Here is a 72,089-nt window from a genome sequence, read left to right as displayed (position 1 = left end):
TTTCTCTTTCACACTTTCCTTCCACACGATCTTTCCAACCCATCTCGCAAAGTTATCATCACTTCTATTAATCAATCTCAACTGAGCCAAATCTTTCACCTCACACTCAGGAAATGTGTTGAGCGATCTTAAAGCCTTCTTAAAGTACTGAACCCCATCATATCTCTTTATCACAAACAATTTTAGCTGTTCATCATACAACCAACAGATAATACCTTTCTTTGATTCATCATAGCCCCTGATATTGTAACTTTTCTTGAACATTGTTGGTACCGCAGGCTTCTTTGTCTTGAAGAACCATTGAGCACAGCCTTCTTTCCATCTAGGCTGTTCTTCCCACTCAGAATCACCCGACACACATTCATCTTGACCCAGCTTTACCTCATCAACACTTGGAATATCATGCTCTACACCATCATCAGCTATCTCTCCTTCTTCCAACTTACTATCAATATCTATCTCTTCCCCAATATTTTCAATCTCACTAGCCGTCAATAAATCATCAACTAAATCATCATCATCATTTCCCATCACTTCCTCATCGTCTACAACCGCCACATTCTCACCACCTGTGCTGCACGGACCAGCAGACTCCCCCTGAGATGTGGAAGTCCCAAGATTTTGTTCAGTTCTTGGCAACTCACCACATGCATCTTTCGATGCATTGGGATCATCGTATCTGTCTTGCCTCTTCTTTGTCCTCAATTCATCACCCTTGCAACTCGTCTCCCCATGAGAAGCTAAGTACTGTTTAAGAGCATCAAAGAGTTTACCGTGCTCAATGAGAAGTGATGATTGAATCTGATTCTCTGCCACAAGACGTTGAATGGCTTGTATCTGAATGAGATTAATCCGCGACTGTTCAGCAACAACCCTTTCCAGAGCTGCAATTCTCTCAGAGTCAGACAGAGTAGAATCAAAGTCAAACCGCATATGAAAAATATCTTGAGCATACGGCGGTGGAATTCCCAAACTAGCTGGAATATCATAGGTAGGCTGAATAGTAACCGTGAGTGGTATTGAGACAGGTAACCCAGCAGTCGCTACCAGCGTCGACTCAACAAATCTAGTGACCACCTCTGATGGAGTAAGAGTAGGGGGCGGTAAAGAAACAATATCTATTGCTGTAAACTGGAACGTGGTTGGAGGAATACCAAAGGATGATGATACAGTCACCAAGGGTACACCGGAGGTGACTGGAAAAGTAACTGCCGAAGAGACCGGTAACATAGACATACCCGATAATGATGGTGGAGTAAAATGAACAACCCTTGAACTTTCACCAACTTTAGACCTTTCACCAACCTTTGCCTTTTTTGATCTTCGTACCAAACGATACAAATCCTCCTCAAAATCTGATTCACTATCATCTGAGTTTTTCTTTCGTTTGCCATGAATTATTTCTTGTCTGGCAAGAATTTGTTGTGCTTCGACTATATCGTCAGTGGAGGAATTAGAGACAGTTCCCTCAGAATCCGCCACAAATGTACCGACCATGGAAATATTTACACCAGACACCTCAACCACTGACGCTAGAACTTCAGCAGCTGGATCAAGCCTTTCCATATCAAAGAACCCTTGCCCTCCAAAGGCATCTTCAAGATCTACTTGTTCTTCTGGAGCTGCCACAGGGTCAACAAGAGGTGCTTGTTGTACCACCGGAGGTTGACCGACAGGAAGTGGTGGTTGAACCACAGGAGGTGGTTGAGGGATATCGGCCTGTTGTGGTGCCGAATCAAGAAACTCATCTTCCGGAGGAGCAACATACGCAGGATTCACTAAGTAACCAAACAAGGTAGTGTGCCTCGGACGTAGCTCTTCCCTGCTACGTGCACTCGAAGATAGACATTGAGCAAAAATTCTCTTAGAAACACTCTCTACATAAGAAATAGGACGTCGTTGTGGCAGATTGGGAGCTACATGATTGAGGATCATCTGTAAGAATCTTGGGTACATCAAAAATCTTTCCCGAGCCACCGCGTGTCTCTGACGATCGATCTCATAGAAAATCATCTGACTAAAGCTATAAGGCTTGTTGTAAGTCAACGCAATCATCGCCGATTGCATTGTTGCACCCATACCATCTGTACCCGCTTTACGACCGGACATGCACACAATCATTACGTGCATCAGAAATCTCCACTGATCTAACAGAAACCCCTTCCTTCTTTGAGAATCCGCCAATGGGCTTGAATACCCCATACGAACAAAAGCACCATTTCGGAAAGTGGCCAAAAAGTCAGTAGGTTCGTCAGTAGTCTCAACCCCAAACTGTAAAGCTTCCCTGATATGATTAGCGTAGAACTGTACGACCTGATTGTTGACAGTAGCACGCATCACAGGTGGATCAACACGACAGTCATACTCAACCATGTTCCAGAAATCTTCAATGTTCGGTAGTGAAATCGGAAAAGTAGTGGTAATGGCATGAACAATACGTGAGCGAACGAGAAACGTAATGATCTCACGGAAGTCAATAGTTCCACGACCATCCGGATCCAAGGTGATATACATGTTGTGACCCGGAAAAAACTGTCTCTTATCACCTCCGCCTTCGTCACCACCAGTTCCACCGGCACCTACCACAGCAGCCATATCTACAAAACAAAAGAGCTAACTCAGATCAGTATGGTACCATGTTACAACTTCGCTCTGCATGGAACAGGAAAAGTTGTAGCTTTAGCGAAGTTAAGGTACTGGCGAAGTTATGTTAACTTCGCTGAAACCCTAACTTCGCCACATAAACGGCGCAAAATCCACAACCAGTTATGGCTAAGAATGGACGATCAGAGAGTGTCACAAAGAAAAGACTAATGCGATTACAGTGTTGAATAAATTATAATCACCAAAAAGGGCCTTCAAATCGGACCGACATAGTGGGAATAGGGTTTGATACACAAACGAGATCAAACAGATCATTTAAAAACCAATTAACAATATTTAATATGGATTATGAGTTACAACGATTCCACCAACCTGGATTACGGATTAAAATTGATAAACAAGAGGTGTGATTCAACTGGTAAGTTCGCCGATGGTTTAAGGGTTTAGAAGTTTGACTAATTTTGACCACTGACCCCTGTTATATAGTTTTTGAAAATCCCAGGGGCGAAGTTAACCTAATTTCGCCCTTTATCCAACTTCGCCCCTAAGTCAACCCATAGTCAACTTCGCTCTTCATCTAACTTCGTCGACAGCGAAGTTAATTAAAAATTAATTTCAGAAATAAAACGATCAAAAACAAGTAACCAAAAGTTAAGAAGGTAAACCATAAGACAAAATGCATAACAAGAGTTAAATAACTAAATAAACGGGATCAAATTTCAGTCTTGCAGAAACCCAGCGTGTTTTTAGAAAAGATCCAAACAGGAATCATACTGATTAAGTGGCCGTCACACAGATCCATGTTCAGCAGTATTATGACATAGAGAAACAGGTTGTAGGCAAGTATAAAACTTAGTATGGTTTTCATTGCTTCTGTGATACGGATTAGGTTCAATTAAGCTCAAAATTTAGATGGACATCACATGAGAGATTGTGGTGCTTCCTGTCTATTCTCAAGGCGTATTTGGCTTTCCCCAAGTCACCCTGAGTTGACTTCGACCGGTAGTGTCTGATTAATCAATATTCACATGTCGACCTTCCGATTCGTCTTCCCGATCTTTCTTATACTTTGAAATATTCTTTCTTGCCCCTTTCTTGATATAATGTAATCAGATAATCTTCATAAGTCTCAATGATGATAACGAAAGTAAATATATATATATATATATATATATATATATATATATATATATATATATATTAACAAAAATACAACTGTAAGTCCCGAATCTGGATCACTGCATATACATAACACTATCTTCGCGGGAATCAGAACACTTACGGGCTCGTGTATGACTGGTTAATCACTTTTCTGCCTATCATTCGGAGAGATGTATGTGGAGACATGCACAGCTCAAAATGACTCTCCACAGTAAATCGAGAAGATTTAGTTTGTATCACTTCTACTTTTACGCACCATAGAAAGCTACCATAATATACAATGACTGTTCTAGAGTCTTTAGGTAAACGGCTATCCTGAAGATCCAATGGATCAGCCGGACCGACCACATACGAGTATGTGTCCCTCTGACTAAGTATGAATGGCTAATTTTAAGCGACAGAATAAAAACCCATCATAAACCGCCCCGGTCGCTTTCAGTCATCTGGTTAATGGCTATCCTTATAATCTACACGTAGATGTAAGGACCAAACATATCCTTGAAATATGTCCTTCAAACTTGAGCAACCGACATAATTTTAAGTGATAGTGATGTTTTTTTTATGATAAAAGAGAAAACACGGTTACTCGAAGTTGATCATCCCATTAAGTTCAACAAGATTTTGAAAACGGGATCGGTCAAACGCTTTAGTAAAAATATAGGCAAAATTATCCAGTGAATCAACCTTTTCAAGCATAATTAATTTCTTCTCAGCACAATCCCGTATAAAATGATGACGAATGTCAATATGTTTAGTTTTACTGTTTAACGGGATTGTTAGTTACTGAGCTAGCAGCAGTGTTATCAATGCAAATAGGAGTTTGAGTGAAATTCAGACCATAATCGCGCATTTGCTGTTGTATCCATAAAACCTGGGAGCAGCAATTGGATGCCGCCATGTATTCTGCTTCGCATGTAGAAATGGCTACAGAGGTCTGTTTCTTGCACTACCACGACACCAATCTTCCTCCGAGAAACTGACATCCACCGGTTGTTAACTTCATGTTCTGATTGCAACCTCCATAGTCAGAATCGGTGTATGCTACCAAATCCAGTTCTCCCCCTTTCGAGTACAAAGTCCCAACTTAGGCTTTCCTTTAAGATACCGCAAGGTTCTATTCACTCCCTTCATTTGTGATTCCTTCGGATTTGCCTGAAAACGAGCATAAAGATAAACTGCAAACATAATGTCAGGTCTAGATGCAGTTAGATACATTAAAGAACCTATGATTTCCCGATATTGAGTGGGATCCACATCTTCATCACTGTCGGAATCAGCACCCAGTTTGTGGTTGACGCAGATTGGAGTGTCAAATGGGGTACTATCATCCATCTTAAAGCGTTTAAGCACATCATGGACATACTTCATTTGATGAATAAACATGCCATCTTTCTTCTGATCTACCTGAAATCCCAAAAAGAAAGTTAATTCGCCCATGGCGCTCATCTCAAACCTTTTCTTCATGACTGCTTCAAACTCCTGACACATAGTAACTCTTGAGGTAGAAAAGATGATATCGTCCACATAAACCTGAACGAGTAGAAAATCACCCCCTTTCCGTTTGACAAACAAGGTACTGTCGATCTTTCCTCTCTCAAACCCATTCTCTAGCAAGTAATCTGACAAAGTTGCATACCAGGACCGAGGTGCCTGATGTAGCCCATATAATGCTTTGCTCAGCTTGTACACATGATCAGGAAAATCTGGGTCAGGGAAACCCGGAGGTTGTTCGACGTATACCACCTCATCGACTTTTCCATTCAGAAACGCACTCTTCACATCCAACTGGAACACTTTCATCTCTTTGTGTGCAGCAAAGGCCAGAAACAGTCGAATTGCTTTCAATCTTGCCACAGGAGCAAACACTTCATTGTAATCAATTCCTTCCTGTTGATTAAACCCTTTGACTACCAATCTTGCCTTGTTGCGAATGATTACCCCCTTCCATCTCTCTTACACTTGAATACCCACTTTGTACCGATAGCGTTCACATCTTGTGGTTTTTCAACTAACTGCCATACTTCCATCTTTTCAAACTGTGCCAGTTCTTCCTGCATGGCTTCAACCCACGAGCTATCCTTCAGTGCCATATGATAATTCTTTGGTTCTATCTGACTGATGAAGCAGGCGTACAAGCATTCATTTATAATACCAGTGTCTTTAATGCTTGCATACACACATGTGTTTTCATCCAAACTTCTTCTAGTACGTACACCATCAGAAGGATTACCGATAACATTTTCTAAGGGATGATTCTTGTTAATTTTGGTGGTTTGTACAGGACCGACTTCCAGATCATTTTCTAGATTTGGAGAGAGTTCATCAGAGTGACGTTGAGTGTGAAATGGATTGTAGAATTCATCTTTATTCGAGACAGCCAGAGTTTCAACCGCACTTGACGAGGTTGGTTGATTTTCATTATATTGCGGGCGTTGTACAATGGTCTCCTCTTCGTCAAACAGCATCTGTGTGGCCATTTTCTCATCTATGTCTGCAAAATCCAAGTAAGGCTCATTAAAATATTTGAATAGCTTATCATAGTCGAAAGCCTCTGCTGGTCCCATGCTTGGCCTTGGTGATTTGTAACTAGTAATGTCAGTGTTACAGACCACCTCAACCTTGTTGTTTGATAGATTAAAGACTCTTCTGTTAGGTGTCCCAACAACATAGCCAACTAAGATACCTTCGTCAGCTTTCTCACCAAATTTAGAGTTACTCTTTAATATTGAACATGGGGACCCGAAAGGTTCAAGACCTTTCAAATTTGGCTTTCTACCATGCATAAGTGCATAACAGATTTTATTTAATCTTTTAACAGTTAAAACACGATTAAGGATATAACAGGCTGTAGCAACAGCCTCAGCCCAGAACACCACAGGAAGTTTAGCATCTTCCAGCATGGTCCTGGCGCCTTCGATTAGAGTTCTATTCTTCCTTTAAGCTACTCCATTTTGTTGCGGAGTATATGGGGGCGCTGTATTGATGTTCTATCCCATTCTGCAAACAAAACATCTCCATCTGATAGTTCTTGAACTCTGTACCATTATCACTTCTGATGTACTTAACCTTTCTCCTAACAATATTTTCCACCTTGGTAATCAAGTTAGTTACCAACTGAACTGTTTCATCTTTTTCCTTCAGAAAATAGACCCAAGAGTATCGTGAGTAGTCATCGGTTACCACCAAACAGTATGAAGTTCCTCCTAGACTTTTTACATTCACAGGACCAAAGAGATCCATGTGAAGCAAGTCCAGGGTGCTGACAATTGAGTTAACCTTCTTGGAGTGATGAGGCTTCTTGTGTTGTTTTCATTTCTTGCATGACACACATTGGTCTTCAAAATTGAAGTTCTTCAAGGGGACCCCAAGTACCAGCCCATTCTTGACAATGTAATTCATCTTGCGAAGATGAATATGACCCGTTCTTCGGTGCTACAACTCTGACTCAGATTCTGTTGCTTTTGACAGAAGACATGACTCTTCTGTTGCCATCTCGGTTGATCGCATATCCATCACATACGTTTTCCTTTCTCTTGGAGCCTTCATCACGACCCAGGTCTCTAGTATCTTGAAACCAGGATAAAGTACGAGTGCCTCATGTTTAGTAAAATGAACATTGTATTCTTTGTCACAGATCTGAGAGACACTCAACAGGTTGTGCTTCAACTCTTCCACAAAATTCAATTTTTTCAACTTTATTCTTCCATTCGTCACAGTCCCAATACCAGTAATTCTTCCTCCACTTTCTCCTGCAAAACGAACCCTTCCTCCTTGAATAGGCTTCCAATCACGTAACAATTTCTTGTTACCAGTCATGTGCCGGGAATAGCCACTGTCAACAACCCACATATTGTTTACAGCCCTGTTCGAATGTTCCTGCACAATTAAAGATATAGATTAAAATCTGGGGACCCAAAACCTTCTAGTCTTGGGTTGATTAAACCTGTTATCTGGCATCCAGCACCTTGGTTGCCCAAAGTTAGTTTGAGGAGAGTTTCTATAAGTTCTGAAAGGAAAATTTCTAGATGACTGGCTATGAGGCCATCCAAACCTTCGAGAATTTCTAACATTAATGGAATTATAATTGTTGGTTTGGTGATTTACTGGGAAAAAACGAGACTGGTTTCTTTGAAATCTTGGATTGGTCCAATGATTGAAGGTTGATGTGTTAGCATTCTTACCAGCATCATATTTAGTATTCATTTTATTCTCAGTTTATGTTGGCCTCATATTTCTAGATTTCCTTTGTTTCAGAGGACAATCACTGACAAAGTGTCCTATCATGTTGCATCTAAAACAACTTCTGTTCGATTTATTCTTGTTGTTTTGAGCATTCGTCTCAGAAGTTGTTGTAGATGATGAGGTTGTGTTACTATCAGTTTGCCTCACATACGGTGGAACAAACGGATTTAGGGAAGATTTCTTTTCATCAAACTTATAGTCCCCCCTTGTTTTAGTAACACAACCTCTTCTTTTATCTCACCCAATTCAGACGATTTATCCGAATTTAACGAGACAGGACTCGAGACAGAACTTGTGACATTAGAACTTGTCTTACTCGCTTCACTCTCATTAACTTCTGTTTCTTTAGCAGACACTTTTATTGGAACTGTCTGACTAATTTCAACATTTGCAGATTGCTGATTACTAGGATTATATGTATAGTTATTATTGTATGGTGGTGGGACTTATGAGAATCCAATTCCCCCTTTGTTAACTGGGGAACGTTGAACACTTATAATATGATCTAGCATCGCAGAAGAATTTCTAAATTGTTCAATTTTCCTGTTCAGTTCCACCACTTTTACCTGGTAATCAGCTATCTGTTTATCCTTTTCAGCGATTAGTTTGGTCTTTTCTTCTAACACTTCATAACTAAGATCAATCACTTGTATTTTTTAAGCTAGGGTGGCTTTAAGACTTCTGATATCTTTTTCACTAGCTTTTATTTTTAACGAATAGCTATTTTCTTTAGTTTTAGAATAGTGATGTTATTCTTTTAAATTTTTAAATTGAGTGTCCAAACTAACAAACTGATCAGTTAATGCTTTCAATTGATCAGACAGTTTTTCACATTGTTCACAATGAGATTCAGAACATATCTTTGAGAGTTTATCGTTCACTTCTGCCATGTATGCTTGATCTTCCCCCGTCTCTTTGTCAGTTATTCCAGTTTTGATATTTACCATATTTGCCTGTTCGAACACCTCCTCAACTTGTATATTCCAGTTGTATCTACCGTTTTGCTGAGATACCATAGCCTTGTTTTCACTTCCACTTCGAATATGTTGAGCAGGCTTGTTCTGACTTCGTTCGACTCTCTCATTTGTACACTCTTTCGCAAAGTGACCATTTTGTTGACAGTTATAACAACGAACCTTTGACTTGTCAAACCCCGGTCTTTCTCCAACAAACTTTCTACCAGTTTTCTTCATAAATCTCTTTACCCTTCTTACTATCATAGCCATCTGCCACTGCATATCCATTTCTTCCAAATCATCAGCGTCGATCTGATCATAGTCCTCATCCAAGGTTGTAGGGTCGACTATTTTTCCTTTGATGTAATTCTCATAGGAGGCAATGAAAGAGGCATAGAGAGCAAACTGTTGTTCAGCTGATTTCACACTCATAGGCATCTGTGAGTAGTTCTTGCTAGAAGCATTGGTTGAGAAATTACCAGCTGTGGTTTGAGCTTTTGAGGAACTACTACCTCCTGCTACAAAACATACGTCACCATCCATATTGAGTACCACATGACCATCTGGAGTGGCATTTGATTCCCCCTTTGAGTAGTAGGCAGTGGATTCTGTTTTTGAACTTAAGTTTGGAGTAATTTTGGCACCATACATTCCCGGATCCTGAACCTGATCAGTAGGTGTCTCCTTTCGAGCCATATTAACTTCAAAATTACGTAACTTATTTACCACTGTCTCCAAGTAAATCTTCTCAAAATCTTTATCTTCTCTCATCAGAACTGTGTACATCTCCCATTTTTGGTGGAAGAGCATCAAGGAGCTTTTCTACTATCTCTTCTTCCTTGTATTCAATGGAGTAGTTATTCAGCTCGGTCATCAGATGATAATATCGCGTGATGATGTCATCAAGTGATTCATTTTTCAGATACTTGAATACGGAGAATTGAGTTTTCAGTAGCTTTGTCTTGGAGGTACGTATCCCAACATATCCTTCATACCGATTCTCTAGTGCTTCCCATAGTTCTCTAGCAGTTTTGTATTTTTTGAAAGTATGAAGAATCTCTTGTGGGAGTGCCATTGTTATGGCTGCATGTGCTTTACTTTCTGCCTCATACATCTTCTTTTCATCATCCTCCATCTTACTGTACTTCTTAATTTGTTCACGACCTTCAAACATGGATGATGGTGGAATGTACCCATCTTGAATGCAGACCCACATCTTTGCGTCTTGATACTTCACATATTGTTCAAATCTATCTTTCCATGCAACGAAATCAGTACTTTTAAGCAGTTTTGGAGCTTTAGTTGTTAAACCAGCTTCAACCTCCATCTTTACCAGTTCAGTGATGTTTATCGAAGTCATACTTGAACGAAACGAGACTTAGAACTTAAAAACAAGATTCTGTGTGAGTAAGCAGCGAAGTTAATATAACTTGCTAAGGACAACTTCGCAGATCATAAACTTCGCTACTTAACAACTTCTCTTGCTACACAACTTCGCTGGCTACACAACTTTGCTAGTCACACAACTTCGCTAGTAACACAACTTCGCTGAAACCCTATATCTTCGCTAAAACCCTAGTTTGGGTGACGGCAACTTCGCCTGAAAAACAAAGAAGTTTTGCTGGTTAGACAGGTCGATTTCGAAGGTTGCGAGGGTGATTGGAAGGTGTAATTGATGAGTGTTGAGGATCGACTGACAAAAAGGAGGTATTTCAACGTAAAATAGTTCCGCGAATTGTCTAACGGAACAATCTTAACACCCGTGTGATAATCCCGAACCACACAATCACGAGCAAAATGCTCTGATACCAATTGTAGATTCCCAGCCGGATCTACACAGGAGTATCTCGTAACACGAGGGTGCGGAATCCCCACGTATACGATACGAGTGTTGAGACGATTAACAAGTAAATCACACGCAAAGAACACGAGTAGGTAAGATAATACTTGTTATATTGCAAAGATAAACCAAACACGTAACACTAAGGTGTTACAAAACAGCCGTCCAAATTCTATCTACATATGCCGAAGTTATGGTTTATATAACACGATAACTTCGCCCAACAGGCTAGGCGAAGTTATCATAACTTCGCTCAACAAGTTCGCTAAACATCAAGATAAACAAAACACGTTTAACATGAACAAATTAACGATTACAGACACAAATAAACACGAGATATTGAACTACTGGCATCATGCACCAACAAATGGTAAATGCTACAAAAGACAATTTCAAAGGCGACAAGAAGTATCAACAGTTTCTACAACTACTTCTTAATGCTGAGAAGCCCCTATATAAAGGATGTCTTAACTTCACCAAGTTGTCTGCATTAGTACAACTACTCAACTTGAAGCGCAAGCACGGGGTATCTCATAAGTTCGTTGATGAACTTCTGAAATTTTTGAAAAAGATGCTACCTGCAGATAACGAAATGGTAAATAATATATATGAGGGCAAAAGGGTGATGAAGGCAATGGGCTCAGGATACGAAAAGATACATGTGTGTATCAATGACTGCATTATTTACTATAAGGATTACAAGGATTTGGAAGCATGTCCAGTTTAAAACAAGTCAAGGTGGAAGGTGGATGAGAAGACTAACAAAACTTACATAAACACGCCCGCTAAGGTATTGTGGTACTTTCCCATTATTCCATGATTCAAGCGCCTCTTTCAATCAAAGACCACAGCAGAGAATTTAACATGGCATGCCACGAGTACCAATAAACCCGGTGTTTCATGCCACCCATCAGATTCACCAGCATGGAAAGCCATAGATGACAGGTACTCCGATACCATCGGAAGCGATCCAAGAAATCTTCGTCTAGGGATTTGAACTGGTGGGGTCGGCGTACATAGAGGCAACAGAAACCACAGTGTCTGGCCTGTTTTAGTAGTTATTTACAACCTTCCACCTTGGATGTGTATGAAAAGAAAATTCATCATGCTTTCCTTATTAATATCCGGAGTGCCAGGAAACAATATTGATGTGTTTTTACAGCCTTTAATTGACAATCTAGCATCTTTATTTGAGGTCGGGGAGCCAACATATGATGCATATAAACAAGAAATGTTTACACTACGTGCAGTTGTGTTACGGAAGATTAATGATTACCCTGCTCTTAGTACACTGTGTGGTTACCCTTACAGTGGATTCAAAGGTTGTGTGGTGTGTCGGGGCGACACTCAGTGTGTTAGACTTTATCACACAAAGAAGCAGAGTTATGCTGCCCACAGAAGGTATTTATCACATGACCACCCTTTCAGAAAACAAACAAAGACGTTCAACGGAAAAGAGGAGATGAGAATGGCTAAAGAGCCTATGACAGGGGAAGAGATATACGAAGAGGTCAAAAACATTACCAATGAATGGGGAAAGGGATCTGAATCCCTAAGTGGGAGTAAGAGGAAAGGGGATAACACAACGCCGCAGCCATATTGGAAGAAGTTCAACATATGGTACCAACGGCTCAGCTATTGGAAGTATTTACCTGTCCAACATTGTATTGATTTGATGCATGTTGAAAAGAATGTGGCAGAAAGTATTGTCAGGACGTTGCTGAACATTCCCGGTAGGACAAAAGATGGATTGGCAGCTAGAAAGGATTTGGAGTTTTTAGGAATTAAAAAGGAGTTGCAACCGAAAGCAAAAGGCAACAATACAGAACTTCTTACAGCATGCTTCACATTATTAGCGCAAGAAAAAGACATGTTTCTTGAAACACTGTATAAACTGAAGGCTCCACTAGGGTATTGTTCTAACTTCTCTAGTTTGGTGAATCTTAAAGAAAGGAAGCTACAAGGCCTTAAATCACATGATTATCCCATGCTTATGCAACAGTTTCTGCCCCTTGCAATACGGTCCATCATGCCAGACCCAATGAGAAATGCTATAATCAGGCTTTGTTTTTTTTTTCAATTCAATTTGTAGCAAAGAAATCATTGTAGAAGAGCTTGATAAGATGCAGGAAGAGCAAATAGTTACACTGTGCCTGCTGGAGAAGTACTTTCCGCCATCATTTTTTGATGTCATGGTTCACTTAACCGTGCACCTTGTAAGAGAGATAAAATTATGTGGGCCACCATGCTTTCGTTGGATGTATCCCTTTGAAAGGTGTATGAAGGTTATCAAAGGGCATGTGCGAAACAAAACTTATCTAGAAGGGTGCATTGCTGAGGAGAACATTGCGGAAGAAACAATCGAATTTCTGAGCAACTACCAAAAAAACATCAAGAGTACTGTTGGTATTCCACATGATAAGCATGATGATAATGGGGAGACAATTCCTGTCACATGCGTTAAATCAGTTGAAGTTTCTCCTGATCTTTTCAAGAGAGCACATTTCTATGTGCTGCAGAATACGCCTGAAATAGCGTCGTATATCGAGTAAGTATTACTAACATATATTCTCTAAATTATATATATATATATAAATATATATAGGGTGCAGTTACTGTACGCTAATGCCTTTAAGTACGGTAGTTACGCGAGACGTTCAAAGGCATAAAACAAAGGAAAAAACCTAAAAACGCTCAGCTAAAGCACCCAAAATTAATATATATATATATATATATATATATATATATATATATATATATAAATGTATGTATATATATATATATATTAATTCACAATATATTATACTCCTACTTGCAGACAACACAAGACCTCTTTGAAAAAACAAATGCCTGGTAAACGACAAGCATTGCTGGAGAAGGAGCATACTTTAAAGTTTGGTGACTGGTTACGCGACAAGGTATATCAATTTATTAAGTCTTCTATAATTTTAAAAATTCTTTTATAGTTTCTGCAATGTGGGTGAAGAATCTAATCCTTATAATGAAATTCAGGTTGAAAGAGAGCTAGCGGGCTCCCCTGGTTCTGTATCGGAAACCGTAAAGTGGATTGCACACGGAGCACACCGCAACGTTTACAAATACTACTCGTACGACAGAGCTGGAACAACCTGTTCTTCCTGAATACCCTGATTCAAGGCCAAAGAATTTCCTGCCGCTACCATATAGTATTCATCTCTACCCGGTGATAAATAAAGCATCTGTGCCCCTTTTGACCATAGAATACGACCCGAATCGAAATGCATACATTTGTCTCATACACTAGATCCTTTTTGCATCATATCTAAGGGATTCTTTGGTTCGGGTCGAAGAAGCAATGTCACTCGATCCTTATCAAACTGACTGCATGTCCGTGAGGATCCCACCAGAGCGCCTTCCACTTCTAATAGGCCACGAACTAGACCAGAATCATTCTCAACGAGTCCATAAGGAGTGATCCCATTTTTTTCCACAACGGATCGTGTCCTTCAAGTCGCACGTTGCTTTCTACCACATCGTTTTAAACGAAGTTTTACCATAATATACAGGTTTATCCCGGAACAAAAGGATCAAACCCCTCCACACCCCACGATGGATTTACAGATTGTACTTTTCCTGTTAGCCCATAAGGATCGGACACCCATATGAACGGTTTTGAATTTCGTACAAAATCTCATGATGGTAGAGTTTACCAGAACAGCGGGGTTGGTGTAGAGGCGGATGACATGCACATCAAAAAAGACGTGGTGACGTATGGACAAAACTTTTATTTTGGGGTTTTGCAAGAGATATGGGTCCTAGATTATCATACTAAAAGAATTCCGGTCTTCATGTGCCAATGGGTTGACCGTAAACATGTCAAACATGATATTCTTGGTTACACTTCGGTCGACCTAAACAAATTTGGCCACAAGGATGATCCGTTCATATTGGCCTCGCAAGCACGCCAGGTGTTTTATGTTCAAGATCAGCTGGATAGAAAAAAGCATGTTGTCCTCATGACTCCACCCAAGAATTATAGGCATTCATATGACGAGGTCAATGAGGAATTTAGTACGGTAACTTTCCCTCATGAGGGTAATACATTGCCACTTGTACAACCAAATCAACTGCTTCATAATGAGTCCCCGGATGATTGCTGGAGGCCCGGGAAAAAGCCTACAACTATTCGTAATGGAGATTGACACCGATGTCAGGGTTGTCGACCCAGCAGTTGTGTTCGTTCGGCTAGTTAGATGTAAATAATGTTTAAATATAGTTGTGATACATGATATCACCATTCTGTCCAAAATCTTGGAAATATATTTATGTAATGATAGCCTACATTCAAGTTAATTAAAATAAAAAAACTGGTATATCTTACTAGATACGCTTCAAATACGCAACCAAAATATAATAATAACATTTACAGTTAATAATAACATTTACAATAATAACATTCACATAACATATTAATACCAAATTACATAAATATAGAAAACCAAATTACATAAAACCAAATTACATTAATATAATAACATTTACAATAATAACATTTACATTAATATAGAAAACCAAATTACATAAAACTAACTCCTAGCATCCGATTCCATATCGGAATCTACAACCGATTCTGGAGTCCTGCCATCAGATTCCGTATCCGAATCTACATCCGGATTCTCTTCTGGAGTATGAGAGGGCATGATCCTCTTGTACATGCCATCCGAGGTGTAGGTGGAGTCCTTAAGCCTATGGAGGCGAAGGTTCACCTGAGTATGGAATGCCCCATAAACGGACACCGCCTTGAAGTGCTCCAAGTCGTTCAAATCGATGTACGCCACCTCGATTCCCGGCACTACCATTTCGATGCTGAAATAATCAGCAGTCGTGTACCTAAGCCATCTAACCATTCGGTTAAGTTGTTGGTACGTGAAGATGTGAGGGTGGACATAGTCCACAAACCTCACCCTTTGATTCCTCCGGACGGCGCCAGAAAAAAAGTGGAATCGTATGGTGAAAAATGTGGGGTCATAGTAGATGGGGGCATGAGCACCCGGTGCACGTTCGAGCCATGTTGAAGCCATTATCGGAAATTATAATCAGAAGAAAGGTGTATTGTGATTGTGATTGTGGATTGTGATTATGGATTGTGATTGTGATTGTGGATTGTGATTGTGCTTGTGATTGTGACTGGTATTTAAACACCATCGGAACCTGGCAGTACATCTCCCTAACAATTTGAAATTGGCAGCACAAAAACTGTAAAGGCAATGATGACGTCGCCACTCGTCAAATCAACGTGTAGCCATTAATTACGTTTGGACACGCTTAAAAATATTTTAGTGTGACCATTTATCACTTATAGCCACACATAATAAGTGTATTCGTGACAATAAAAAACCTAGAAAAAATAAAACTAAGATATTCTTTGGTCACACAACCTCATATAAGTGGCCATTAATTACATTTAGACACACTTCAAAATATTTAAGTGTCACAATTTCTCACTTATAGCCACACATAATAAGTGTATCCGTGACAATAAAAAAACTTATAAAAAACAAAATTAAGATACTCTTTGGTCACACAACCTCGTATAAGTGGCCATTAATTACATTTGGACACACTTAAAAATATTTAAGTGTGAGAATTTATCACTTATAGCCACACATAATAAGTGTATCCGTGACAATAAAAAACTTATACAAAGCAAAACTAAGATACTCTTTGGTCACACAACCCCGTATAAGTGGCCATTAATTACATTTGGACACACTTAAAAATATTTAAGTGTGACCATTTATAACTTATAGCCACACATAATAAGTGTATCCGTGACAATGAAATACTTATGAAAAATAAAAGTAAACTACTCTTTGGTCAAACAACCTCGTGTAAGTGGCCATATATTTTAAGCGTTTTAGCCACATTACTAATAAATACAATGGTTGTTCGTCATACTTCGCCACTTTTTTAAAAATGTGGCTAGAAAATGTGACATTAGGTCACACAACGTAATATAAGTGGCTATATCTTTTACCTTTTAAACACATCTCTTATCAATACAGTAGTCGTTTGTCACATTTGGCCACACTATAAAAACATGTGGCTAGTTAAATGTCACAGTTTGTGGCTAATGCATGTGTTTTTGGTCACATGTATCAAAGATCAAACAAACTATGACTGTAGGTCAAATTTCGCCACACTTTTTTATAATGTGGCTAGTTTTTGTCACAGTTCTTTTCAAAGTGTGGAGAAAAGTACCTGGGTAGGTATAGAATGGTCACGTGAAGAATAATTTAACCTTTTAGCCACACATTTAAGCCGAAGTGTGGCAAATCGCCCAGACCACATGTGTGGCCGAAGGTAGATATTCACGTAGTGTTTAAAAAACAGTCAGTTTTGTTTATGGTTAAAACATGTTATAAGCATTATGAGTTCGAATCGTCTTTAAAAAAATTTGGATTTGGTTTTGGTTTGCGTTAAAAACAAATATATGTAAAATAAATTCGGGTCATTAAAAAAATATCAATTTTGTTTCAAGGTGGACATTAAATCTTTGGTTGTTTATGAAGGTTTCAAAAGACTTCCAAAATAACCGCGACTATCATAGTAGTATTGTGTGTGCTGTCATTATGTATTTGATGTGAATGTTGAATCTTCATAAACAATCAAAGATCGGTGATGCAGGTATGCGCATGTTATAGATACTATGTTTTTTTAATATATTCTTTTTATACAAATTAGTAGCTAACATGCAGCTTTTAGCAATCTGTCATTGTCTGTGATGCACACACTGTACAATCTTTTTGCAAACATGAATATTGGGATAGTTGATGTCGGGGGCGGATATGGATCGATTGGGTAAGTAGGGGGTTCAGAAGGACCACCAGAATAGTGAACCCCTGGATAAAATTTTGGATCCGGTCACTGGTTGATGTTTCGTTTGCACACGCAATGAAGACTATGAAACTTTTTTTCCCAGTTTTATTGTCTGCTACGTTCTTACAGAGTATGGTTTTGGAGTGCAATGTCATCCAATTCGACAAACCAATTTTGTAATGGTATCAACAAAAAATTTACGGTTAAGAAAGATAGATTTGTCAATATGACATTAAACTACCGGGTTGCGGGTATAAAACTAGGTTTTTGGGATTTGTATATTAATTGTAACGTACAAAAAACTATATTCATTTTTTTTTGAAAAGACCGTATTGTACAATATGTTTAAATGGTCATAACTACGTACTAAAAATCTGTTTAAATATATTATTTTCGTCGCTACATCGTGCGGGTTTACTACTAGTTTTCTTAACGAACGAACACGAAAATGGCCTTGATCGTGTTCGTTCAGTTCGTTTACAGCCCTAAAAGGGTCATCATTCGCCCAAAGTGTATCTTAAGTAAATATTAACTTTAAAGTCATTTTGTTCAAAAATTTGCTCCACCGTGATAATATTTGTTTCAGTAAACAATTTATATTTTCAAACAAAAAGATCTTCGTTTTCAAACAGTATATACTTTCTTTAAAAATAGTTATGCATATTCCAATAATAAAAAAGCAACATAAATTATAAAGGTAAAGTGTAAGCTCGGTTTACATGGCTGGTTCCAAAAAACAACCGCATCAAACCAAGGTTTTCAAACCGTGAACTGAAATGTCACACCCCGACCAAAGGCGGCGGAACATGTCGGGGTGCAATGGATTCCCCATGAACACAAGACACTATTAAAGTGACAATATTTAAACAACTCATAAATTTCATTCAATTACCAAAAGTAAACATCTTGTTCATACAAATAACACCTAATATAAGAATTTAATTGTTCATTCTTCTAATAACCAAAATGGTCTCAAATAAGATAGCATCTTCAAACTCCAATCAACCAATAATTAAACCTATAACAATGCATAAAATAATATGTGTCAACATGAATGTTGGTGGGCAATTTCATAGTTCTGAGTATATATAATATGAGGCAAAATCCACAAACGTATATGGCACTATAGATAAAAGCAACAATTGCGGTATATAAATCATAAGTAAATGAGGATACTTTCTAATCGGAAACAACTGACATACTCGAATAATGAGGCCTCATTCTACTAGCACAAGGCTAAAGTAGTTAGGAGCGCATATGATCATACTTATTGAGGCTCCACAACAACATAAAAATAAACACTCGTGCACGTAAAGCATATGAAACATATAACACACAATAGAGCAAGTATTCTAAGTATCATACACTCTAGAGTTTGTGGTTTGAGGATAGAGTGTTATAAATCATTCTTGTTTTGAATAAGTATGCATGTTACCCCCAAAGTATAAAAAGAAAACGAGGGATAAAATGTACTCACATGAAATAAGTAACTTGAAGGATAGTTTGCGATAAAACGGGTAAGTTCAACGGGCAAGACCTAGATTAAAAAGGGTCTTTGAGTTAGTAGATGATTTTAAAATCTTTAAAGTAAAATAACTTGACAAGTAAAATAAATAATTAAAGTTTGAGAGTTAAAGTGTAAATACATATGAATTAAAGTAATGGTAAAAGTAAGTTTACTCGAAATCGGGTCTCGGTATTTTATTCATTAGTTTTATTTAACCTTTGTTAAGTAAATACTTGGGTAAGGTTGCAATATTGCAAGATCCTTTGTTAGATAGATACCAAAACGAGATTTTACGAGTGTTCGGATTTGTCGGTTCGAGTCTTGATAATTGGTCAAGCTCGAAGCCAAGATTCCAAAATAATAAATGTTATGAGATAACTCAATGAAATCAAAAGAAACTTAACCAAGTGTGTAGTTCTATTAAGGAGAACCTCGACGTCCGTTAAGCGAGTGTTTGGTTTTGTCGGTCCAAACTTGTTATGAGATCAAGTTGGATCCGACATGCCAAGTATTTTGAGAATATAATTAAAATTAGTTTATAATATATTTTTAGAGAAAAATACGAGATTCGGTGACCCAAAACACAACTGGTGTCTTAAGCGAGTGAACTCGGTTTAGTTCGGTCTTGGTTCGGTCCTTGACTCGGAATAGACCGAGGATGGTTACCACATACCTAATACCATAGAACTTATTATAATGAACTTAGAGTTTATAATATACAAATCTTACATGTATCATATTATTAAATCATTTTAAAAATAAAGCATCTAAACGAGAGTTCGGTCTTGGTTCGGTCCTTGACTCGGAATAAGGCCGAGGATGGTTACCACATACCCAATACCATAGAACTCATTTGAACAAACTTAGAAATGATAATACTCAAGTCTTACATACAATATGTTAACAATAAATTATTTAAACAAAAGTTCGATTTTGGTTCGGCTCTTGACTCGGGATGAAACCAAGAATGGTGGCAACATACCCAATACCATAGAACTCATTAAAATGATTTGTAAACTAAAGTAATTAGAAACTAAACAACATTAGTAAGCTTGCATAAATTAAAGCATAAATTAAAGTGTTTAACAAGGACTATAATAGTCCTTCATGAAGCCTTGCCTAGCAATACACCTAAACCGACACGGCCGGAGAAGGGAAAGCCAAGGAAACAAGGGGAGTATGTTTTAGACAAGTTATAATAACAAGTTTTAATTAACAAGAATTAGTTAGAAACAAAGATTAGTATTAGTTTGACCTTGAAGAGTCAAACTATCAAGAATTTGAATAATGGAATACTTGGATTTTAGATTGAGAGAATTTGGAGAAGAAAGAGCAAACCAAAATGGGTGCATGGGACTTGTTTTTATAGTGAAAAAAGTATAGTTTACTCATAAGGGGTATACTTGAATTTCATTGGGTAAAAATGGTCAAACAATGCACAAAACAACAAGATGTGTTTGACACAATTAGTCCTTTAAGTTTGTTTTAAGTCATTTTTAGTCATAAAGAGGTGTTTTAATGTACCGAAAATGATGTTTTCTTGATCCAACATTTGTGTAACATAAACGAACATAAAACCCAACATTTTATTAATAACGAAGGATCCGAAAGACCAAAACGGGTCGGGTTTCCAATACAAAAACAAATACAAGTTAATCCGAAAATGACGAATGTCACATGAAATATCTTAACAGTTGACATTTACATTTTTACAACAATTTATAAAGTATCATATAACACGGGTCGAGATACTGTACAATAATGCCTTAACGTACACTAGGTATGCGAGACGCGCAAAGGCAAAAAAAAACAAGGCAAAAATACTAAAACGCTCAACCAAAACACTAAAACACTCAGCAAAAAACCTAAAATGCTCAAAAACGGTTTTCGTGAAAAAAAGTAAAAAAATTGATCGATTAACCATCCAAAAATGTTTTTTTTGTTGAACCAATGATTAATTGGATATGTATTGACGGCTCCGAGATCTTGGAATGTGATTTCATGGATCGATTTCATGAAAAAAAAGGATTCGCGTACCTATTGAACGTTAAGGTATGTTGTATTGGATCTTTTCCCTATATTACAGAATTACATTTTAATTATAAGTCTTTTGTCTATTTACTTTTTAGTTTTAAATGTTAGCATAAGATACCGAGCCACTTTAATTTATTACATAAAGCACATTTTAATAAAATAAATGCTAAATGGGGTTAAACTTTCGAACCAACCAGGTTGACCTAAACACACCCCGTTTATAGCTTAACGGATTCATGGGTTTTATCTGAAACTGACCCAAACACGTTTATACCGAACCCAAACCTGCAAATTTTGTAACCGGTTCGTGTTGTTGTCCTATCCAAAACACGTTTTAAGTGATCAATAAATTGATGATAGTTCGTACGCGTCCATCTCTTAATCAGAACACCTTTAGTAATCTCCCAAAGCTTCATAGAACCATCGTTATCCTATCTGATGACGGGGGTAGCCAAAAGTCTGGTAAAATGGCTTTCACACATTAACGCTAAAAATGTTAGAAGGTTAAAAGGTTCGTTTTTCTGCCCAATTAAGGAAAATAAGTACGTGAACAGTAAAAGCACGTAACAGTAACACGTCAAATCACTGTTCACATCATCCCTAGCCGTAAAAGAAGGGATATGCTCAGAAAAGTTTATTATTATATATCATTAACCATAGGTCCATAACCTCCCGCGCATAAAAGGGTCAACCCTCTACCAAACTGGAGGTTCACTAGTTTACCCATAAGACAAAAGGCTTACATTCCTTTCTCTATAAAAGGATATAACTCAGTCATAACAAGAACACACCAGATCTGGGGAGTTAACACATTATCTCTAATCTTCTCTTCTTCCTAGAGAAACATACACTTTGCATGTTTCTTTCTTACTCCAAAAACTACATAACTTCACTAAGAACTCACATCCAATCCCAGTTCCATACATCTCGGTCTTGGATCCTTAGTGAACAATAACAATAACAAGTAAGCAAGTGAACCTCTCTCTACGTTTTGCAAACGTAGAGGGACATGACGACCTGCGTTAGGTTAACCTGAACCCTTGAAGCCTGTTAGCCTAACCAGTCTGTTCACTATCGTTGGTCTTATAATTGTTGTAGCAACAAGTTGGCGCCCACCGTGGGGCTACGCCGCTTACTTTATCTTAAAGACCAGTAGTGTAGCTCCATTTTCATCAAAATCATCATATCGGAAAGTGAATCTCCCGAAGAAGTTGACCAAGTGTTAAGAACGGCGACACCAAATGCTAGCCAGCGAACTCCGGCTGCGACGACGCCTCTTTCCACTTCGGGAAGTACTCCGACAGGACCTTCGTTCCTCGAGTTTTCACCTTTCCGAACTCCAACCCCTTCACGATCCGGAGTTCCTTCTCCTCATATAGGAACCTCAAGCATCCCGGAGCGAGTCGAATTGACACCGGAAGGGGTATCACGACATTTCTTACAACTAAGATCTCTTCTTAACCAACACGTGAGCCAAGAAAGAGAAAAAGGGATACGATTAAGGCTGGATTATGACGATCCGGAAGCCTCACTATCACTTGGACGTCCGCCTTCCCCTTTGAATAGCTCACGAACAGCTGCTTCTCATTTGGAAGCTGGCCCAAGCGTAACCTGCCAACCTTTTAACCCATCTCCTTACATCTATGAGAGGCCAAGCCCAACACCTTTCCCGTTGTTCACTTCACAACCCCTTGGGCATGAAACCACTCTTGAACAAATATGGCAGTTACCAGCTTCAAGTGTTCCTCCTCCTACAACCACTACATGGGAGCAGGCCATGCCGGTCTTGCCCTTGGCTCGGAGTGCAGCAATGAGCACCCCCATGGGAACAAACCAAACAACAGCAACTACTGAAAGCCTTCAAGTCTTTAACCTCATGCCTCAAATGATGGCACATTTTCCGTGGACCCAACTCATCAACCAAGCCTTGAGCATTCACCAAGGAACAACATGTCATAATCCCGCTACAAGGCTAGAGGAAGAACTTGCAAAGCCTTATAAGCCCGGTAAACTATCTTGTTTCTCTCAACAAATCGCCAATTATGAATTTCAGACAAAAATCAAGATACCATCCCATATAAAAAGATATGATGGGACCGAGGATCCCGAAGACCACCTCCAGATCTTTACCGGTGCTGCTAGGATTGAAAAGTGGTTCCACGCTGAATGTTGTTTAATGTTCATGCAAACACTTGTCGGATCAGCCAGGATATGGTTCAACGACCTTCCTGCGCAAAGCGATTGAAGCTTTGATGATCTGAGCAAAGGATTATTGGCCAACTTTTTACAACAAAGGAGGTACGTCAAGGATGCCACAGTAATTTTTCAGATAAAACAATAAGATGATGAAAATCTTCGAGAATTCATCGAAAGATATAAGAAGGAAGGGTTGACATATGTGGGGGCCGACGAAAAAATGAGGGTGGCAGGCTTCATGAACGCTATCACCTCCAAATACCTCACAAGGGACTTTAACAAGTGCCTGCCTAAAACCCTTGAAGAAGCTCTCGAACGAGCTGAGGATCATATCAGAGGCGAAGAGGCCGTTGATTTCAAAGAACAAACAAAAAGAGCTCTTAGTTAGCGAGGCAACAGCCCCAACCGAAAAAGAGGGAACTTCAGTCCCTATGATAGACATCCAAGGAGCTCAGATCAACGAAGGCCTGAAGGTCGGAACCCTCCAAGCAGGGAAAAGACTGTGAACTTCACAACCTTAACCAATACCCCTCAGGAGATCCTTGCCACCGAAGAAGTGAAACACAACTTCCGACCTCCTCGACCCTTACCCAAAAGCAAGAAAAATGAAAACTCCACCCAGTTTTGTTAGTTCCACGAAGAAAAAGGTCACCAAACAAACGATTGCTTTCAACTCAAGAGAATAATTGAGGAAGCTGTTAAGTCTGGAGAATTGGCCCATTTGGTGAAAGGGGTCAAAGACAAGATGGCCGAAAGAAAAAGCAAGGACGTGTATATGGTGAACATAGACCAAGGTGTTCCCCACAAACGACAACGCTTGGAGGCTTGGGAGCTTCAATGCGTCTGCTTCCCACCACCTCAAGGTGACTTACTCTCAAACCCTTTGACGGTAGAAGCGAACGTGGGAACACTCAAAACAAGCAAAGCCTACATTGACACAGGGGCAGCCACAGAGATCATGTATGAAAGGTTCTTCAACCGACTAAGTAAGGAAGAATGTTCAAGGCTTCAACCCTCCGGGTCATCTATAAAAGGTATCGCTGATATACCCTTGAATCCCTTGGGGCAACTAACCCTTGATGTCTGTTTTAGTGAAGGCGAGATGAAGAAAACCAAACCACTCACTTTTGTGGTTATCAACATACCTTCCAACTATGATGTAATCATAGGAAGGCCAGAACAATGTGCGTTCAACATGGCTGTCTCGGTTGGTCAAGGCACCGTAAATTTTCCCACCGACAGGGGAATTTCAACCCTTCAACCTACCCAAGAAGTTACACGGTTGAAGGGGAAAGTTCAAAAAACGAAGGCGAGGAACAAGGCCTGATCATAAACCCCAAGTATCCTGAACAAAAGGTACGGGTAAATCCAAGCCTTTCCAAAGAAACTCTCCCACACCTTGAAAAGCTGCTGATACACTATAGTGATGTATTTTCTTGGTGCCCGGAAGACATGACGGGCATCCCTCAAAGCATTGAAGAGCATGAGCTAAAAATACCCCCCGATGTCAAGCCTGTTGTCGAAAAGAAATGGAGCCTAGCTCCTGAACGAAGCTTGGCAGCATGCCAAGAGGTTGAAAAGCTTGTCCTAGCTGGGATCCTACGTGATATCAAATATCAATCTTGGGTGGCTAATCCAGTCATGGTTCGGAAGCCTGATAAGTCTTGGAGGATGTGCATCAACTTCAAAGACTTGAACAAAGCATGCCCGAAAGATTTCTATCCCTTACCCGAGATAGACCTCAAGGTTGACTCTTTAACCGGCCATCCCTTCAAGTGTTTTCTCGACGCTTACAAGGGTTATCATCAAATTCTCATGAAAGTGGAAGACGAAGAAAAAACCGCATTCCACACGGACAATGGAATTTTTCGTTATCAAAGATGCGTTTTGTTCTACGAAATGTCGGGGCAACCTATAAACGTTTGATCGACAAAGCATTTGCCAGCCAAATTAGCAAAAACCTGGAAGCTTATGTCGATGATCTTGTAATCAAAAGCAAGACCGAACATCAAATGCTCGATGACATACAAGAAACCTTCCAAAACCCGAGGAAGATCAACATGAAACTCAATCCCGGAAAATGTTCATTCGGGTTCGAAGAAGGCAAGTTTTTGGGACATATCGTGGGGAAACAAAGCATAAAAGCCAATCCCAACAAAGTCAGGGCTGTTCTTGAAACTAAATCTCCACAAAGCAAAAAAGAAGTGGAAAGTCTGAATGGAAGGCTTGAAGCCTTGAAACGTTTCACCTCCAAGCTTGCTGAGAAATCCTTACCCTTCTTCAAAACACTAAAGGGTTGCACCAATAAAAAAGACTTCAGGTGGACGTAAGAAGCGGAAGAAGCCTTCAATCAAATGAAGCAACAGTTGGCTTCACTTCCAGCTATTGCCGGCCCCGAAACAGGAGAACTGATCTCTGTCTATCTCTCAGTAGCTGAAGAACCATTAAGAGCGGTCCTAACCATCGAACGAAACAAAGTTCAGGTACCCATTTATTTCTTTACTAAAACGTTAAAACTGGCAGAGATCAAATATCCTCCTTTGGAAAAACTTGCTCTGGCTTTAATTCAAACTGCCAGAAGGCTTCGAATGTAATTTCAAGCACACTCTATACAAGTGGTCACTGACCAACCTATCAAGAGTGTGCTTTAAAAAACAGAAAATTCAGGCCGATTGGCCAAATGGGCTGTGGAACTAGGTGAACATAACATCACCTATATCCAAAGAAAAGCTGTCAAAGCCCAAGTCTTGGCAGATTTCATTGTAGAAATCACGAAGCAAGTCATTCCTGAAATACATACAACTGCCACTGAACCTTCTGACCCTGAAGCCTGGAAGCTTTTTACCGATGGAGCTTCCAGCATTGAAGGGTCAGGAGCTGGGCTCATTTTAATCAACCCCGAAGGGTTAGAATTTACATATGCTCTCCGACTTGAATTTCAGACCACCAACAACGAACCTGAATATGAAGCATTGATCGCTGGTCTGAAAATTGCCAAAGAGATGAAGATCCAAAAGCAACAAGTCTTCACAGACTCGTTGCTTGTTTCAAGTCAAGTCAATGATAGCTATGTAGCAAAAGAGCCCAACATGAAGAAGTATCGTGATAAGGCAAAGGAATTGATGAACACGTTTCAAGAATGCACCATCAAACAAGTCCCAATATCATAAAAAAAAAAGAGCCGATGCCCTGAGCAAACTAGTGTAACACCCCGGCTAAAGCGGAAATGCCTAAGTGTGACGTACAGATTGCCCAAAACACACGTGACACTATTAAGTGACAATATTATCATTAATTCATTCCAAAGCATCAAATACACAAGTTATTTCAAATGAACAACCACAAGGGAAAAGGAACAAAACATACATCTTCTTGTTTATTATCTAGATAACCTAACTTCTAGTATCCTCTTCATTTCATCCTCTAATGAAAGTACCTGTAGCATATAGATAAAATAAAGTCAACTAATTGAATAGTTGGTGAGTTCACACAGTTTAAATACTACATAAAAACCATACAATTCCATGAAAACTTGTGAAAAACACATAAGGGTTCTTTACACTAGAAACAATGGTCCATGAGTGTAAAGAATAAATGAAGTCTTTTCCAATTGGGATTGTGCACCAACGTACTCAGATCGGAGTCCCTTTTCCACTAGAAACAATGGTCCATGAGTGCAAAAGGGGGCGTATGATCATACTTATCGAAGAAATCCATGCACGTAATATTTGAGCAAGTAACAAGTAAACACAAAAGTCCATGATGCGAATTGTAGTTTGTAAATAATAAATAAAAGAAATTGAATTTTGATAGGATATATATGCTACCCCTAAAATAGTAAAAAGGTAAAAAGGGGGTTCTGAGAAACTCACCTTTGATATTGGAGACAACTTGAAATAATAACCGAAAGCGAGTTAACAAACGAAGCAATTGAATCTCACGAAACTATAAATAATAACGAAGATACAAAAATCAAGGAATAGCTACCGGAATTATAAAGTTAATTAACTTATGGTAAATGGGGACTTGGGGATTTTTAATGAGTTTAACAAAAATGAATAAAGTTTATATAAATCACTTGATGTTTATTAGTTGAAGAATGATTTGTAGACAAATAATTATAACTTATTAATATATAAGATTAAATAATAATATTAATAACAATTTATGATTAAACATTTGTTTCCAAGTAATATAATTAATTAATTAACTTAAATGTTTTGCATAAATTCTCTTAAAGAAAATTATAAATAGTAGTTATGTTGAAATAAAATAAACAATAATTAATTTACTCAATTATTAATTCAAAGATATAAAGTATGTTATATCTATTGTAAAATATTTTAGATAAAAGAAATTTTTATAAATAATTTATTTAAAATAAAGTTTATAAGTTATGATGATCAACGAATCATAAGATTTAGATAAATATATATTCTTGTTTGTTCTAGCATAATAACTAGGCTTGATCCAAGATTTAGAAAAATCAAAGTGTTCATCTTGGATATCCATGATCATAATGATTCTTAAAACCAAGATATAATATTTTTATGATAAAAGTATCATGATCATGAAGAACAACTTATGAACAAGTATGAACATTCAAGATAAAATCAAAACAAAAGCTATAAAATGCTTGAAATGGTAACAACTTACTTGTTAGTGTTCTTAAACTTAAGAAAAGAATGGATTGAGGTGTGAAAATAATGGAGGATTTGTCCTCCTTTTATATTGAAAATATAGAGTTGTTATATCTTAAGGAAATTATGAAAATTAATCATATTTAATATAATTAAAACACAAATTAAAAATTGTTTAATAGGGTATTCAAAAGGTTTAACTATTTTAATAATTTTATTGAATTAAAACATTCATTAGTTTTTATTAGTTAAGTAACATATGAAAAGATGATGATAATAATAATAATTATAAATAATAAAAGTAGTAATTGTAGTTAAATAATAATTTTAGTAAATTGCATGGGACATGTACATAAATATTTGATATTGATTATGAATGTTTTAAATGAGTGTGTAATACTACAAGGGTGGTGAAATGTATAATTGCATAGAAATGATCACATAAAATACATTAACGAAAATTTGAGATTAATTAATAATATTATAAAAATATATAAATTTAAATAGAAACAAAACCAAAAATTTAAAATGGGTCAGGTTTTCGGGTTTGAAAAGTAAAGAATGTTACAACTAGCATCCCTCACATTTGCACACCTCACCAAGAAAGTATTGGTAGAAGTGTTGAAAACTCCTTCAATTCAAGAATTGGAGGTTCAAGATGTAATCACTAAAGAAGGTCCCAACTGGATGACTCCCATAGAAAAGTTCCTCAAAAATGGTGAGTTACCTATGGACCAGACAGAGGCTGAAAGGGTTCAAATCAAGTCCCGACAGTATGTGTTGCAAGGAGAAACCTTTTATAAAATAAAGCTTACCTCGCACCACTACTAAGATGTGTGGGCCCTGAACAAAGTCAATATCTGATCAAAGAGGTTCACGAGGGGATATGTGGAGCTCATTTTGGGCCAAGAACGGTGGTTGCAAAACTGATGAACCTCGGATACTTCTTGTAACACCCCGACCAAAGGCGGATTATACATCGGGGCGCCACATATTGTTTCATTACTCGTGACACTATTGGGTGTCAATATTTAATAAATACATTCATTCGCGCACGCGCAAAGTAGACATAAGATAACATAAATCATCATAAATCAATATATTATAAATCATAATAATCGAACAGCAATAACTTGTCTTGATACATTTTAATCTAGGTCCAAAATAAAGAAAACTTCCTACGTGTCCACAAGCTCCAAAACAGCTACTGCAAACCTGAACATGTGTTAAAATAAACGTCAAACACTTGCGTGTTGGTGAGAAATCAAGTTTAATACAATACATAGATAATAATAAATCTGCGCGCAACATGTGTATGTCTGGTTTTCAACAAGGGTGTAATCTAATCGGGACCAACTCTAAGATTCATAGACTGCCAGTGCTCACAATTGAGCTCACAAACAAGAAAGACTGTGCAAGTGTAAACAAAAGAGAAAATCATAAACGATTGTTCTCCCGTGTTCATCTAATGGTACCATGAGAACTGCGGAATAGACCGACAAGACGGTTAATGATCCACACATACAAATAAACAGCCAAGTCTACGTCCTCAACACATGGGATACTGCGCGACTAAAGTTCATAAATAAGTTTAAGACTCTAAGTTTGTATGAACACATGAACATCCCAAAACATTAAAAATAAAAAGGGATTAGGTACGAGATTACTCACTTGATAAACGGTGCGGTGAAAGATAAAGCAAGAACCAACTTTAAACAAGCACAAGTTAACCTATAATTAAAGATTATTGTTTTAACGATTTGCTTTAAGTCTTGATTATAAGTTAGCATAATTAATAAGTAAATTATTATATACTATATATATATTACCGGAAAAAGCAGGGCAGGACAGGAGAGAGGACGGAGGCAGAGAGGGAGGCGGCAGAGAGAGCAAGGAGGAGATTAAAATAAGTGTTTGTGTGTGAAGTGTTAGGAAAATAACATTATTATTTATAGGGAAACCCTAGGGAACACAATCCCTAGAAAAGGGGAAAAGATCTCCAAAAAGTAAAAGATTCCAAAAGCAAAAGATATCAAAAAAGCATAAGAAAACAAAAGCAAAAGATATGGAAAGATATGGCAGATGCAGGGGACAAGGGAAAAGCTGGCAGGCAACAGTAAACAGGCATGGGCGGGTCAGATAAAGGTACTGGTCAAGCATGGAAAAGCAGATCTCAAAAGATAAAGTCAGTCACTTTTTCTGTCAACCAGAGGGGTTGGTGCGCATGCTGCGCCAAAAGTGGCTTTTCAGACATAAGACAGGTTAGGTCAACAGCACAGAAGATAAGATAACATAAAAGCAAACGGCTAGATTAAACAGAAGAAAACTCAAAGGGTTTAGCGCGAGAAGGCTCGAGCGCACGCGCGAGGGCGGAGGCTGACAGAACAAACCTTAGCGCGCCGCGGGAAGAACTATTATCCTTAGCGCGCCGCGGGAAGAATTACCATTCTTAGCGCGCCGCGAGAAGAACTACAATTTTTAGCGCGCTGCGAGAACAGTTCGCCTCGCGTATCGCAGGAACAACTGGTCTTCGCGCAGGCTTCCTTGTAAGGAGTCTGGCGCGTGGAGCTGCGCAGACAACCTTAGGCGGGAAGAAACAAAGGACAAGCAAAGAGAAGAGAAAAGGAGGTTCAAGGCGTAAGGGCGGAACGACGACAAGAGAGAGAAGGCGGAGAGAAGAAGAGGGACGGGACGGCGGGAAGGAAAAGAGAGGAAGAGGCGGGAAGGAAAACATAATTATTAAAAATAAAGTATAAATATTAAATCATAAAAGAAAGAGATCGGATAAGGGAAACGGGTACCTGGGTCAGGTCGGATCGGGGCAGATGTCACACTTCTAGCCCACGATGCACCGAGATGCAACAGAACAACTCAAGAAATGTGAAGGTTGTCAAATTCATGCATCTGTTCAAAAAATCCCTAAACACGATCTAGTTCCCATCTCCTCGGCTTGGCCATTCCACAAGTGGGGAATGGATATCGTTGGTCCATTCCCACCAGCCAAGGGTGGGATAAAATTTTTGTTAGTAGCCGTTGACTACTTCACCAAGTGGCCTGAAGTCAAACCACTTGCCAAAATAACGGGTAAACAAGTCATCGACTTTGTATGGGAAAACATCATTTGTCGCTATGGGCTGCCAGGAGTGCTGGTCACGGATAATGGGAAACAATTTGCTGAGAAGCCTTTTAGCACATGTTGCAAAGAATTCGGAATCACCCAAGTGTTCAGCTCAGTTGCATACCCACAATCCAATGGCCAAGTTGAAAGAACAAACAGAACCATCGTGTAAGGAACCAAAGCAAGGTTGGGAAAACATAACAACAATTGGCTTGAAGAACTTCCAAATGTTATATGGGCAATAAGAACGACCGAAAAAACAAGTCACAAACGAACACCTTACAGCTTAGTGTTCGGATCGGAAGCTGTAATCCCAGCAGAAGTCGGAGTTTTGACTCAAAGAACACTTAACATGGATCTCGAATCAAACAACAACGAGACCATGCTGAATTTGCAACTCCTTGAAGAAATTCGAGACCAAGCCGCAGTACAGGAGGCTAAGTACAAGAAAAAAATGGAAGCTTATTACAACGCAAGAGTGAAACATGAATGTTTCAGGCCAGGAGATTTTGTACTCTGAAACAACGAGGCCAGTAAGAAAGAAAACAATGGAATACTCGGCCCAAAGTGGGAAGGACCATATACAATCCTTGAAGCTCACAAGGGTGGATCCTACAAACTGGCCGACGCAGAAGGCAAAAAGCTTCCAAGACACTGGAACGGCAAAACTCTTACAAGGTTCCATGCCTAGTCAAGATCTTAAAATGTATTTCAAGAGATGTATAACTCTCCTTTTTGTAAACAAAAACCTCTTGAATGAATGATGAAGTCTTTATCATAACTTGTCTTTACTATCCTATAATCAGGTTAAGAACCTAGCAAGAAACTCCATGGCAAGGGCCATGCAAGGGGATGAGCTCCCAGGCCACATCGCTCAATAGGTTCAAGGGTTAAGTGAACCTATATATGGGGTGAGTTCCTATATCAATCCAACTCCATGAGACTTAGAAAATTTTTCAAACAAAACTTGTCTCATAGACGGGTCTGAACAGTCTACATCAATTCGTTCCTTAAGCTTTGAAAAAAGTTTACGAAACAAACATACATTAAGTAATGATATAAAGGATAGATAACATGTGTTTTTTACCTAATGAAGCCTTGAAGCTAAAGTGACTGCATCACTAAAACTTCTTAAGGAAAGTTAGCTGAAAAACACATCAAACAAACAAGACAAGCAACAAAAATACAAAGCATCAAATACTACGATTAATAGAAAGGCCTTTAAAGGCCATAACAAGCATCATCCATAATAGCCATCTAAGCTAACCAAGGAAATCAAAAAGATTCCCATAAAAGTGTTCAAACGGCCAACAAGGCAACAACAACCATAAAGCAGAAAACCTTAAGGGTTCCATGCTAAACCTAAATTGTTTCAAAGTACATCACATTGTTTAAAGTGTTAAGATAGCTACGAATTAATTGTTTAAACATCATAAACAGGCTTTGAAGTACTAGCCCCACCACTCTTGCTCTTCTTGGAATTCCTCGCCTTCAAATCACCACCAACAGCTAAACCTTCGAGACTGGCTACATGAGACCCGCCACTATCTCCGGACAAAGTCTCTTCACTGTCACCCGAGCGAGAACGCTTCTTGGATAACGCCTCAAGCACCTCAGAGCAAACCTTCTCATCAAGCCCAGCCAGTTTTAAACCCTGCAAAACATAAATGGGTTTACCGAAGCAAGAAGAAACTTCACCCACGTATGGGTAAGTAAGCCTTTCCATTGCATGAACAGAATCTGAAAAAAGCTTGGAAGCTTCACGGTTAAACATAGGTGATTGCTCCAAGGTTTGACCAGACTCATGAAGCTTGAAACCAACAACCAAAGCCAAATGTTTCCCATAGCTCAGCAACCTTGTGTAAACACCTCCCAAAACTGAGTTAAATTTGGTTGATTGAAGAAGGTAAGTCACAACTTGATGAAACCCATGCTCGATCAGCCATCGGTTGTCATTAGTAGCTTGGGTGACTGAAGCCTTCAAGCCTTCCTTCTCCATAGCAAAGGCTTTCTTCTGAACCTCCAAGGCTTCCCTATCAGCTTCCAGCTTAACTCTATCAGCTTCCATCTTCTTCTTCAACCCAGCAATCTCAACCACATAGCTGCGGGAAAGCTCATCAATCTTCTTCACCAAATCCTCCTCCTTCTTCGAAAAACCATCAACGTCCTTCTTCATCGCTGCCATAGAAGCCTTCATCATTTCCTTCTTCTTAGAGAATTCTTGATACTCTTGCATCCCTTTCCGAAAGCAAGTAACGCCCTCAGCTGAAAGGGCAGAAAGATTGCAAGAGCTAAGAATCAACCTTGAAAGCATGGCATCACCTTCCATCTCATATATGGTATTACGAACTCCAGGGGGAGCAAAGTTAGCCAAAACATCAGCACAAACCTCCGGATCCTTAAAGCTATCACCAACTTTAACATTCCAATCAGGAACATAAACCTCATCTCCACTCAACCCTTGAACAGTGGATGCTACAACCTTTTTACCAACTTATTTCTTCTTCTTAGACACAACCAAACCCTGCTCCTTCTCCGCCTCTACACTCGGGCCCTGTTCCTCAGCAACCTGAACATCATCACTAACATCCACAGGCTCGTGTGTAGATGATGGACCAGAAGACTTTAACAAACGCCAACGGCGGGTAGAAACCTTAGGAGCAGTGGACTTAGTGAAACCTTTAACGTTCGGAACACCCACATAACCAGAACCTTCGAACCTATGCTCATTTCCTCGAACCACATCGTTCAACTCCGAATCAGACGGCTCCGGCTCATTCAAAACGACCTCGGGTTGTCTCCAAACAAGTTTAAAAGGAACAATGGAATCGGAAACGAAGAAAAAACGATCCTTCCAGGAACCAAGGGTCGTAACCGTCGAAGAGATTAGACAAGTATCAACCTGAGTACGATCAAAGGTATACCAATAGCCGTTCTTCGCTAGACGGAAGAAACAGCGAAAACATAACAGCGACGGATCAAACCTTAAAGCGCTGCATAAAACTTCAAAATGCAAAACCCTAGCAAGCCCCAAGGGGTGAATCTGACCAAAAGATACACGATAATATTCTAACACATTCAAAACAAAGATCAAAAACGGATGACGGAGGTTAGAAAACTCAAAGTGGCGACAATAAAGAGCAACTGAACCGGCCGGACAACGATCGATTGACGCGTCGGCCGGCAGAGCCACTGGTTTAAACTCTAAACCTATACCCCCAATCATGGCAAAACGATTCGACTTCCTCTTGGGTTAATCGGGAATAACTCACCAATAAATCCTTACGGGCACCCATAATTTCGAAAGAAAAGGGGAAGATTGGAACTAACCTGGTGAAGGATCGAAAGGAACTTAATAAAAATATTTGGAGGATAATGAGGAAGTTTAAAAGAAAAGAAAATGAGCAGATGGAAATATTAATAAGAAGTTATTGGGAACAGTTATTGGCAGAAACCACCCAATCAATCACATCAACTGTCTTGTCAAAAATTCAAAAAAACAAGCAAACCGTTCAAAGCCTCGAAGCCTTTAAGCAATAAAAAATGTGTGCAAAATTAAGACGCCTTTGGGCATATTTCCCAAAACCCTCTGACTTGGGGGGCTGATGACGGGGGTAGCCCAAAGTATGGTAAATGGCTTTCACACATTAACGCTAAAAAGGGTAGAAGGTTAAAAGGTTCGTTTTCCCGCCCAATTAAGGAAAACAAGTACGTGAATAGTAAAAGCACGCAACAGTAACACGTCAAATCACTGTTCACATCATCCCTCAGCCGTAAAAGAAGGGATATGCTTAGAAAAGTATATTATTATATATCATTAACCATAGATCCATAACCTCCCGCGCATAAAAGGGTCAACCCTCTACCAAACTGGAGGTTCACTAGTTTACCCATCAGACAAAAGGCTTACATTCATTTCTCTATAAAAGGATATAACTCAGTCATAACAAGAACATACCAGATCTAGGGAGTTAACACATTCTCTCTGATCTTCTCTTCTTCCTGGAGAAACATACACTTTGCATCTTTCTTTCTTACTCCAAAAACTACATAACTTCACTAAGAACTCACATCCAAAACCAGTTCCAAACATCTCGGTCTTGGATCCTTAGTGAACAATAACAATAACAACTAAGCTAGTGAACCTCTCTCTACGTTTTGCAAACGTAGAGGGATACGACGACCTGCGTTAGGTTAACCTGAACCCTTGAAGCCTGTTAGCCTAACCAGTTCATTCACTATCATTGATCTTATAATTGTTGTAGCAACACTATCCAAAACATGTTTCAGTTGACCACAAAATATTAAACTATTGAAAAATTAAGAAAAGACCAAATTTAGTGCTACCTTAACCTTACTGATTCAAGAAACAAAACAATATTTTTCCATCTTTCCCAACGGGAATTTGATATGTTTGTCCATACAATGTTGATTTAGCCATCTATACAATCTTGGATTCAGTTTATCTGGTCACAAGTAACCAACCACACAACTTCCTGCTAAAAACTAACCGTCAAAATGCTTGAAGCAGAGGCATAACACGTGTCAACACAACAGAAAGTGAAAATTTAAAGCATAGGCTGATTATAAAGACGACACGTGTCCCAAAACCTTTTATTTATTATAACAGAGAAGATTACGCTATCGATACGGTTAAGCAATTTCTTTCTTGAGCTTATAACCCAGACTTGTGGTCACGAGCCGTTGGCATGAATAAGGGAAGTTTGTACGGGTTAGGCAATATTCTCAGTGACTTGTGTCTATACCATTCATATATGTACGATATAATGGGTCGTCATAACGGTGACCGTCGGTCATGTATGGGTGTAGCAGCTATATTTATGCATGTTTATGATGGGTCATGTCGCGTATAAGTGGGATGCAGTGTCTAAAAATGTTATTAACGGGTCATATTTGGTTTTATCGAGTGTTAATGGATCATATATGAGTATAGTGGCTTGTACGACTTATATTAACTTATTTATAGTGGTTCTAGACACCTAAATGGGATATATTTGGTGTGGTGTCTTGTATTTGTTATATGTGGTTGTAATGTGACTATATATATGTCTTACAGCTGGGTCATATTTAGATATAACAGATCTTAATGGGTCATACTTGGCTATAATGAGTCTTAACAAATCATAATTGAGTGTAGTTATATTAGCTTCTAATGGATCGTGACGGGTAATAGCTTGTAATGTATGTCAGTCAAATTTGAGTGTAATGGCTAATTTGACTTATATTTTGATGTAATAATTCATGGTGCGTATGAGTCATATTTGGGTGTAGTGTCTTGTATTTGGTTGTAAAATGTCATAACGGGTTGCATTTAGTTATAATAATGAATTTTAATGGGTTATATTTGAGCGTGCTCTTATACCTACTTAAATAGGTCATGAAGGGTATAAGTTAACATTTTTTTAGGTTTAGTATTAGTATCATGTTATATTTGGTTGTAATGTTTCTTAAGATGTTTTAATTGGTATATAAGGTATTGATTGTCATATTACTTAAGAGTAGTTTGATTATATTTTTTATAAATTTTTTGATTAAATATATTAATCACAAATTTACATATATGTAAAATTTATGTACTAACAAACTTACATATGTGTCAAACAAAACATAGATATGTATAAAAACTAATTTTTAAAATTGTAATTATAGATATAGATATAAAAATTGATAAAACTAATCTCAAAGAACATTAACATACAAAAATTTTTATAAAATACGTTAATTTTCTAGGGTTCCTTCAAGTTCTTAAATAATTTTATAGTTTTGTAATGATACTCATATATATATATATATATATATATATAGGGAAATTTTATTCACATATATATATATATATATTAAGGGAAATTTTATTCACACTCCCAAGAGTTCTGTTTCAACACCCAATTGTCATGTCATGTCTATAACTGATCGAACGGTTGTTAATGATTTTCTCTTTACTTTTATCAAAATGATTCAAAAGTTGATGTATACCATTGATGAAATTCTTATCAGGTTGGACTCATGGGAGGTGGTCATAGCTCCATGTAGAGATTTATTATTGGGGATGGTGTAAAAAAGTAGTTTACTATCACATGTTAATTACATGCCACACTTAATTTTAAAATCTAACAAAATTATCATAAATGATGAAAAGTGGCACAAAAATAAAACATATAGGATCGCCAATGTGATTTTTAAACAGTCCAGGATAAAATCTATAAGCTGCGACAAAGGTAAATTATATGGTTTTTAATTTTGTTAACAAAAAGTTAGCTGCAAACTGGTTGAAAAGAATTGAGACCAATATCTGTCGCAAAAAACCACCGCAACAATTATTCACCGGCCTCAAATACGATTCTGCGACCGATATTCTACGACTGGAAGTGTAGTCACAAATGCCCATTTGTGTGGTAGTGATAGTAGGTTGATTTGGGTTTCGTTTTCGAAGTGTTTACAAATGCATAAAACTCTTAGAATTGTTGAATTAAAAAGGTTAAAGTATTGTTTTTTAAAAAGACACTTTCTCTAAAATAAATTTAACACATAAATTCTTTATAAACTTATAGAGTGCTTACTATTATGATGTTGCTGGATTGGTTGGGCTGACCGCCCTTATGCAACCTACCCATTTTACTGTTGGAAGTAATTTCGGACTCAATTCACAAGTTTGTAAACTTGAGGGGTCAATAATGACAAGTCGGTCATAGTTGGTTATGTTTCATAATTATAGTATGTTTCTTAATTGTATTGTAATTATAATAGGTGATGTCTTTGATAACAAGTTAGGTTAGTCCTGTATAAACATGTCATGGTTATACATTATAGAGTGTGGTGTGAGGTGCAACCGAGTTAGGGTTCATCTAGATGTAACCGAGTTAGAGTTCATCAAGAGTCAAACCGAGCTAGGGTTTGATAGATATTGTAATCAGTTTTTTGAGTCATATTTTCTGATTAATATAAACGCGAGTTATTCTTTTAGTTTGTGTGTTGATTATCGATACGGGAATTGATTTACCACATCTACCAATATTCTTAGAATGCATGGGGGCTCTAATATTGCTTTATAAATATTAGAGGAATTATCTGAAGTCAATCTTTCCACAGTTTGAAGCATATTTTTACCAAAGTGACACTTTAATTCCCTGTTTAATAGAGTTTGTATTTGATTTTGATTTTTGATTGTCAAATTGTTGCTTTTTTTTTTTTTACTATCAATGAAAAAACAAATAACCACTGGTCTTTTTTCTCTCAAATGATCCAACCAACAAAAACACACTTCTCATGGGTATGACGCATAAGTACAAAGGGTTGTGCGTCACCTTGCACACAAGTATGGCACATAGATACATAGATACAACAAGCCAATAGTAATGGCCGCGAACACACGAATTATATAATATTTTGTTTGTAATAGATTAACACTGAAACACCACATATGTGGGATGCAACAACACAGCCCTCTTAAACGTTGCATGCGACAGCAACCTTTGATCCCGATTGGCGACCCAAATGCTTGCAAATGAAGTCACCCGTTTGCAAAACCTTACTCAAATCAACATTTGTTTTAATACCGAGCCCGTTAAGCATGTACACCACATCTTCAGTGGCAACATTTCCCGATGCCCCCTTAGCATATGGGCACCCACCTAAACCCGCTACAGAAGAGTCCACCACACTTATTCCCATCTGTCATTAATAATAATGATTAAAAACTAATTATTCTGATCATAACCGGTCACGGTATTTTAATAAGTAGTAAGCTTACTTGAAGGGAAACTAATATGTTTGGAAGAGATTGACCATAGGTGTCGTGAAAGTGAACCGCGAGCTTTTCAACTGGCACAACTTCCATGACAGCTTCAAGCATTGGAATAACGGTTCCTTTCAAATATGATAGCAGAAATTATACTTTTAGTTAATTTCCCTTTTAGCTAAAATATAATCCGAATTAAACCATTCAGAGACAAATAAATAATAAAGATGTTCAAAATTATTAATAAGGAGCTGATTCAAGAGTTAGCGGACTCTTAAATGGACCAACTTGAAGGGGAAAATATGGCAAAAAGAGCCCAAACATAAATAAGATATAACTTGGGCTACGAGTGGAATTTCAGGCCCCATTACCCGTCAGCGGAAAAGTTCCGACAAGCCAGACCATGTGGCAACTGGCAAGCAACCATGGGCGGTTTGAGCTAGTTGTCAGACCCCAAATTCCAGTAGTTGGGGCTCCGATTTCACCAATAAAAACCTTTTTGCCCAATTTTCGCAATCTTCAAACCTTTACTTATTTACCCTCATGCATTTTTTTCACAGAGTTGCGTAATTTACATTCTTGTTTTTAGTCTTGATTTCAAAATTTTGGCAAACCTTTGTAATCTTTTCGTGCATTCAGAATTATATTAGTTATACTTTGAGAGTTATTCTCTGCATGTTTTATCATTATTTGCTTCCGCCCTGCGTTAATTACCTGGTGTACCAATCCCTATTGTATCACCAAGTGAGATTTCCATACAACCCATATCATGAAGTTGTTTCGCCACATAAGCTACTTTTGATGGACTAATTGCACCTTCAGTTGGACACCCAATCACACATGATACATACCTGTAAGAAACAATTTAAACAACTATGAATTAATCTCCATTTATTTCAAAGTATTGTAATCTTTTCATTATTTAAAAGGAACTGATGCATACCCACGAACAGGAATATCTAGCTTTTTTGAAGCATTAATTATATCACGGTAACGAACAAGGCTTTCTTCAATAGTACAGTTAATATTAGCTTTTGAAAAGGACTCAGAAGCCGAAGAAAAAACCGCTATTTCCTTAACTCCAGCTGCAACAGCAGCCTGAAAACCCTGCTCAAAACCAACCACAAAAGTATAAAAATTACATATTCACACATCTGAAGAATATCAAATCTGTTTTGGTCTAAATGAACATTACACACTTTTAAATTTGGTGTCAACACAGGCAATCTTGCACCTTCCAAGTTTTTAACTGCTTCAACAACATCCTTTGCATCGGCCAGCTTCATAATCCCATAAATGTAATTAGAAACAAATAGTAATACTCTTTCTAGCATATATACATACATCTACAGCTATGGTGTATATGTATGCATGATACATCTATTTTAATACACAAAATATATACAACTTTTGAAAGTGAAGCTACCTGAGGTACCCATTTTGGGGAAACAAAACTAGTGGCCTCAACAACAGATAATCCAGAAGCAATAAGCCTATGAATTAACTCTATCTTCACAGACGTAGGAACCATATTCTTCTCATTTTGTAACCCGTCTCTTGGACCAACTTCCACTATCTTCACATAACTTGGCATTCCTTTAAAAATCTGTTTTAAAAGATAAATAAAAGATTAGTGGGATAGAACCTGAATCTTGACTTACATAAAGGTCCCACCTTTAGGGAAAAATGATATGTTTTGACAGTTAAAAGTCAAAATTTGAACATTTTAATCACCTTATTAGTTATGTCCCTTGGGCCAGTATCACTGCAGTGTGAGGTGTGTTGAAGGTTTGTTGCATGTTTTGACGGATACCGATTATCAGAATCATTGTGAGAGATCTCTCTTTTATGGTTTCTCCATATGAAAGCTTCTCGCCTGTATTCTTTCAAATCGTCCCTAAAAATTTTTGGGACGAAAGTCAATAAATTCGCTAAATTATTCTTAATGCATAATAAGATTTCAGCAAAAACAGTCTAACACACTTGTAGCTACTGAACGATCCACACGTCTTCCCTTCAATCCAGCAATACCCCAACCCATTTTCTTCCCCACTCGTGCTGCACCGGTTCGATGAGAATCTCCTAGACAGATCAATGGTGCTCAAGCTTGGCAATTTGTCCAAACCAATCGGCTCCTCCAAACTCGACATTTCAAGACTACAAATTCACCATTAGCCAATCAATTATGTAACATAACAACATCCAAGCAGTTGAACTAAACTTTAAAAATTACAAACTAATATTGTAAATAAAATTGGGGGTATTATAGACATAAACTTCAATTGGAATAAAAATTGAAACTTTATGGTTTATAACTTTATATCAACTACAAATCAAGATTTATCAAGAACTCAAACAAACAAACTTATTATTATTAGCCTCAATAACAAACACCCACAATATAATTTCATCTATTACTTCAAGATCAAAGAAGAAACAACACAACACATACCTGAAGATTGTAAGTTAAAAAAATTGGTGAAAAAATCGATAATTCAGAGAAGATGGTTTGGTGGATACAAATGGAAGGTAGTTTTCGGTTGGAAGATGGTCAATTACTTCATTGCTCAACTACCCTTTTATATTATTATATTATTGTTAATTATTATATTATTATGACAGAATTACAAATTTTGTCCTTTAAAAATAGCCAAAAACCGGTTCGTGTCCTTTTCTAAGTTTCCTTGCAGGCGGTGTACTTTAAACTTTTTTTTCCTACAAGTTTTGTCCTTTACGCTAACTGGGTTAGAAAAAGTCAGTTAAATGCCCTCACGTGAGACGCATGTGAGGGCATTTTTGTCTTTTTGCCTACCCTTCTTCTTCTTCTTCTTCTGTATCTATTAACACATTGATATAAACTCTCTCTCTCTCCTCTCTCTCCCTCTCCCCCTGTTACACTCCGGCAGCCACCGCCATCTTCACTCTCTCTCACACTTCTTTCTCTCTCTCTGGCCACCACCAGGTCCACCGCCATCACAGCATCCGGCGACCACCCACACCACCGGACATTCAATCTCCATCTCTATTCTCTCTCTACTCTAGCTGCAACCTCCATAACCATGGCCGGATTGATGAAACTGGCCGCTGGAAAACACACACCTATATCACCTACCTTGTTCATCCACCCATCCCCACCATTGCTCCACATCATCTTCATCATCGTCATCCAATCTATCACCACCACAACATCGACCACCATCTAAAGGATTTCATCAACCAAAAAAAATCGATGAATCTGTGAGCTTTGGTCTAGGTCGCTACCGCCGCGGCTTGTTGCCGACTGCCACCACTACCCACCACCTACCGCCGCCACCATCACCTTCAATCTCACCCACAAAATCAAACCATCATCATCCCAATCCAAATTCATTTCAATTCAATCGAAAACCCTAAAAATGATCGGTTCCGATCACCACAAACAACAACCCTCAATCTACAACCGATCTTACACCATCAATTCAACCTCAGCCATCGATTACCCACTAAAACCCTCACCTAATTCCACCCTTAATCGCTCCGAATCCGTCAAGAAACCCTCCGATTCAATTTCAACCTGAAACCTGTTTTGACCTGGAAAAAAGAAAGAAAGAAGAAAACCCTAAAATCACAACCGTCTTGTAACCGCAACAATCGAAATCAGAACCACAATCGGACTACTGCCACCGTCACACCGCCGCCTAGGGTTTCCCAAAGATACCCGGCAACAGTAGATCAGATGGAAAATAGGCGATAATAGCCAGGCAAGATAACAGTGGTGGCTAGAGGTGCAAGATGACGGTACGGGGGACAAATACAGTTGTAACCCGGCATCAGTAGAATCGAAATCGATTAGGGTTTGTATGTTAAAACCATGCGATAGTAGAACCGGCGATGGTGGAGGCATCGATTAAGGTGATGGAGAAGAAGAGTGGGAGGTATGGTGATGAAATGTGTGTGTGTGTTAATAGATACAGAAGAAGAAGAAGAAGAAGAAGAAGAAGAAGAAGGGTAGGCAAAAAGACAAAAATGCCCTCACATGCGTCTCACGTGAGGGCATTTAACTGACTTTTTCTAACCCAGTTAGCGTAAAGGACATAACGTGTAGAAAAAAAAAGTTTAAAGGACACCGCCTGCAAGGAAAGGACACGAACCGTAATTTGGCTTTTTTTAAAGGACAAAATTTGTAATTGGGTCTATTATTATTTGCAGCGTTTGGGTTCAGAAGATTCGGTGAACAAATTCTTGTGGTGACGAAATAAAATATATAAAGGTTAAGATTGTTTTTGTTATTATTCTGGTAGATATTCATTCGTCTAGAAGGATTTATTATTTATTTATTACAAATATATACTCTTTTAACTAATTGCGTAGAATAAATATAATAGCTTGGCGTTTTATGTTTAACTAAATAGCTTAACAAATGTTACTGTTGATAAATAAGTGATGGAACTATGGGTTTTAGGAGGATAAAGGGTTGTTATATGAATAAGTGCGTGACTGAATTAACTTTTCTTAATTATTGAGTGATGGTGGTGGTGGTTTGATACTGTATAATTTAAAGTTCGTATATTTAAATATTAACTTGTTATTTTAGACTTGTGAAACAATACACAAAGTCATAATAGAGAATAGAAAAAAGATAATAATAATAATAATAATAATAATAATAATAATAAAAAAGACAACCCACCAAGCTAGATCTGACTCGAGTTGAATACAAGCATTATTTTTGCTCGGATTGAAATGTTTGCTTGAGTCAGCTTAAGTTTTATGTTATTGACTTGAGTTTTGAGTTTGAGTTTGAGTTGAAGTTAACTCAACTCGAGCATGCTCAATGAATAACCCTAAGGCTTAGCGTACGATGTGTGTACATATAACTTATATGTATATTTATAGTGCATATATATTTTCCAGACAGCATTTATATGATGAAAGTTTTATGATTTGTTTTTGTAATTCGTCATAGCATATATTGGTTTTGTATTACTATTTTCTTTTCATTTTCCTTTTGTTCCTTTTTTTATGAAAAAACAGCTAGCATTTTGAGTCAATTGTATTTTAACTTTTTGTTAAAAATCTTTAAATGATAACAAATCAAAGAAGATTCTATGGACACATTGGGGCCTCAAACCAATGAGGTGATGTGTGGGAAGTAAATTCCGACCACATAGGGGAAAAACAAATTGACATCAAAATCATGTGGCTATTAAAATAATCGATCTTTCAAGAACCTACCTGTCTACGTCAACTACATGTGGAAACAAATTTGATACCTAATTGCCACAAACAAGCCTATCTCATGATCTCGTCTATGTGTTAGTTTTGGAATTATGTTTTATTCTGTTGCCTCAAGACATGCTTTTGGTTTCTGAAGAAACACTAAGTGACCCGGTGCAGATTATAGATAATCTGGGGGTTAAGTAATGTTTCCCACGAGAATGAGGTCCAACAGAGACAGTTGTTCTTCAGGGGACCTGCAAAACAAACACCGTAAGCTCGTCACTGAGAAGGGGGGGGTTCCTCCTTGTGACCACCCTCCGGCGTGAGAATCAGACTAGGTTGCTCTGAATATAAGTGTATATTAAGAGATTGCTAGATAACAGGATAGCAGATGGATCTTACCATTCCAAGATGTTGGAGTATTTATAGCCGAAGGTAGGTTTCCTAGAAGGTACAGCCGGCTGAATAGTATTCCTGTTCTACCAACAGTGGACTATGCACAGGCCATACTGGTTGGTGGATAGGTTACGTCCAACAGTAACTATGTCGGCTGCACTATTCCTCCAACTGTAGATTATGCACGTCCTACCTACTGTGGATTATACGCAGGCCATGCTGGTTGGTGAATAGGTTACGGCCAACAGTAACACTATTTCACCAACTGTAGGCTGCGCACGCCCTGCAGTAAGGGTTGGTGAGTAGGCAGCGGCTAATAGTGACAAACAGTACTAGAGGGTGCTCCTCCTCGTACTGTTGTCGGTGAGCTGTCACCCTGTGATTGGCTCATGGGCTGTTCTGGTCAGATTGTCTGTCCTATCCATACCTTGGTAGGTATAGTACAGATCTTTCAGAATCATACGGACTGGCTCATTTTGGCGGGATTGTTCCCGTCTTGCTCATTCCTTCATGTGACTACTGAAGTATCTATTGTCTTGTGCGTGTAGCCCTGCTATCTGTGGGTAGCCTTCCCTGATGGCTTGTATCCGCAACTGCGGGAACAGGCGGGGTACTTCACCATTGGGAGGCTTTCCCTGCGTGTACAGCTTGCGTACTGCGCGTAAGGTTCTCTGAGCATGGTGGGTCCTGCGGAAGCAGATGGCCTTTGCGCAGACGTCCCTGTTCAAGGTGAGTCTTGCGGGACCAACTGGGCTCTGCTGGGACCTACCTCTTCAAGTCCCCCCAGTCCAATGTTCTTCTCATGAATGTTTAATAAAGTGAGGTGAACTTTTGGACTTTGAGCAAGGGGTTTTGAAAAGGGTTTTTAGTTTTAAGGTTCTCCGTGGGGATTCTTCCCGCGGGTTTCCTAATGTCACTTGCAAAAAATTCCCGATTTTTTTGCTTGATCTTTGGGTATGATGCGGGTAGGTATGTAACCTTCTCGCAAGGCAGGAGCGTTGAGTCTTACTTGTATATAGTCTCCATGAGGTTCTGGTGGTTTTCAACATAGTGATCAATTATGCTAAGACCACCAATTCCATTACGGAGTTTCAAACAATATAATTCTCGACGTTCCCGTTATGCGGGGATGTTATTCCTCTATCCGCAAGCATTGCCTAGAAGATCCTTCTTGGTTTCAATTCTCTGCGGGTGCTAGGTATGTGAAGGGTTTTGCCTTAACACTGTACCCGCACCTGTCTTATAGTTACTTGATTGCAAGGTATTCTTGGCTTCAATTCCCTGCGGGTGCTAGGTATGTGAAGGGTTTTGCCTTAACACTGTACCTGCATCCGTCTTACGGTTACTTGTTTGCCAAGGTAAGGGGTGTTTTCCCGCTTACTTTTGAATCTTTTTTGAATTTTGAATTTCAAAATTCGAAGAGTTGGTAGAAAGATAGGAACAGTCCAAACGTCTGAAACGTCGTGCGACGGTTTCTTCTAACTGTGTCAGGACGTGCAGGAAGTTATGGTGACGTGACATTATATGGTCATTCCAGTCTCTTTTTCAGGCGCGTGGGCGCGATTTTTCGGGCGCGTGGCCGCGAAATTACTGGCACACGTCCTGTCAACAGCTGTTGCCAGCCTGCTTTTTGCCACGTGTCATAGTTTCATTGCACCTTCGATTTCTCTCTCCTCCGCATTAAATTCATCGCATTAATTGCGATTAGTATATAAAGGGGGAGAGGGTTGTTTGCAATCCACACTTTCACCCTTCTCTTCTTCTTCTTTAGCGATTTCCGGAAAATACTCCCCTTTTCAGGCAAGCATTTTCCCGAAATCGCTTTCTTTTTTCTGCACAATGTCTTCTCGTGATCTTGAGTCTTCGGCCGATGACAAGAGTACTGCTGGTGAGTGCCAGTGTGCTCTGCCCGGCGATCAGTACCGGTACATTGTTAGGAAGTTCATGCTCGATCCTTTCGAGCCTGAGTTTCCTGAACCCCATCAGACCGTGTACGATGCCCCCAGAGGCAAGATCGGGGTTTATGCAGCATCCTTTGTCTATGGGAATCTTAGGTTCCCGTTGACAAAGTTTGTTTACCGTGTCCTTGAGAGGCACGGTGTTCATCTGACCGAGTTGCACCCTATGGCGATCGCCAAGATTCGCCATTTCGAGTGGGTGTGCCGGATTTTGGGCTTCGAGCCCCATGTTGACCGCCTGATGACCTTCTACACTTGGAGGTGCATCCAGGGGTGGTATACACTGACAACCCGTATCAAGGGTTTGAAGATTTGTGAAACCTCGCGCAGTCTCCGTTCGTGGAAGCGGGAGTTCTTCTACATTTCTGCCCGCGCCATCCCCATCGCCATGAAGTTTAAAAATGGCCAAGCAATTCCGAGCTTTCACGCCACCAACTACCAGGAGGCGGAATGGTTCTCGAGGATATCCCGGGTCCAATCTCCGGTTTTCCGGTTTCCAGAGTCCGGGATGGTGAAGTTGGGGATGAGCCGAGTGTGGAAAGAGGCTGACGCGCAAAAGGTTCCGATCGTCCTCGAATACGGTTCGAACTCTATCACTTACGGTATGCTCCGTTTCTTTTTGCTTATACGAGTTTATCTTCTAACTGTTTATTTTCTTTCAGAGGGGAACAACTTGGAGTCGCTCCTGTACCCGCGGGAAGCTGACGGTCCCGCGCGGATGGGTACTCGTGCTCTAGACGAGAACGAGTTGCCCATCCTGGAACAAATGGCGGATCGGTTTGTGGAGGTCTATCCGCCGGGCCAAGAGATCCTGAGCCACCGGCGGCCAGGTAAGGCGATATTCTATCCTCAACCCCTCAATGCTGTACCCGCTGCTGGAATTCCTTACATCCTGTCTTCTTCTGAGGAATCCGCAGATGGTCCTCCGCTGGTGCGGAAGAAGAAGGCTGTCGGCGGGAAAGGGAAGGAGAAGGTGGCCTCCACAGCTGATCCGGTGCTTCTATCTGACACCGAGTCAGATAGTGAAGAGGTGGCGGGGAACCCCGGTGGTGAGAAGACCACTGCCCCGGAGGCTACGACTGTTACCTCCGGAGAACCGACGACGACGGTGACCGGCATCAAGAGACCGGCTCCATCGGGTTCATCCCCGCCCGTCCGTACGTTCAGGCTCAAGAAAACCCGTAAGTATAAACATTCTTCTTTTTGTAGATTTATCATACTTCATAAATTTATTAACACTTATCTTCTTGTGCAGGCGTGGATGTTGACGCATTCCAGGGTGGAGCGCAGGGGAGTACCTCTCCGCCAATGACGGTAGGCTCGGTCAGCCTACCTGAGGCGTCGACCCAGGCATCTGCGCCTGCTTCCGTTGGTCCAGTTGCTCAATCCTTTGGGCCAACTGTTCCAGCCGAGATGACGTCACCGCCGGCGGTGAGTGCGATTTTTACAGCATCCTTCACCGAGCCGGCGGTTACTGTTGCTGCTGACTCCGCGGCGGCGTCCGCGGCGGACACCATGCCTCCGCCATCGACTGCGGCGGAAACCATGCCGCCTCCGCCATCGGCCTCGACGGCTGGACCTTCAGGTACGCGCGGGGCTTCTCACCGATCTTTGTTACCTTCCCATCTGCCTGACCTTTTGGATGGATTTCCCTTAGGTTCAGGTGATGGGTTCGGTGGCTATCGGCCTGTGATCGACCCTACAGGTGCGTAGGGTTCTTTTTGCCTTTATGCAATTTTTATCATCTTTTCCTAACTGCTTTGTTTCTTTTGCAGTGTCGGATTCCAATGAAGTGTATGTTCCAAGATGGAACATTCGCCGAGGAACAACCCTTCGCACACCTGTGGAATGCGTGGACTGGGCTCGCCACGCTGCTCCCCATGGTGCGTTGGGGGAAGCCATGGTTAGCTACCAGGAGGGTAGGCTAACCAACGAGCTTCGGGTTCTCCTGGCCCGGATGCAGCCACGCGTCGAGCTGCTTTGTCGTGAAAACGACAAGTTGAAAGCAGCTCGCGTTAAAGAAGTATCTCAGGCGCGTGCTCTCCGGGAGGAGAACCAAAAACTAACCGCAGTATCTGCGGAGAAGGAGAAGGCCTTCAAGGCCCTCGAGGTTGAGGTTCAAGCGCGACTCGAGGCCCGTTCCAAGGCTGCCCAAGCTGTTAACGAACAGCTTCGGCTAGCTAAGGAGACTGCGAGGAACGCGACCGAGAGGGCCACCAAGGCTGAAGCTGTTGCTGAGCCTCTCCGCCTGGAGAATGAAGAACTTAAAGCTAAGTTAGAGGCTCTTCAACAGGCTCATGATGCCTTGGCCATGGAGGATGCGAAGAAGCTTCAAGAGATCCTGGACCAGAGGGGTGTGCTTGCGCACACCGAGCGGAAGCTTAAGGGCGTTGAAGAGGCCGCTGCAAAGGATGTGCTTCTCGCCAATCTTAATAAGAACGAAGCTGAACGCACCTGCACCCAAGCTCTGGTTGCCAAGGAATGGCTTCTTCGAGAAGCGTTGCCTCAGGTATTTTAGCTTTATGTCGTCACGCTTTCCTTTGTAGAATAGAAGTTCTTATACTTGTACATTTTTTGTAGGTTGTGCATCGGGTCTTTTCAGAGACATCTTACGACGATGCTATGAGCGCAGCCCTCAACGCTTCTCATGAGGATGGGGAACGGACCGGCTTCCTGCTTGGTCTAGGGTTTGCTGAGAAAGGCGTCCCGCCTTCCAACTTCCCTTTGTATAATGCGGATACCGAAACTATTTATGACCAAGCAGTGAACCAGTATGCTGCCTTCCCGCATCCGGTGGTGGAGAAGGTGAATGAAATTGCTGCTGCTGATGATGGGCTTGCTGTCCTTAGAGCTTTCCTTGAACCGTCACACTCTGCCGATGGTGCGGGTCCAAGTGGGAGTGGTCCTGAAGCATGATCCAAAAGATCCCTTTTCCACTACTAGCGTAGATATTTGCTCTTGTACTTCTTTTGTATGCGGGTATATACCCAGCAATGTTTGTAATATTCAAGTTGATGAAATAAAGAATGTGTTTGTCCTTTTCTTTGTTTATTTTACGCATGTTTACACTTAGCAATTTCTTTAGTACTTAGATAAGTTAAACTTTTTGACATGGTAAATTATAAGTTTATTTTTGCTTCCTCTTTCATGATTGTGCGGGTAGGACCGTCACTTGCACTTAGTAGGATGGCTAAACTTTCATTTATCCTGCGTGGAAGTTTTCCTCATCTTTTCCTTGAAATTTTCTAAGTGTTCAGAATAAGTTAACCTTTGAACGTGGTAGATGATAGGTTGAAGTTTTGCTTCCTTGTTTGTGATTGTGCGGGTAAGACCGTCACTTGCACTTACAAGGATGGCTAAACTTTACTTACATCTGACCTGCGTGTAGGTTTTCCTTAGAACTTTTTAACATTTTTAGCGTTGTGTTTATGCGGGTTTTGCCGCCTTCCACACGCAACTACTTACTTCTTCACGCACTGGTGCGGTGAATACCGGCACATGGGAAGTTCATAAGTTAAAGGTAAGGCTATCAACACATTGTGTAAGGAGAATCATTTCCATTAGAAGTGGCTCTAGGCCTTTTCTTTACAAGTTTGGAATTGATCTACATATAACATTTGCGTAATTGAGCTCCATTCCATGTTCTTGGGATTGGAGTGCCATCGAGCCTTTCAAGCCGGTATGCGCCTTTTCCCAGGACTTCTTTGATAATGTATGGCCCTTCCCAGACCGGGGCCAGCTTTCCTGGGCGCTCTTGGTTTGAAGCCTCGTTGTTACGCAGTATGTAGTCTCCTTCATTGAAGTTGCAGAGTTTTACCCGCGTGTTGTAGTACTTTTGCATTTGTCGTTTGTAATTTTCTTCACGCACTGCGGCTAAGTCTCTGCGTTCCTCGGTTAGCATAAGGTCTAACCGTCTTTCCGCATCATTGTCCTCTGGCTGGATCAAGACCCTTGGTGAGGGTAAACCAATTTCGACTGGGACCATGGCTTCAGTGCCATAAGTGAGACTGAACGGGGTTTCCCCCGTACTGGCCTTTTTCAGCGTTCTGTTTGCCCAAAGGACGTGCGGGAGCTCGTCCACCCAGCCGGATCTGTGTTTCAAGAGTCTTTTCTTTATGCCATCGACGATGCTCTTGTTTGCTCTTTCCACCTCACCATTACCTTGCGGGTGTGCCACTGAGGTAAAGGTGTGGGTGATTTGAAGTTCTTTCAGCCACTGCTGTAGCTTCTTGTTAGCAAAGTTGGTGCCGTTATCGCTCACCAGATTCTGTGGAAGTCCAAAACGACAGATAATAAATTCCCAAATAAATTTTTTGATATGTTTTGCGGTTGTTTGGGCTAAAGGTTTTGCTTCTATCCACTTGGTGAAGTAATCGATGGCTACCACTAGGAACTGAACATTTCCTGCTGCTGTGGGAAATGGGCCTGTCACATCGATGGCCCACTTCTGAAATGGCCACGAAGAAGTGACTGGAACAAGTTCGTTCTTCGGGCGATGCGTGTTGGGTGCGTAAAGCTGGCAAGACCTGCATTTTCTAGTGTATGCCAGTGCATCCATATGCATCCCCGGCCAAAAGTATCCCGCATTGTTCAGCTTAGCCACAACAGCGCGGGGACCTGCGTGAACTCCACAGATGCCCTCGTGTACTTCCCTTAAGAGGTAGTCAGCATCTTGGTTGTCCACGCATCTTAAATTCACCAAAAACCTTCTAGAAGCGGCGGTTTGCAAAGGTTATTCACCCTCCTGATCTGATGCAACAGTTAGCACAGTTATCATCCATGATGTTTGATGTGTCGCGGATTACACACGATCTACCCTCGTTTTCTTCTCCTGTATCACCTACGATATATACTTTTCAAAAAATCACTAATTCTTTCTTTTCCTATATATGCAAATGCAAATCAATTACTAACTACTAGAATTTTCTACAAAATCATGTAGTGAACACTCCTACCACCTTCACAATCGTTCCAGATTTATCTCCTAATGAAAGCACGACAGCCGTCCAACGATTGTTGTCGTCCTCCGCAAAACTGGTGAAAGGAAACACAGCTGAAGGTAAATTACGATTTCGTTTTTTAACTATGTCATTTTAAAGTCGTTGGCGATTCTCATTCTAACATAAAAAATTTACGATTTGTGTTATATATAAAAAGGGGATAGCGGCGCAGCTTGTTGCTTGCTTACCCATTATCCAGATGTAGCTCGGTTTGTGTTATATATAAAAATTTACGATTTTTAACGGAAAAAAAAACGGTCGATGATTGAATGTCTCGAAGTATAGTAATTGATAACCTCAGCAATCGAATCAAATCGGTGCATCAACATCCTTGAAGCAATTTCTGATTTGTATCCTTATTTTATCTTATTCCTATTATGATCAACTTCATCTACAAGTTTTACAATTAGTGAATTAGAGATGAGCACAGTCACAAGCCATGAGGAGGCGATACTCCTATTTAAGTCATTTTTAACAACAATTTAGGTATTATTTATAATTAACTGACTTTATTAAGACTGTCACATATAAAATAATTACTTGTAACTTTAAAATTTATTTTATTGATCCATTGTTTATTTTGATGTACTTCATTACTAGCTTATGGCTTCATTAAAATGAAAGTTGAGTGAGTCTGTTGTTGATGTAGGTTTCCAATTTAGAACTTGGGTTGACAAAGAATTCACAATTTATGTTTTAAGTATATTAATGACGTGGTACCGAATACACAGTCTCCCAAGAATAATAGAGAAGAAGAACAAGAACTTGAGACAATTTTTTTTTCTGATAACTTTTTATTCCAAAATAAACGAGTACTTATAGGAAAAGAAAACTTAAGCAAAAAGAAACAAATCTTTAAACAAAAAAACGAAATTCAAATAACTTAAAATATGGAAAGGAAATAATCTGCTTGATCTCTTGGAATCATTCAGATTTGATTGCATCATATCTGTAAACGAGCTGGTAAACGATGGGCCCGTTTCGGTCTTTGATTCTGGTCCTGCGCTGTATGTTCTTCCTGGGCCTGGTCAACCACATTAGATGGGCCTGCAGTTGCTGAATTCATCATATCAAATGGCGTGGTACCGAATACACAGTCACACAAATACAAACACACATATGTAGATATATCTCAACAACGCCTACGATCGGCCTCCTTCCACAACCAGGAACAACCCTAGCCACTTCGCGGAACTTGAGGAAATATCATCGGTGACACAAAATGCTAATGGATAAAGGAATCATCTTTCATCCGTTGGTTAGTTTTAAAGCAACTTCTTTTTAACACTTTTTGTTTAGTTTCAATGTATGATTTAATATTTGTTGTATGTTAGGTTTGATTATGTCAGTACAAAGAATGCTCAGCATTTCTGACCCTAACAAGAATTATACTACTCTTAATACCTTGGCAGGGGTGGAGCTAGCATTGAAGAGTATGGATCAAAGATATATGCTGCAAACGCCATCAATATAGAGAAAGTGAACACATGGTTTCGTACATAACTAATACACTAATGAGCTCCATTATCTTATATATGGTAACAAATTAATCTTGTACTTTGTTTGTTTGTTTAACTCGTAAACAAGATCAGTTAAGTTTCATTAGCGATTAAGCGGTCGATTTTAAACCAGTTACTGGTCATTTTTTGCATTCTCTTTTAAATTTTGGACTCATACTAACCAAATGTATCAAGTATGTGGTAGTTGATAAAGCTCACAAGTATATGGAGAGATAACATCACGAGATGGAAGGATGGAGCCATGACAAAGGTTCAAGCTCGCCAAAAGGTGATTTGTTGCAGAAACATTTGGAATGGAATGGAATTTACATGTACCACGTATTGAGTAAGTATAGGCAATGGCGCAATGCAAATTGAATACGCAAGACCATGAGAAGTAAGTGTAAAACTTGGTGCAATACCAACTTGAAGGGCCCGAATAACTAATACGAAAAGTATAAGGGTAGTACGAAAGATCTCAAGGGACGGTATGGTGGAGATCCAAAGTTCAGGGGCCAAATTGAATAACTTGGTGTCATAATTATCTTTTACTTATTATTAAATAAATTAGACGTCTAGTTTAATTATGTTTCCTAGTTTGAGTAGGATTACAATTGCTGGTGTTATATAAACCCATCAAAGGTTTTATTTGTGTAGAGTAGAAAAGAGGAGTAAGTATTTTCTTCTTGTTTCTTATTAATGAAAAGAGTCGCATAAACCTTTTATGCAATATCGTGTTTGGTGTTCTTGATTCACTTGTCTAAGGTTTAACAAGTGGTATTAGTTAGAGCCTAACAATCCAGGCTCGTGTTTCTGACAGGTGGCAAGTCTTGATTGAAGTAGTAGTTTCCAATCAAAGGCATAAAAGGCCAAGAAACCGATCGTGGTTAAAGTTCCGATCTAATGTGTTAAAGTTGCCGATCACATAAAAGAATTCAGATGTTTTAAAAAGGTTAGTATGTTTGGTTAGTATGTTTCTTGATTGAAGCGTAAGTTAATTAAAAAGAAACATAGAGAAGAAAGAGGCAACTGGATTCTTTTGTGTTGCACCATAACAATAATAAATAATATAAAATATAAGGAATTGTTGAAAACCTTCAGCCGTTGCACAAAAGGTTTTGTGTTGCTCCCTTATTACTAATTCATATATTATATATATTGTTTGCAATAGTTTGTTTGTTCGAGTTAACCTGTTGTCATCAACAAAAGTCAGAACTCTCATCACCTTTGAAATTAAGATCAAGTATATCCTCTTTGTTGGAAGTATATCGAAAGAAAAAAAAATATTTCTGATCGCAAGAAAAGATCCCGATCAAAGTTGTCCGATCGCAGCATAAAATTTATTCAGCATCACGTAATAAGAAACGATGGCAGAGTTACAGATGGTAGGAGGAACTAAGAAGTTGAACCAAAACAACTATAAACAATGGTCGACGTGCATCAAATCGTATCTTTAAGGTCGAGATCTTTGGCAGGTAATGAACGGTATCGAGACGAGACAACCTGCAAACGATATTAACGGTACTATCCGGAAGTGGCGGTGAAAGCGGGTCGTGCGATGTTTATCATCAAGACAACGGTGGATGATGATGTTCTTGATCATATAAAAGATCTCGAATACCCAAAGCAAGCGTGGGATACACTGGAGACCTTATTTACGAAGAAGAACGATGCTCGATTGCAACTAGTCAAAGGTGAGTTGATGTTGATTTCTCAAGGTGATCTTCCTATTTCACAATATTTTCGTAAAGTGAAGAATTTGTGTCGCGAAATTGGAGAACTCGATCCACAGTCTCAGGTTAGCGATGCTCGTATGAAGCGGATACTCATCCATGGTCTAAGGCCGGAGTATCGTAGCTTCGTTACCGCTATTCAAGGGTGGGCGACCCAACCGAGTATAACCGAGTTCGAGAATATTCTTGCCAGACAAGAAGCCTTAGCGAAACAGTTAGCCGGTGTCGATCAAAACCGAGAGTGAAGCCTTGTATATCGATAGAAAGGAGAAGCATCGGCTAAGTAAAAATCAGAACCATAATGGCGAGAAAGGTAAGAGTAAATATTAGGAGAACGAGAAACGTGACCGACCCAAGAAGAGAGAATGGAACCGAAAGGGTCGAGATGACAACTCTGAAGAAGATTCATCGAACGAAAAGAACCGAGACAAGGAATCAAGGTACCAACCAAAACAGTTTCCTTTTAGGTGCCATAAATGTGGACAAAAAGGGCATATGGAAAAATACTGTCGAGAACATGAGGAGGAAGGTAATGCAGCTGTTGTTAAAGAAGAAGAACCGTGGGATGTGGAGGCTAATATGGCCGAGGTTCAAGAAAAATACACAATTGATACCGAATTCAAACCGAATCTGGTAGATGAATGGTTTGATGAAGGCTCTTGTTGGTGGACAAGTTAGGAAGCAGTGCCAGAGTCGAATCAATTGAAGGTAACCGTGGAATCATCTATTGTTATTTGAATTTAGATGATGAGGAAATTGTGGTTGAAGAAGAAAGTACAATTGATCAAAACGTAAGTGTGACAGTAACCGAACAAGACGAGAAAGAAACTGTGTTGAATGAAGTGCACGAGGAGGTAGTTTCGTTTCATGTTACGGGTTGTCATGATGGAATAGAAAAGGTTGAAGATCAACAAATCAACAAAGTTGATGTTGGAATTTGCATGAGGTTCATGCAAAGTTCGGGTGATCCAAATGAACGAACAAATGAAGGAGTTGAGTTCGAGAGGGAGCATGCATCAAGTGAATAGGACGAATTGCTTTGAGTATCATGATCGTTGATCATCAAGTTGAGAAACAAAAGTTGTTTCCTATCTAAAACCGGGTGATGCAGTTCTAAATGGTGGTAATCTCGAAACTAGCTTATTTGTAAACCAGAAAAAGAAACCCGTAGGTAGTGGTATGAAGTCGAATCCAAGAATCAAGCTCAAAGAGGTGAGAGCGTTACAAGGTGTGAAGGATCTTGGAGGAACAATGGAAGTTGGTATTGATAGGGAGTATAAAACTTGGTGCAATACCAACTTGAAGGACCCGAATGACTAATACGAAAAGTATAAGTGTGGTACGAAAGATCTCATGGGACGGTTTGGTGGAGATCCAAAGTTCAGGGGCCAAGTTGAATAACTTGGTGTCATAATTATCTTTTACTTATTATTAAATAAATTAGAAGTCTAGTTTAATTATGTTTCCTAGTTTGAGTAGGATTACAATTGCGGGTGTTATATAAACCCATCAAAAGTTTTATTTGTGTAGAGTAGAAAAGAGGAGTGAATATTTTGTTCTTGTTTCTTATTAATGAAAAGAGTTGCATAAACGTTTTATGCAATATCGTGTTTGGTGTTCTTGATTCACTTGTCTAAGGCTTAACAGTAAGGTGTCAACTGATGATATTTGGACAGAAAATCAACAACCATGTTATATTGTTATTCAAGGGCTGAAGATCGGCAAAGCATAGAAATAAAAAAGACCATATTGAAGGATGTCCTATTTCAAATAAGCAAATTAAGTCAAAGATTGAAAACTGGATTAGGAAGGAGTTATAGAAAGTCAACTGTTTGATTATATTTTTACCATGACTAAAACTTGTAAAGTTAAGATCATGCAAGATTGAAATTTACCAAAACTAGGGTGGAACTATATATGTGCATGCCAATGGAACCAGATTTTAAAACACGTCCAAATTTATGTTGCACAAGAAATTTTAAAGTTTTGAAAACAAAAATTTATAAAATAATTATGTCATTAAAATTTCCCGTCCACCGTACGGGTATAAAACTAGTTTTACTAGTTTTGAAAGGTTAGGCTGACCACCAAATATATTTTTTTTAATTTCTTAATTTATAATTAACATAATTCATCTAGTAAAGAAATTACGACGCATAAGCATGTGAAAACACTATGAATTGACATGACTTATTTCTTAAAAAAAGAATAGAGTACAACTCAAGTCAATCCATATTAAATAAATTAAAATTATCACCTTTAGTATAAGAAATTGAAATCTTTTGAACATGCCAAATTCAACCATCCTTTTGTAACCCATATTCTACTGAGATCTCCAATACTTGCCCATTTCAAACCCATTCTTGCAATTACGATAGTCTTGTAAAGCCTGTTCAATCTCGGCTTTCGTGTTCATCACGAAAGGCCCGTACTGAACCACTGGCTCGTTAATGGGCTGCCCTCCAATCAACACGAACCTCAATGGTTCCGACCTGTTGTTCCATACACTCAAACCATCCCCATGACTCAACACCAAAACATGGTGAGCCGATATTGGTGATGAACTTGTGGACCCGAACACACCTTCGCCTTCTAGCACATACACAAACGAGTTCCAAGATTCTGGGACAGGTTGGTGCATTTGGGCTCCCGGGCTAAGCGTGAAATCAAGAAACATTGTGGGAGTTCGAGTGTAAACCGAGGAGTTGACCCCCATTGACTCTCCAGCAATGATGTTGACCTTGACTCCATCTTTTTCAACCCTTTTTATGTCCTCGCTTAACAATTCTTGGTAATTCGGTTCGACCCTGCATTTCACAATCGGCTAGGTTGTTAATCGACGTTGTAGATGAATTTAGGTTTACTAAACGGGTTGTCTTTTCGGGTTAAACCCATAAATCTGTCACACAAATGACCCGAACACGACAAGTGTATTCGCAGGTTGGCACAAACGCAACATGTTTAACTTGAAAAAGTATTATTTAATTCTTTTACATATTAATACTTCAAAACTCTAAATTCACATTTCCTTTTTCTAAATTTTTAATCACCTTTGATTAAACTATGCCTGTTTATTTTTAATTTTTGACATAAAAAGCATCCGAATAGTTTAAGTTATTACATAAACCACATTTTAATAAGATAAATAAATAAATAAATAATTGGGTTAACAGGTTAACCTGCGAACTTGCCCGGTTAACACAAACACAACCCGTTAAGCTACAAATGTTGGCATGTCCGTTTAGACTAAACCCAAACCCATAAATTTATAAATTTTATGTAAGGTTCGTGTAACGTCATAAATTCTCACTCACTGATAAAATGTTGTGTATATTAATTTTTGTTGTGGGATGAGAAATGAAGTGTTCTTACATTTTGTCTTTGGAGGAAAGATTTACCCAGAGTTGCAAACCCTTTTGGGCTCCTGGGCCTGCAGGCATCTCTGAATGAATGATTCCTCTTCCTGCTGTCATCCACTGGACCATAAACATAATTAAACATTACAATTTTAGCACATTTATATATATTGACTTTGGTTATTTTAATTAAAAATAAACTAGATCATCATTGTAATAGCATAATGTTTGAACAAAATGTACATTATTTGAGCAACTACCTGGACATCACCAGCTCGGATGGTACCCTTATGCCCAGCAAAATCTTGATGGGTAACAGCTCCCTGAAAGAATACAAATAAATCATGTAAATGACTTTGAAAAATCACAAAAATGTGACAAAATATATAAAATAAATAGTTAACAAAAAATGGGTACCTCTAGCATGTATGTAACAGTCTCAAATCCTGCACAAAATATACAATTATTTGGTTATCATAAACACACAGTTTAGAGTTAGAAAAATACCACAAAGTAATGAACTGAAGGCAGATTAAGAAGAAAAGGATGATACCTCTATGGGGATGGTCGGGGAATCCGGCCGGTGGAGAAACTACATAACCAAATTTAAAATGTTAATAAAAGCTCAATTGTATTTATTTTCTTTTTACAAGTATGAAAACAAAACGTATCAAAATCTTTATCCATTACCCTCAGCTAGAGTATATTTCATCTGATATTTAACCAAGTGTTCCAGTAAAAGTTTTGAATCCTGTGAATTTTAGAAATAATCTTTTTTTATAGAACTGTAAATTTTTTAAATCATCTATGTCACTTAATTTCGAAAAATAATATTTGTATAAATTTGCATAACGATGGAACCAATGAACCATAATAAAACTTGTTCCTTAAAACAATATTGAAACTTAATTATTATTAAACAATTATATATATATATATATATATATATTAATTAGATGGCTCATATACGATCAAAATGCAATCAGATGCAATCAAATTAATTGACTCTCAAAATGCAATGAGATGGCTATACAGTTGACCGCAGCCTTCAGAAAAAAATGGCACTAAAACTAGGGTTACCCAATTTTTTTATACAAAACCAACAAGTTGACATGTGAACAGATCTGATAATTACATAGTCACCTAATAAAATAATACACGATGTCTATTTAATGGATAAAAAAAAGCGTAACTAAAAAATCATAAAAATGAAAGTTTTACTTAAAACAACATAAATAAAAAATATATATTACAAAACATAAAAACAAAAATAATATCCTAAAAGAATATTTGAAAAATCAAGTACCAGAAAATTCATCCAACATAAGAAAAGGATCCAGAGACTTCGATTCCGGCCTGCAAAACACAAACCACAAATTAAACAGATATTCTAATAATGCGAACCAATCGTAGCAACACACGACGATCACCTTCCGATGCTTCTTCGAACAACTGCGCCATCGCCTTCGCTCTGGCTCTTTGCCAACACCTTCTTCGTGACCAATCTTGGTTTACTGAATCCTTCCGACGCGGTCGACATGACAAATTTGCTGTTACGTAACACCGAGAGTTGTGGTTTAATATAACTTATAATAGCCGATCTCAAAAATATCATGTGTTACTTTTTTGGGACTTAAATTGTGGGATTGATACGGGAGTACGTTATGTGATATTTATAGGGTGTTTTTAATTTGTCAGACGTGATGCCAATTGCCAATTAGGTGTCTGCCAACTGTGACCATCATCTAGATACTTTCCACATTGATGTTGATTCTTTTCACATCAAAGCCTTACGTCAATGTGATGGGTAGATGTCGTAAGCAACGTGGCTTTTTAAACTACATAATTTTTTTTAACGGTGGCTTGCAAAAAGACATGTTTGACTGTATATTTTATTAGTTTGTTGTCCCTTGTCACATTTAAAAGGATAAAGTTAATTTCAATAAATTAAATACAACTTATTCGTAAGAGGGATGAATAAACGGGTATCGGTATCGATTTGGTATCACTACCGAACCACAAGTTTTGAGTTTCGGTATCGGTATTTTTCGAATTTTGCTTTCAAATACCGATATCCTACTTGTATCGAACCGAACATTTCAGTACCGGTACCAAGAATTTGAAAAAACCGATATTGGTATTTTTTATACCGGTAGCCGCTCATCCCAAATTGGTAGATAATATTTTAAACCATTATGACTGAAGAAGCAACTTCCGGTTCAAAACAAACAACACAAATATTCGTGTCCCAATTAAGATGCATTAAAGTGTTTTGAAACGACATAAATGGATATTAAAAGTAAACGGAGTTACTTTATGTTAAAATGGGATGGTCAATGAAAGTGAGATTAAGTTCCTAATCTATCTATTATAATAAAAGACTATTTAATTTTACCACTTGTCAATCTTATAGCATTCCTCATCTTTTTTTCAACTTATTTCACTATATGGTCCCTTAACTTTAAGCATTTTCAATATATGAATTCAAGTTTATTTTTATTAATGGTAAATTCCAATCGATTCATTCATTAACATTAATGGTGAAAAAAAAATTGCAACATTCTGTTATAATAAAATTTTCAAGTCATATGTAATTGCAAATTAAAGAAAATAAAGGCATATTATTGTCTACGAATTTGGATTTATTTGCTAATAAACTACAAATTGTTTTTAAATTGGTATTCGAGCAATAGTGCATAATATTTTATATAAGATTGGTTTCAGATTTTGATTTAAGATTTTCTTATATGCATTTGAACCAGGAAAATATGTATTTTTTTTAATTTTCTCCGAACATTTTATATAAACATTGCATACATGGAGAATACCTATTACATAAATCTTGGTGTTTAGTTTTAATTAATGCTTTGAATTTTTGTGTAATATAAAGGGTTTTAGCAATAAAAAAATAATATTTAGCTTTCAGTATTTTCTTTCATAACTCATACCAAAATATTTCAAAATATATATTTTATGACTTGATTTATACGTTTTTATACATTTAAATATATTTAATTTAATATGTCTTATAATACACATTACTTAATTAAAAGCATTCAAATTCAAAATATCAAACCAAAAAATCCGTTTCAATCCCACTATTTTCGCTTTCTATTAAATCATTTAGGATATAGAAACCTAGATTCATAGAATATCGTTTTTTGTTAGGTTTTTACATAATTTCAATATTATAATAACTTATTAATTTTATTTTTATACAAATACAACGAATTAGGGTTATGTTAGTGTTTTCTGTTTGTTATTACATAATTAAAGTGTTTATTATGGTTTATATTCAAAATGATAAAGCTATGAGCAAAATTTTAAAAAATTACAGTTATAACATTTATTATTCAAATATGTTGTAAAAATTCATTAAGATTCACACCTTAATTATAATATAACTTAATAGAATATTTATTATTTTTCTTATTATTTGTAATGATCATGTTTCTCGTTACATTTCAAGGATATTCTATTTTCATATTAATTGTAAAAAAATAGTTAATCAGGTTAAAAGTCATTTATCTTGCTTTCATAAAACCGGAAATCTTTGCTTCTTCTTCTTTCTTCCTTTTTTCTCTATAAGTTGTTAATATATATATATCGATTAATTAAGTATTCCAACAACTTTCCATAATATGTTGCTTGAGTATATAATTTTTAATTGTAAAATATAAAATCAATTAAAAATTTGTTATACACTGAATATTAATGACAACAAATTTATCATGATCATCAATTTCAGATTCTAAAAATTTTAAGGATGATCAACAAAGTTCAGGTAATATATTTTTCGGATAATCATGAACTGGTGGTCTCAAATGACATAATATTAATTGTTTAAAATGTATGATTTTTACGTGTATGCATATTTTTTTGTTAGTTTCATGGATATATTTATCATTATTTAGGGTTGGTAATTTGGCATGTACTTGAAAAAACCTTATTTGTCACACGGGCAACTATATGTGGCTACATCAATAGTTACAAGCAAACTTATATGTTACCTTATCAAGAGTTACAAGCAAACATGGACTAAAGATTTTTATTTTTGATAAAACAGTGTTTACCAACCAATACAACAAATGTGGTGGAAAAGGAAATTTTTACTTATTTATAACATATTTGTGTAACCTTATTTATGTAATTTTTACAATTTTAATGCAAATTGTAATTGTATTAACAATATATGATCATTTTGTTAACTGAATTTTACTTAATAGCTAGAGTTTAAAATATTTATCAATTACCCGTGTAATACACGGGCCTTAAACTAGTATTTGTAATATAGATTATCATCGTGTGAGTTATAGTACATCCAAATGACCGGCCATATTTATAATTAATAGTTTAGGCTTTATATAACTTTAAAATAATTGTATTAGTCTAGACTGTATTAGTTGTTGTTCTTGATGCGATAAGCAAGTAAATACTGTTGTAGTCAATAAATTTTACGGGATAGATATTAGGACGGTGACCATAATGTATTTTATTTAGTTTTCACTGAATCAGCTATTATCATAAATGCTAAGATATATGAAAACACAATACTTTGAAAGATAAAGTATGTGAGAGGTTGTACGTAGTTGAAAAAAACAAACCAGGATTGAATGAAATGAGAAAACTAGAAAGAAGTTATAACTTAAGAGAACTTAAAAATTTAAGTGTAGCGTCGGTCAACGTTTAAGCAACATCCCACAATAGACAACAAAGTAATAGAATGTTGGTCAACATTTATCTTGTGAAAAGCAGTTGGCATAGTGATATCAAGAAGTTAGATAAGACTTTATGTTATGAACGGAAACTAAGGCCAAATTAGTCAAGAATGAATTAACGAAAGTGATGTGAGCATGTGGTCTTCTTCTTCCCGTCTAACTATGTAACCTAATTTCCCCATCCGGTCTTTTATGTTATTTGATTGGCTTTAGTGTGTAACTTCATTATTATCGTTGTGTTAAATTGAGGTCATAACATTTTCCCTTTTGAAAGAGTTTAGTTTAAATCCTATGGACGAAAAAAAATAAATTAATAAAAAAAAGGTCGTTCCAAAAAGAAATAGTTTTCTGCCAAGTGCCAATTGCGAATTCGATCAAGATGTGTTTATTTTTATTTTTCCCAAAAGAAGCTCTTAAGGCTTTGTGATGCTCTTTAACTTTTCCAAAAGAACCCCCACCGTTGTGATCCTTAAGAGGCCTAAGCCCAACCAGGCAGCCCAGTTCAAGGAGCCTCACATGCTCAACGAATACGTGGATTTAATGGTATAACTCGACGTTTTAAAAATCGTTTTTTACTCGTACCGTATTAGAATTAAAAGATAGTACAACCGGTTAAACTGGGTTATACTAGAAGGTTCAACCGGTTGAATAGTTTACCTTATAATTACCTGTAAATGCAATTTCAACTCCAAAATTACCCAAATGTAAATGATTTCATAACAAAAAATAATCCAAAAGTTAATCCATATTAAAATAATAATACAAAAGCACTTAATTTTAAAAAATAGTCCAGAAGTTTACACGTTTGAATGTTAATTGTTGGGTTAAAAGTAATTTCAAAATATATGGGCCGCAAATATAAAAAATTTCCCAGACTTAAAACCGGTTTGCCGGTAACAACCGTATCTTAGAAAAAACCGTTGATACGATGTTCAAACAAACCTGCCAAATATACCAGGCTCAAAACACCAGCCCGCTATGCGAAATCCGGTTTGAACCGATTTTTAAAACCCTGGGTATAATAACTGAACAAAAATACAAATAATATTGGGTCAATAACTGTGATTCTAAATGCTTAGTGGGCTCATAAGTTCAGGGCTACCTGATGATGGGCTTATGTAGAATTAAATTATTATTTTTTACGTTTCAAGAAATGAAGAAATCATGGCATATGAATTTCTACAAATCGGCTAATTTATCGATAAACTTGATAATAAAGAATCGAATCCAAAATATAAAAAGAAGATTAATTAAAAGGATTGATCTTCAATAATTTGGTTGATAAATGATGGACAATGAGGTAAACCTCGTACATTGTCTTGATATGTCGATTTACTTTCTCTAGAATTACCGTTTCATACTTCAAACTTCAAAGAAAATGACGTTACAACTTAAGCTTTTATAATCATCATCCTTGGTGGCGGTTAATTTAGAAAAAAAACCACTTACGATACTTTTTAAAAAGCCAACTAACCCCTATGTTACTTTTAAATATATATTAAATAGCTCACACTTGCACGTATTTTGTTGGCTTGTTAACGAAGTTATTTGCTAGTTACATACGAAAACTCCATCAAGTTCGTTCACATACATGTTCACTTCGTGCACATCCCTCCCGCTTATTAAAATTCGCTCAACCGTATATGAACTTGAAGCATACATTCACTAGCTATATAGCCACTATGCACAACGCCATAACTCATAAAATAATTTCTACCTCTTATTATAGTGTGAGCTTCCGGAGAGACACACATACAAGAAGGAAGTTTGAGCTTGATGCAACTGACTAAAATCTAACCACAGATAATTCTTTTTGATCGAAGGACTTCACGCAGATGTGGAGTTCATATCTTAAAGCCTTAAAGAAAAGAATATTCGATGTCGAGTATTTAAAATAATATGATGGTTTTCATCTTTTCATGTGTTACGCATATAATTTAAGTTACGGAGTATAATTTATATTAGATAATGTATTGCGTGTTGATAATACGTCTACGCAACTAGCTTTTGTTACAATGTTACAAATTGATGTGACCCATTGATGCCAGTCAAATGATGCATTCCAATAGTCTATGACCATTTTAGTTATTTATAGTAATAGGCCCTCAATTATACATCATCGTGCAATTTCAGTCCTTTAGGAATTTGAATTTTACTTTTAATTCATTTTTTACTATGTCATGGAAATCAAGTTATCTTTTACATCAGCGTTGATGATAATCGATTATAATTTCAAGTGGATGGTAGCATTGAGAAAACACATTGGCTTGCATTCTACTATTCTTCCAAAAGACCATAACCAATAGAACAATAATCTATTACACTTATGTTTCACAACTAAAATTATTCATATGAGAACAATTATGGATACTTCAAAGTTCAAACACCAAATTTAGTTTAAAGAATATCTCCAAATATCCGTGTTAGTTGTATAAGAAAAAGGAACAAAAAGTACATAAACATAATGTAAGTTTATACAAAATATTAAGTAAACATTAGATCTAGGGTTGTTTAGGTGGTGAGCGAGGCTCAGCTCGAGCTCGGAATGGCTCGAAGCATTCAACTGAGTCATTGAACTTGACTACAATACATTTTTAATCCAATTCCAATTATAATGAAACAAATATTGATAATCTCAGTCTCATACCTGATTGTAAAATCATGTCATAAATACTAGGCACCAATATATCCGTTAATTTGTTAAAAGTTAACCGTTAAATACATTTTTCTGACAAAGTAATTAAAAACATAGGTTTAATAATAATTAGTAAATTAATAGATTATTGTACAACCCAAATGATACCTAATTACCTCACTTGCATATGCTTTGACTAAACAGGTAAACAAGCTTTGAATAATTGGATTAAATTTCATCTGATATCATACCCATCTCATACTCGCCAACCTTTCTAATTGGCTTGCTTATTGGCAATTTGGCAAATATTTATTAGCAGGAATCATTTCTGTAACTCACTTAATTATATTTAACTAAACCTATAACAAATCAATCATCTTTATCTTAAAGCTTTCAACCCCACAGTTCAAAAATCTGTTTACAGATTCAAATCTTGAGTCCGAAAATGGCAAGTTTACGATCGCTAATACTCCTGCTTTCAATCTCACTATCGCCGTTGATTGGACTGAGCCAGGTGCTGTTAATTTGCTCAATTTATAGCTCAATTTACTAATAAATGGTTGACTGCGAACAATTTCACATAGTTAGGTTACGTATATGTGTAATTGTATCTACAGATATGTGAGTCTGGACTTGGATATTGCGATTCGGAGTCGAAGATATTGATAGCTGGTGGCACAGTTGTAAATGCTGATCATCAGGAGGTTGCTGATGTGTATATTGAAGATGGACTTATTGTTGATGTTAGACCTAATATTAAGGTAATAAATAAATATCTTGAGTTACAAGTTGACTAGCTGATGAACTGTAACTAGTTGTGTTTATTACTGTTAATTATTGAGTTATTGTATTTCAGTATGAGTTTAATATCTGCAGGTTGCTGATGATGGAATTAGAGTTATTGATGCTACAGGAAAGTTTGTTATGCCAGGTAATGTTTGTTCTTCAATAATGATTATAAAAACTAACTCTTATTTCATTATTATTGTTGTTGTTTATATTCATTGAATGCCATTGTTGGATGTTTATATTATATTATGTTGTGTTATAGTTACTCCTGTAAATGAACCGAACGTTCAGTAAACCGTTCGAGCGGAAGTTTATTTATGTTCGTTTATTTGATAGGCAAACGAACACAAACACCATTTTTGATTCATTTAGGTAAACGAACAAACACATGTCTCGTTAATTCATTTATGTTCGTGAACGTTCGTTTTTATTTAAGTTTGTTTGTTAACAGTCTTTCATCTATGTTCATTAGTTTACGTTTTTTTAAATTCGTTCGTTCATATATTCATTATAATTTTCTAGGTCCCTTACAATTTAGTCTAGTTTTATGAAATTAAAATATCACTGGTTACCGTTAGTGTAGGTTTTATTATTATTATTTTTAGGCCAAATGGGTTAATGTTCATGTTAACTTTTATTTGGTGCTCAATCAATCATGTCTGTTTATGTTCGTTTCTTTGCGTTCATGAACCGTTCGTTTGTATTGTTATCGACGAGCATAAACGTACACGAACACGATCATTATCTTAATGAATGGGCACGTACAAGAAAACTCTGTTTGTTTAGTTGTTTCTGGTCATTCGTTTATTCGGTTAAAGTTAAACGAAAGAACATGAAAATGCATTGTTCGTGTTTGTTAGGTTTGTTTACAGGCCTAATTGTAGTTGGAATTTGCGTATTGCAAACTATTGCATAATAATATTATGACATTACTCATTCTGGTTTGTGATATTGCAGGAGGAATTGATCCTCACACACATTTGGCCATGGAATTCATGGGTACTGAAACTATTGACAATTTTTTCAGTGGTCAAGCAGCTGCGTTAGCTGGCGGGACAACAATGCATATTGATTTTGTTATTCCTGTTCATGGTAGCTTAACTAAAGGATATGAAGCATATGTTGAAAAAGCAAAGTTAGCATGTATGGATTATGGGTTTCATATGGCCATCACTAAATGGGATGATGTTGTTTCTGAAGAGATGGAAATTATGGTCAAGGAAAAAGGTATATTTTTATTTTCTCATTTGTTATATCGGATAACGTATACATACGCAACCAAGTTCCAAAGCATTCGTTTTGGTTTTGCTTATGCCAGTTTCGGTAAAAACAATTTCAAAGAATTGTTAAATGGCAAAATGCCAACTTGAAGCTTTTTGTCAAATCTACAGTTGTAAAATGACAAAAGTACCTGTGAATCTACTCAAATATGTTTTGACAATCCATTTAGTGATGATTCTTTTGAGTATTTGAGTAGGGCAGTAAACAAGCCGAGGCAGGTTGGGCTCGGGCTCAAGCTCGAGCCTAAACATGCCAACTTGGCTCGTTTATTTTATCAAGCTGAAAAGTCGAGCTCTCACTCTGCTCTTAAACAGCTTGAGCCAGTTTGTTAGTTTTTTTTGTTAATTATTTTTACACATATCAATATATAAAAGACAGATAAGTTTTTAACATACAAAAATGCCACTGAGCCGCGAGCTTTTAGAACAACCCTAGTTTTGAGTAGGTTCAGGGGCATTTTTGTCAAATTAACAGCTTTAGATGTGCCAGAAGCTTTAATTGTAAAGGGCATTATGTCATTTAGCAGTTTTTCTACAATTTTTCTTTTTCGTTTTTGCTAAAGTTGGCAAACACGAAATGAAACTGTGAAGTTTTTCTTGGCGTACGTATATCCCCTTTGCATGTTACTAAATACTTATGCATTTATTTACGTCACAACCTACAGGCATAAACTCGTTTAAATTTTTCATGGCTTACAAGGGATCTCTTATGATCCGTGATGAGCTTTTATTAGAAGGCCTTAAAAAATGCAAATCTCTCGGTGCATTAGCAATGGTTCATGCAGAAAATGGAGATGCGGTTTTTGAAGGACAAAAGAGAATGATTGAACTCGGTATTACTGGTCCAGAAGGACACGCTTTATCAAGACCTCCAGTGGTAAGTCACTAATTATATATTTCTTTTAAGTCATTAACATATATTATATATTATGTTATGCAAATATATTCTCGCAGCTGGAAGGCGAGGCGACAGCTCGTGCAATTCGTTTGGCTGCTTTTGTGAACATACCGTTGTATGTTGTTCATGTTATGAGTATTGATGCTATGGATGAAATAGCTAGGGCTCAAAAATCAGGTCTGTGGACTAACCAACTCTTTTTATCATTAACATAAGTAAAAACACAGTTGACATTTCTCTTTTCTTTTCTATTTGTTTTTTAATTACAGGGCAAAAAGTTATCGGAGAGCCTGTGGTTTCTGGTTTAGTTCTTGATGATTCTGTTCTATGGGATCCTGATTTTATCACAGCAGCAAAGTAAGTGACTATCTTTATTGTTTATATAATTTTGTACTTCTAACAACCGACTTTTCTTTAGGTTTGTTATGAGCCCCCCAATAAGAGCATCAAGGCATGGTAAAGCACTTCAAGCAGCATTATCAACTGGGATTTTAAAGGTTAATTTACATAAATTGCTTGATGTTTATATTTATATTTTTCCTGCCCTAGAGTGCCCTCTTATTAGAGTTGGCAATTTTGACCACACTAAATATGAACGGGTGGTGGTGGTGGTGTTGTTTTTTCTATCCATCTCAAATGGGTAAAAGTGAGTCAATACGATATGTAGGTACATTTCCTAATTCGCTATATTCAAAGACTTTGATTATTATGGTAATAATATTAGTTGGAGCCGGTTCCAGTTTGGGTCAACAAAAGTCAAAACCTGTTTGAGTTGGAACCGGTTTGAAGAAAGTTAAGATCGGGTTTGACCGGTTTCAACCCATAGGGTTACATCTTGTTTCAACCCTATGGTTCGGTTTGAACCTAGAGGTTTAAACGATCCAATCGAGTCACTGAAAAATCAAGATTGGCTCATTAGAAGTTCGAATCTAGCAGAACTTAGATGAGTTCTAGCTTAAAAATAAGCTTTATTTAATAAACAAGCCTGAGTCGGAGCTTCACATATTGAGCTCGAGCTAGCTCCTGACCCGATAATATTTATAGTTTTTATTTATTATATTAATATATATTTATATAATAATAATAATAATAATAATAATAATAATTATTATTATAATAATATAAAGTTATGATTTAAAGAACCTATTATGTTATATATAAAGATTTTATAAAATAATCTTGAGTATGTATAAAAAAATTTAATTAATAGATAAACGAGTCGAGCCCGAGCCGAACTCGAGATTGTCAAAGTACTCACAAACCAAGCTCGAGCTTTAGAAATAGAGCTCGAAACGAGCAGAGTTCGAGCTCTCTGTAAATTAAACGAGCCGAGCTCGAGTTCTCTGTAAGTTAACGAGTTGAGCTCGGGCTTGACTTGGATTGTTTACACCCTTAGTTGGAACTGTTGTTTAGGATTTTGTACACTTCTAGTTACATCGATACACATCTTGACCCATCCGAAAAGAAAACATATATTGTATTTTCAAACATGTTTCTTGATGGTTGATCATGTGTTCTGTTTTTCCAGCTTGTAGGAACAGATCACTGCACTTTCAATTCTACACAGAAGTCTTTTGGAGTCGAAGATTTCCGAAAAATACCAAACGGGGTCAATGGTATAAACACATGTTTTAGAACCTTCCAATACCAAATTGGCATTTTACAATTTTGTTTATATTTACATAGGACTTGAAGAAAGGATGCATCTTGTTTGGGACACAATGGTGGTATGATCATATCAACTTTGATGTTCGAAAAGTGTATACTTTTTGAGTTCAATATCATCCATATTAATTGGTTTTCTAAGTCATAATTCAATTTTCTGATTACAGGAATCTGGTCAATTATCTGTAACTGACTATGTCCGTGTAACAAGTACAGAATGGTAACTCGAGTTGATAGTCACCCGAACCAAATCAAAAGTTGCCCATTTTGACCTGTTTATTCTAATTAATTTTTTACCTTTTTTCAGTGCCAAGTTGTTCAATATATATCCAAGAAAAGGTGCTATACGTGCTGGATCTGACGCGGATATAATTATATTCAATCCAAATTCAACCTTTCACATTAGTGCCAAATCTCATCATTCTAAATCAGACACAAATGTTTATGAAGGAAGATCTGGGAAGGTAACTCATACTATACATTTAAGTTCATATGTGATTGTTGATTCTAAAAGATTGCCTTATTGTGTGTATTCAGGGTAAGGTTGAGGTAACAATTGCTGGTGGCAAAATTGTATGGGAAAATGAAGAATTAATGGTGGTTCCGGGATCTGGCAAGTATATATCAATGCCTCCTTTTAATTATCTTTATCATGGTATCGATAAAGCAGATGAAAACTATCTTGCATCTCTTAAAGCTCCGGTAAATCGAGTCAAACCATCCCTATAAGTTGCAAGGAAAAGATATACACTTTGATTATTTGAGTCAACTTGGCCACATGTAAACAAATTAAAACTACGCTAGATGTTTTTAAACATCACACTGTGAAAAAATTATTGTTGGTGCCATTCTTGTGAGATAACGTGTATCTATCTCGCATCTTGAAAGTGCTAGAGTTGACTTCAAAGTCAACTTGTTCATCTTTCTGAATGTGTAATGCTTGCAGTTGCCTCGTACATATAAGTTAAGCCTTTCTGAATAATATTTAGTGAACTTGGTTTGTATATAAGTTCTCTCTCTATGTATTTTGTTCAATTTTGTAATCTGGTTATTTTTTCAAACCGAAGATTTGAAAATCTCCATCCACTAAATGATTAAAAAACAAAATAATTTAGTCTACTTTGGAATATTTGTTAATGTTATCTCAAGACTTATTGATTGATTAAATTTATATAATATGTTAGTCATGTATACCAGGAGTGAAACAAGTGTCCGTGCGCCAGTGGGGGATACGGATTTCTTTCCTGTAGAGGTAGGTCTTCACCAGGGGCCAGCGTTGAGCCCGTTTCTTTTTGCAGTAGTCTTGGATGAGTTGTCAAAGTCGATTCAGGGGACTCTCCCGTGGTGCATGATGTTCGCAGACGATATTGTGTTACTTGCTGAGAAAAAACAAGATCTAAACATGAGGCTTGAGGAGTGGCGAACAACCTTAGAGACAAAAGGTTTAAAGATTAGCCGATCTAAGACGGAGTACCTCCACTGTGATTTTGGTGGGATAAACGACAATGAAGACACACATATCACAATTGAAGGGCAGGTGGTCCCGCAGGTAACGAAGTTCAAGTATTTAGGATCTTTTGTACAGAGCGATGGGGAATTAGACAGTGATGTGACCCACCGAGTTCAGGTAGGATGGTGTAGATGGAAAGCTGCCACAGGTATATTGTGCGACAAGAGTTTCCCGACTAAACTAAAGGGAAAATTCTATAGGGTGGCAGTTAGACCTGCAATGCTATATGGAACAGATTGTTGGGCCATCAAGAAGGCACAAGTGCGGGAGATGGAGGTAGCAGAAATGAGAATGCTACGTTGGATGTGTGGGCACACAAGGCTAGACCGAATAAGAAACGTTGTGTTTCGCGAGATATTAGGGGTGGCGAACATAGCAGACAAGATAAGAGAGTGGAGATTGAGATGGTTTGGACATGTAAAGAGAAGACAGACGACGAATCCTGTTAGATCCGTAGAAAACATTACTATAGAGGGGAGGAGGGGTAGAGGACGACCGAAATTGACTTGGGATGAGAGGATTAGGCATGATTTGATAGACC

The 72,089-nt window shown here is 37.8% G+C and overlaps 3 protein-coding genes across 3 annotated transcripts; 1 reads left to right on the top strand and 2 right to left on the bottom strand.

Moving 5' to 3' along the window:
• Positions 1 to 38,508: 38,508 nt before the first annotated feature.
• Positions 38,509 to 41,529, bottom strand: LOC143559943 (hydroxymethylglutaryl-CoA lyase, mitochondrial-like). The gene is made up of 9 exons (XM_077048366.1): positions 41,365 to 41,529; positions 40,896 to 41,069; positions 40,647 to 40,809; positions 40,339 to 40,518; positions 40,112 to 40,192; positions 39,856 to 40,019; positions 39,627 to 39,763; positions 38,925 to 39,040; positions 38,509 to 38,845 (listed from the first exon to the last, which is right to left on the bottom strand). The coding sequence occupies exons 2-9, from the start codon at positions 41,060 to 41,062 to the stop codon at positions 38,621 to 38,623; spliced, it is 1,233 nt and encodes a 410-aa protein (XP_076904481.1). The 5' UTR covers positions 41,063 to 41,069; positions 41,365 to 41,529; the 3' UTR covers positions 38,509 to 38,620.
• Positions 41,530 to 56,916: 15,387 nt separating this feature from the next.
• LOC143559524 (pirin-like protein) lies at positions 56,917 to 59,845 on the bottom strand. Its single transcript, XM_077048068.1, has 7 exons — positions 59,484 to 59,845; positions 59,360 to 59,409; positions 58,607 to 58,645; positions 58,471 to 58,499; positions 58,314 to 58,376; positions 58,070 to 58,173; positions 56,917 to 57,504 (listed from the first exon to the last, which is right to left on the bottom strand). The coding sequence occupies exons 1-7, from the start codon at positions 59,666 to 59,668 to the stop codon at positions 57,021 to 57,023; spliced, it is 954 nt and encodes a 317-aa protein (XP_076904183.1). The 5' UTR covers positions 59,669 to 59,845; the 3' UTR covers positions 56,917 to 57,020.
• A 5,886-nt stretch (positions 59,846 to 65,731) lies between these two features.
• Positions 65,732 to 71,054, top strand: LOC143559933 (dihydropyrimidinase-like). The gene is made up of 13 exons (XM_077048357.1): positions 65,732 to 65,920; positions 66,024 to 66,167; positions 66,283 to 66,337; positions 67,153 to 67,422; positions 68,141 to 68,352; positions 68,430 to 68,550; positions 68,643 to 68,730; positions 68,792 to 68,870; positions 69,902 to 69,989; positions 70,060 to 70,100; positions 70,206 to 70,258; positions 70,346 to 70,502; positions 70,576 to 71,054. Exons 1-13 carry the CDS (start codon positions 65,852 to 65,854, stop codon positions 70,765 to 70,767), a joined length of 1,569 nt encoding a protein of 522 aa, XP_076904472.1. The 5' UTR covers positions 65,732 to 65,851; the 3' UTR covers positions 70,768 to 71,054.
• The last annotated feature ends 1,035 nt before the right edge of the window (positions 71,055 to 72,089 follow it).

The sequence above is a fragment of the Bidens hawaiensis genome, unplaced genomic scaffold, assembly GCF_021521415.1.
Source record: "Bidens hawaiensis isolate Kalapana, Puna unplaced genomic scaffold, B.hawaiensis_p1.1 tig00001093_1, whole genome shotgun sequence".
Lineage (NCBI taxonomy): Eukaryota > Viridiplantae > Streptophyta > Magnoliopsida > Asterales > Asteraceae > Bidens > Bidens hawaiensis.
Note: the sequence above shows the minus strand (reverse complement) of the source record. Positions and strands in the feature narration are given on the sequence as shown.

Coding starts and splice junctions, on each gene's coding strand:
- LOC143559943 (XM_077048366.1), bottom strand. CDS start 41,062: ATGTCGAGTTTGGAGGAGCCGATTGGTTTGGACAAATTGCCAAGCTTG. Junction 40,519..40,646: donor CAAGGGACATAACTAATAAG/GTGATTAAAATG, acceptor CTTTTAAAACAG/ATTTTTAAAGGAATGCCAAG. Junction 40,193..40,338: donor CCCCAAAATGGGTACCTCAG/GTAGCTTCACTT, acceptor GGGATTATGAAG/CTGGCCGATGCAAAGGATGT.
- LOC143559524 (XM_077048068.1), bottom strand. CDS start 59,668: ATGATATTTTTGAGATCGGCTATTATAAGTTATATTAAACCACAACTC. Junction 58,377..58,470: donor CTGTTACATACATGCTAGAG/GTACCCATTTTT, acceptor GTATTCTTTCAG/GGAGCTGTTACCCATCAAGA. Junction 58,174..58,313: donor TCCGAGCTGGTGATGTCCAG/GTAGTTGCTCAA, acceptor TTTATGGTCCAG/TGGATGACAGCAGGAAGAGG.
- LOC143559933 (XM_077048357.1), top strand. CDS start 65,852: ATGGCAAGTTTACGATCGCTAATACTCCTGCTTTCAATCTCACTATCG. Junction 68,731..68,791: donor GATTTTATCACAGCAGCAAA/GTAAGTGACTAT, acceptor ACTTTTCTTTAG/GTTTGTTATGAGCCCCCCAA. Junction 68,871..69,901: donor TATCAACTGGGATTTTAAAG/GTTAATTTACAT, acceptor CTGTTTTTCCAG/CTTGTAGGAACAGATCACTG.